Source organism: Scyliorhinus torazame, chromosome 12 (genome assembly GCF_047496885.1).
Source record: "Scyliorhinus torazame isolate Kashiwa2021f chromosome 12, sScyTor2.1, whole genome shotgun sequence".
Classification (NCBI taxonomy): Eukaryota; Metazoa; Chordata; class Chondrichthyes; order Carcharhiniformes; family Scyliorhinidae; genus Scyliorhinus; species Scyliorhinus torazame.
This window is the reverse complement of record NC_092718.1, coordinates 219,003,803-219,064,225: the sequence shown is the minus strand read 5'-3', so window position 1 is coordinate 219,064,225 and position 60,423 is coordinate 219,003,803. Positions and strand designations below refer to the sequence as shown.

Sequence of the window (60,423 nt, the reverse complement as noted above, 5' to 3'; positions counted from 1 at the left end):
TTTTGATTTACAAGCAGCCATTGATGTATTTAAGAATGGGAACCGTGTGTGCTTTTTACAGCCGAACGTGGATTTATCACACTAAACAATCATTGTTTCCACTCCAAACTCTGCGGGAGCTGGTGGTGTATTGCGATTTGCTCAGTAAATCCAAGGTTCTGTGGCAACATCATCACCAGCCCAGTGAAAGTCCAACTGTTATCAGGACACTCTGTCTGTGTGTGGGACCTGTACCCCAGTGAGAGTCAGTGTGTGTGGAACTGTTGCTCTTTTTAGCCTTATTTTATTAGCTCTGATTATGTCACCTTTGCTCACGAGTCGCCAGGTATCTTTCTGATACCGCCACGTGGTTCAAGTTCAAGTTATGATTAATAAGTCAGCACACCGCTTAGTAAGATTGGAATCAACGGTCATTTATTATATACAACAAGTAATGTTTACACACTAATCCTACTATCTATATAATAAACCTATCACTACTGGCCAATACTTAACTTTAGGAAGAGCCCACCAGGTCAGGGAAACGAATGGCTTATCCAATCGGATCTGGCCCACGGGATTCAAAAGGCTGCTACAGGTCGATGGCTAGGAGTCTCTATCGGATAGCGATCGCTGGATTCAAACTTACGGTTGCTGGTTGCTGTTCTTGCGAAGGTCTCGAGCAGGCGAAGAGGAGAGAGAGAGAGATCTGAACTGGGCCCCTCACTTTATAGGGCCCAGCGGCTTCCCGCCTCCCGGGGCGGCCCTTGACCCTGAGTCCCAAGTGATTGGACTTGTTCCCAATCCCTGGGGTCGATACGTCCAATTGCGAGGCGATTCCCCGATCGGGGGGTGGTCGTTCACCTGTCTTTGTTTCGGCCACTGCAGGCTCCGACAGGTCTGGCCCGGTGTTCAATTGCTAATATGTTGCAATTGTTCCCGGGGATAGCCGATTAAACTGCAGATGTCTGGGTGGATGGGCTGTTGATAGCCCCGAGTATCGATCTGGGCCAACTTCCCCACAGCCGAATATGCTATTCTGTCAGCAGCTGTCCGTTTGTGTCTTGTTACCTGCTTTTCCCAGCAGCCTTTCTGGTTAGCCATTCCAAATTGGGTTTTGGCCAGATTAATCGGGACGCAGCCATTTTACGTGGCTACAGAACAAGTACCCCAGTGAGAGTCAGTGCGTGTGGGACCCGTACCCGAGTGAGAGTCAGTGTGTGTGGAACCCATACCCCAGTTAGAGTCAGTGTGTGTGGAACCCGTACCCCAGTGAGAGTCAGTGTGTGTGGAACCCGTACCCCAGTGAGAGTCAGTGTGTGTCGGACCCGTACCCCAGGTCGAGTCAGTGTGTGTGGGACCCGTACCCCAGGTCGAGTCAGTGTGTGTGGGACCCGTACCCCAGTGAGAGTCAGTGTCTGTGGGACCCATACCCCAGTGAGAGTCAGTGTGTGTGGGACGCGTACCCCAGTGAGAGTCAGTGTGTGTGGGACCCGTACCCCAGTGAGAGTCAGTGTGTGTGGGACCCGTACCCCAGTGAGAGTCAGTGTGTGTGGAACCCGTACCCCAGTGAGAGTCAGTGTCTGTGGGACCCGTACCCCAGTGAGAGTCAGTGTGTGTGTGACCCGTACTCCAGTGAGAGTCAGTGTGTATGGAACCTGTATCCCAGTGAGAGTCAGTGTGTGTGGAACCCTAACCCCAGTGAGAGTCAGTGTGTGTGGGACACGTACCCCAGTGAGAGTCAGTGTGTGTGGGACTCGTACCCCAGTGAGAGTCAGTGTCTGTGGGACCCATACCCCAGTGAGAGTCAGTGTGTGTGTGACCCGTACTCCAGTGAGAGTCAGTGTGTATGGAACCTGTATCCCAGTGAGAGTCAGTGTGTGTGGGACCCGTACCCCAGTGAGAGTCAGTGTGTGTGGGACCCGTACCCCAGTGAGAGTCAGTGTGTGTGGGACACGTACCCCAGTGAGAGTCAGTGTGTGTGGGACCCGTACCCCAGTGAGAGTCAGTGTGAGTGGGACCCATACCCCAGTGAGAGTCAGTGTGTGTGGGACCCGTACCCCAGTGAGAGTCAGTGTGTGTGGGACCCGTACCCCAGTGAGAGTCAGTGTGTGTGTGACCCGTACTCCAGTGAGAGTCAGTGTGTATGGAACCTGTATCCCAGTGAGAGTCAGTGTGTGTGGAACCCGTACCCCAGTGAGAGTCAGTGTGTGTGGGACCCATACCCCAGTGAGAGTCAGTGTGTGTGTGACCCGTACCCCAGTGAGAGTCAGTGTGTGTGTGACCCGTACTCCAGTGAGAGTCAGTGTGTATGGAACCTGTATCCCAGTGAGAGTCAGTGTGTGTGGGACACGTACCCTAGTGAGAGTCAATGTGTGGGACCCGTACCCCAGTGAGAGTCAGTGTGTGTGCGACCCGTACCCCAGTGAGAGTCAGTGTGTGTGGGACCCATACCCCAGTGAGAGTCAGTGTGTGTGGGACCCGTACCCCAGTGAGAGTCAGTGTGTGTGTGACCCGTACTCCAGTGAGAGTCAGTGTGTATGGAACCTGTATCCCAGTGAGAGTCAGTGTGTGTGGGACCCGTACCCCAGTGAGAGTCAGTGTGTGTGGGACACGTACCCCAGTGAGAGTCAGTGTGTGTGGGACCCTTACCCCAGTGAGAGTCAGTGTGTGTGGGACCCGTACCCCAGTGAGAGTCAGTGTGTGTGGGACCCGTACCCCAGTGAGAGTCAGTGTGTGTGGGACTTGTACCCCAGTGAGAGTCAGTGTGTGTGGGACCCGTACCCCAGTGAGAGTCAGTGTGTGTGGGACCCGTACCCCAGCGAGAGTCAATGTGTGTGGGACCCGTACTCCAGTGAGAGTCAGTGTGTATGGAACCCGTACCCCAGTGAGAGTCAGTGTGTGTGGGACTTGTACCCCAGTGAGAGTCAGTGTGTGTGTGACCCGTACTCCAGTGAGAGTCAGTGTGTATGGAACCTGTATCCCAGTGAGAGTCAGTGTGCCTGGGACCCGTACCCCAGTGAGAGTCAGTGTGTGTGGGACCCGTACCCCAGTGAGAGTCAGTGTGTGTGGGACCCGTACCCCAGTGAGAGTCAGTGTGAGTGGGACCCATACCCCAGTGAGAGTCAGTGTGTGTGGGACCCGTACCCCAGTGAGAGTCAGTGTGTGTGGGACCCGTACCCCAGTGAGAGTCAGTGTGTGTGTGACCCGTACTCCAGTGAGAGTCAGTGTGTATGGAACCTGTATCCCAGTGAGAGTCAGTGTGTGTGGAACCCGTACCCCAGTGAGAGTCAGTGTGTGTGGGACCCATACCCCAGTGAGAGTCAGTGTGTGTGTGACCCGTACCCCAGTGAGAGTCAGTGTGTGTGTGACCCGTACTCCAGTGAGAGTCAGTGTGTATGGAACCTGTATCCCAGTGAGAGTCAGTGTGTGTGGGACACGTACCCTAGTGAGAGTCAATGTGTGGGACCCGTACCCCAGTGAGAGTCAGTGTGTGTGCGACCCGTACCCCAGTGAGAGTCAGTGTGTGTGGGACCCATACCCCAGTGAGAGTCAGTGTGTGTGGGACCCGTACCCCAGTGAGAGTCAGTGTGTGTGTGACCCGTACTCCAGTGAGAGTCAGTGTGTATGGAACCTGTATCCCAGTGAGAGTCAGTGTGTGTGGGACCCATACCCCAGTGAGAGTCAGTGTGTGTGGGACCCGTACCCCAGTGAGAGTCAGTGTGTGTGGGACCCATACCCCAGTGAGAGTCAGTGTGTGTGGGACCCGTACCCCAGTGAGAGTCAGTGTGTGTGGGACCCATACCCCAGTGAGAGTCAGTGTGTGTGGGACCCGTACCCCAGTGAGAGTCAGTGTGTGTGGGACCCATACCCCAGTGAGAGTCAGTGTGTGTGGGACCCGTACCCCAGTGAGAGTCAGTGTGTGTGGGACCCGTACCCCAGTGAGAGTCAGTGTGTGTGGAACCCGTACCCCAGTGAGAGTCAGTGTGTGCGGGACCCGTACCCCAGTGAGAGTCAGTGTGTGTGGAACCCGTACCCCAGTGAGAGGCAGTGTGTGTGGAACCCTAACCCCAGTGAGAGTCAGTGTGTGTGGGACCCGTACCCCAGTGAGAGTCAGTGTGTGTGGGACCCGTACCCCAGTGAGAGTCAGTGTGTGTGGGACCTGTATAAGGTTATGAAAGTTGAGATGTCTTGCTATAACTGTTATGAGACCAGTACCAGGTCAGCTGCGATCCTATGGAATAGCAGAGTTGAGTTGAGGGGCTGAGTGGCCACCTCCCTGCTCACATTAGTGAGCAGAAACATACTCCACATTATTCTGAGGGGCAGGTGCGATCTGCTCATCGCCAAAAAGGATTACCTGCTGAAATATTGCAATTCTGATTATGAAATGGTGCTATGCATGAATTGGCTTTCAGATTTACTGCACTGTAACTGTGATCCCACTGTACTAGCAGGAAGGCACCCTGGAACTTCTTCAGGTGGGGAGAGGCACTGCAGAATTTTTAAAAAATCTTTAAGAGGTTGCGGCTTTGCTGGCCGGGTCAGCATTTGCTGCCCATCCCGGATTGCCCTTGAGAAGGTGGTGGTGAGCTGCCTTCTTGGACCGCTGCAGTCCGTGTGGTGTAGGTACACCCACAGTGCTGTTAGGGAGTGAGTTCCAGGATTTTGCCCCAGCGACAGTGAAGGAACGGCCGATATATTTCCAAACCAGGGTGGTGAGGGACTTGGAGGGGAACCTCCAAGTGGTGGGGTTCCCAGGTATCTGCTGCTCTTGTCCTTCTAGATGGCAGTGGTCGTGCGTTTGGAAGGTGCTGCCGAAGGGGCCTTGGTGAGTCCCTGCAGTGCATCTTGTAGATGGGACACACGGCTGCCACTGTTCGACGGTGATGGAGGGAGTGAATGTTGATGGAAGGGGTGCCGATCAAGTGGCTGCTTTGTCCTGGATGGTGTTGAGCTGCTTGAGTGTTGTTGGAGCTTCACTCATCCAGGCAAGTGGAGAGGATTCCATTACACTCCTGACTTGCGCCTGGTAGATGGTGGACAGGATTTGGGAGTGAGCAGGTGAGTTGCTCACTGCAGGATTCCCAGTCTCTGACCTGCTCTTGTAGCCACAGTATTTATATGGTTGGGTCCACTTCAGTTTCTGATCAATGAAAACCCCCATGATTTAAAAAAAAATACTAAATTTAGAATACTCAAATCTTTTTCCCAATTAAGGGGCAATTTGGCGTGGCCAATCCACCTACCCTGCACATCTTTGGGTTGTGGGGGTGAGACCCACGCAGACGCTGGAGAATGTACAAATTCCACACGGACAGTGACCCAGAGCTGGGATCGAACCCGGGTCCTCGGCGCCGTGAGTCAGCAGTGCTTACCACTGCGCCACCGTGCTGCCTAATAACCCCCAGGATGATGATATTGGGGGATTCAGCGATGGTAATGCCAATGAATGTCAAGGGGAGATGAATACATTCTCTCTTATTGGAGATGGTCATTGCCGGGCACTTGTGTGGCATGAATGTAACTTGCCACTTGTCAGCCCCAAGCCTGGATATTGTCCAGGTCATCCTGCATTTGGACAGCGACCGCTTCAGCGTTTGAGGAGTCGCAAACAGTACTGAACATTGTGCAGTCATCTGAAAGGTTATTGATGAAGCAGCTGAAGATGGTTGGGCCGAGGACACTACCCTGAGGAACTCCTGCAGTGATGTCCTGGAGCTGAGATGACTGACCTCCAACCACCGCAACAATCTTCCTTTCTGCCGGGTATGACTCCAACCAGCAGAGTTTTCCCCGGTTCTCATTAACTCCAGTTTTGCTGGGGCTCCTTGATGCCATATTCGGTCAAATGCTGCCTTGAAGTCAATGGCAGTCACTCTCACCTCTGGAGTTCAGCTCTTTGTCCATGTTTGAACCATGGCTGTCACAAGGTCAGGTGAGTGACCCTGCTGACTCACGACGCCGAGGACCCGGGTTCGATCCCGGCTCTGGGTCACTGTCCGCGTGGTTTGCACATTCTCCCCGTGTCTGCGTGGGTCTCACCCCCACAACCCAAAGATGTGCAGGGGAGGTGAATTGGCCACGCTAAATTGCCCCTTAACGGGAAAAAAATAAAATTGGGTACTCTAAAATACGTGACTCTGGCGGAACACAAATGGGGCGTACATGAGCAGGTTCTTACTAAGTGTCGCTTGTTAGCGCTGTTGATAACTCCTGCCATAACTTTACTCATGATTATGAGTAGACCCAGCACTGGACCGCTCCAGATCAAGGACGGGAAAGAGGCCGGCGGCGGCCAAGGTGCTCAGGGGTTTTATGGATCAGATGGGGGGAGTGGACCCATGGAGGTTTGCAAGACTGCAGGCCAGGGAATTTTCTTTTCTCTCCCACGTACATAAGGCCTACTCCCGGATAGACTTCTTTGTTCTGGGCAGGGCGCTCATCCCGAGAGTGGAGGGGACAGAGTATTCGGCCATAGCCGTTTCAGACCATGCCCCGCACTGGGTGGAAATGGGGCTGGGAGAGGAGAGGGACCAACGCCTGCTGTGGCGGCTGGACGTGGGACTGCTGGCTGATGAGGTGGTGTGTGGGAAGGTGAGGGGGTGCATTGAAAGGTACTTGGAGGCCAACGACAAAGGGGAGGTGCGAGTGGGGGTGGTATGGGAGGCGCTGAAGGCGGTGATCAGGGGAGAGCTGATCTCCATCAGGGCTCATAGGGAGAAGACTGAGGGCATGGAAAGGGAGAGGTTAGTGGGGGAGATCTTGCGAGTGGACAGGAGATATGCAGAGGCCCCGGAGGAAAGATTACTTGGGGAAAGGCGACGGCTCCAGACGGAGTTTGACCTGTTGACCACGGGCAAGGCGGAGGCACAGTGGAGGAAGGCGCGGGGGCGACCTACGAGTACGGGGAAAAGGCTAGTCGGATGCTGGCGCACCAGCTCCGTAAGAGGGCAGCAGCGAGGGAAATAGGGGGAATCAAAGATGGAAGGGGAGCCACGGTTCGAAGTGCAACGAAAATAAATAAGGTATTCAAGGCCTTCTATGAAGAGCTGTACAGATCCCAGCCCCCAGGGGGGGAAGGGGGGTGAGACGATTCCTGGACCAACTGAGGTTCCCGAGGGTGGAGGAGCAGGAGGCGGCTGGTTTGGGGGCACCAATTGGGTTGGAGGAGTTGAGTAAGGGTTTGGGGAGCATGCAGGCGGGGAAGGCCCCGGGGCCAGACGGGTTCCCGGTGGAGTTCTATCGAAAATATGTGGACCTGCTGGCTTCGCTACTAGTGAGGACCTTTAACGAGGCAAGAGAGGAGGGAACCCTGTCCCAGACAATGTCGGAGGCGACAATCTCCTTGATTCTAAAGCGAGACAAGGATCCACTGCAATGTGGATCGTATAGTCCGATTTCGCTCCTCAATGTGGATGCTAAGCTATTGGCAAAAGTGCTGGCCACGAGGATTGAGGACTGTGTCCCGGGGGTGATTCATGAGGACCAAACGGGATTCGTAAAGGGCAGGCAATTAAACACTAACGTGCGGCGGCTCTTAAACGTGATAATGATGACATCGGAGGAGGGAGAGGCGGAGATAGTGGCAGCTATGGACGGGGAAAAAGCCTTTGACCGAGTAGAGTGGGAGTACCTCTGGGAGGTATTGCGCAGGTTTGGGTTCGGGGGAGGGTTTATCAGATGGGTTAAGCTCCTTTACAGAGCCCCGGTGGCGAGTGTAGTGATGAACCGGCGGAGGTCGAAGTACTTTCGGCTGTACCGAGGGACGAGGCAGGGGTGCCCCCTGTCCCCCCTGTTGTTTGCATTGGCGATCAAACCCTTGGCCATATCACTTAGGGAGTCTAATAAATGGAGGGGGATAGTCCGCGGGGGAGAAGAGCACCGGGTGCCGCTATACGCAGATGACCTGCTGCTATATGTGGCGGACCCAATGGAGGGGATGGTGGAGGTCATGCAGACTCTGAGGGAGTTTGGGGAGTTCTCGGGCTATAAGCTCAATGTAGGGAAGAGTGAGCTCTTTGTATTACAGGCAGGGGACCAAGAAAGAGGGATAGGGGACCTACCGCTGAGGAGGGCGGAGAGGAGTTTTCGGTATCTGGGGATCCAGATAGCCAGGAGTTGGGGGGCCCTACATAAACTGAATTTGACGAGGTTGGTGGAGCAAATGGAGGAGGATTTTAAAAGATGGGACATGCTCCCGCTCTCGTTGGCAGGTAGGCTGCAGTCGGTCAAAATGGTGGTCCTTCCGAGGTTTCTGTTTGTGTTTCAGTGCCTCCCCATCGTGATCAACAAGGGCTTTTTCAAGAGAGCAGGTAGGAGTATTATGGGGTTTGTGTGGGCAAAGAAGACCCCGAGGGTTAGGAGAGGGTTCCTGGAACGCAGTAGGGACCGAGGAGGGTTGGCTTTGCCAAACCTAGGGAGCTACTACTGGGCAGCAAACGTGGCGATGATCCGCAAGTGGGTTATGGAGGGAGAGGGGGCGGCATGGAAGAGGATGGAGATGGCGTCCTATAAAGGAACGAGCCTGGGGGCGTTGGTAATGGCACCGCTGCCGCTCTTGCCGACAAAATACACCACAAGCCCGGTGGTGGCGGCAACACTAAAGATCTGGGGCCAGTGGAGAAGGCACAGGGGTGCAATGGGAGCATCGGTGTGGTCCCCGATCAGGGGTAACCACCGGTTTGTCCCGGGGAAGATGGACGGGGGTTCCAGGGCTGGCATCGGGCGGGGATTAGAAGAATGGGGGACCTGTTCATTGACGGGACATTTGCGAGCCTCGGGGCACTGGAGGTGAAATTTGAGTTACCCCCCGGAAATGCAATTAGATATATGCAGGTGAGGGCTTTTGTGAGGCGACAGGTGAGGGAATTTTCATTGCTCCCGGCACAAGAAGTTCAAGATAGGGTGATCTCGGGGGTATGGGTCGGGGAGGGCAAGGTGTCGGAAATACACCAAGAGATGAAAGAGGGGGAAGCGCTAGTAGAAGCGTTGAAAGGTAAATGGGAGGAGGAGCTGGGGGAGGAGATCGAGGAAGGGTTATGGGCTGACGCCCTGGGTAGGGTTAATTCCTCCTCCTCATGATCCAGGCTGTTTGATACAATTTAAGGTGGTTCACAGAGCGCACTTGACGGGGCGAGGCTGAGTAGGTTCTTTGGGGTAGAGGATAGATGTGAAAGATGTTCAGGGAGCCCGGCGAACCATGTCCATTTGTTTTGGTCATGCCCGGCATTGGAGGGGTTCTGGAGAGGAGTGGCGGGAGCAATATCCCAGGTGGTGAAAGTCCGGGTCAAGCCAAGCTGGGGGCTAGCAATATTTGGAGTAGTGGATGAGCCGCGAGTGCAGGAGGCGAAAGAGGCCGGAATTCTGGCCTTTGCGTCCCTAGTAGCCCGGCAAAGGATCTTGCTAATGTGGAAGGAGGCGAAGCCCCCTAGCCTGGAGGCCTGGATAAACGACATGGCGGGGTTCATAAAATTGGAGAGGATTAAGTTTGCTTTAAGAGGGTCTGCGCAGGGGTTCTACAGGCGGTGGCAACCGTTCCTAGAATATCTCGCGGAGTGTTAGATGAAGGTTGGTCAGCAGCAGCAGCAACCCTGGGGGGGGGGCGGGGGGACAAGAGATTGTTTGAGGGGATGGATGAGCGGGAGATAGCATGGAGGGTGGGGAGAAATGGCACGTGCGGCCAAGAGCCAGTGTATAAAGCTATGTAAATATACCATCTTGCCATGTATATAGCTTGCTCAGTGTGATTTTGCATTATTTTGTTACGGGGGAGGGTTATTGTTTGTAAGGGGAAAAATTGTGTTGTTAAAAAAACTAATAAAAATATTTATTTAAAAAAATGATTGTGAGTAGACTGATTGGCCAGTAATTGGCTGGGTTGGATTTTGTTTTTGTACAGGATACACCTGGGCAATTATCCACATTGCCGGGTAGATGCCAGTGTTGTAGCTATACTGGAACAGCTTGGCTCGGGGTGCGGCAAGTTCTGGAGCACAAATCTTCAGTACTATTGGCAGAATATTGTCAGGATCCCTAGCCTTTGCAGTATACAGTGCCTTTAGCCGTTTCTCAATATCACGTGGAGTGAATCGAATTAGCTGAAGACAGACATCTGTGATGCTGGGGACCTCTGGAGGAGACCGAGATGGATCATCCAGTCGGCACTTCTGGCTGAAGATTGTTGCAAATGCCTCTGCCATGATTTTAGCACAGTTGTGCTGGGTTCCTCCTTCATTGAGGATGGGAATATTTGTGGAGCCTCCTCCTCCAGTGAGCTGTTTAATTGTCCACCACCATTCACGGCTGGATGTGGCAGGACTGCAGAACTTCGATCAGATGTGTTCACTGTGGAATCGCTTAGCTCTGTCTATTACTTGCTGTTTATGCTGTTTGGCACACAAGTAGTCCTGTGTTGTAGCTTCACCAGGTTGACATCTCATTTTTTGGTATGCCTGTTTCTCCTGGCACGCTCTCCTGCACTCTTTATTGAACCAGAGTTGATCCCCTGGCTTGGTGGTAATGGGGGAGTGGGGGATATGCCGGTCCATGAGATTACAGATGGTGGTTGAATACAATTCTGCTGCTGCTGATGGGCCCACAGCGCCTTGTGGATGCCCAGTCATGAGCGACTGAATCTGATCGAACTCAATCCCACTTCGCATGGAGGTAGTGCCACCCAACACGATGGTGGGGGGGGGGGGGGGGGGGGGGGGGGGGGTGGTAATCGCCAATGTGAAGATGGGACTTTGTCTCCACTTGGACTGTGCGGTGGTCACTCCTTCCGATACGGTCATGGACAGACGCATCTGTGACAGGCTGATTGGGGAGAACGAGTTCATGTATGTTTGTCCCTCTAGATTTGTTCCCTCACCAGCTGCTGCACCTTGGTGATGAGACAATGAAGATTCCCCACCCTCAATATTTCTTCCAAACGGTGTTCAACGTGGAGGAGCACTGATTCATCAGCTGAGGGAGGGCCGTTCTCAGGTATCAGTGCCCATATGGCATTAAAAAGTCAAGGGTCAATGTTTGAGGACTCCCGGAGCAACTCCCTCCCGACTGTATACCCACTGTGCCGCCCGCCCCCTCTGCTGGGTCCGTCCTGCCGGTGAGACAGGACATTCCCAGGGATGATGGTGTCCGGGACATTGTCTGTAAGGTGTGATTCTGTGGCGATGACCAGTCAGTGAGAGTTTGGCACAAGCCCCCTGGTTAGTGTTAGTAAGGAGGATGTTGCAACGTCGGCAGGGCTGGGTTTGCCACTGGTTTGCGATGCCGGGGACGATGCCGGGGTCGATGTCTACGACGATGCCGGCTGCTCCATCCCGATCCATTCCCCGCGCCGGCGGTTTGTCACCAGGCGAGGGGCCGTGGCTGCGGTCCAGTGTGGGCCCGAGCTGACCAGCTCACAATGACTCCCTTCCCTAAAGGACACCAGTGAACTATATGGGCTTTCACCCAATTGACCCAGAAGGGCTTTTAGTTCCAGATTTATTCATGTAAAGTCCAGAGGCCCTCCCTGCGTCACAGCCCTGTACTGGAGGACCGCGGCCTCCTCCTCCGCTATCCCAGGGTGCCGCGGGCCGCTGCTCCTCCGCTATCCCAGGGTGCCGCGGGCCGCTGCTCCTCCGCCATCCCAGGGTGCCGCGGGAGGCTTAGTTGGGCTGGGTGATTCCTGCGATGTGAAAGCTGAGGCGCCCCGGCCATGGGCAGTGAGCAAAGTGCGGCCCGGGTAAGCGGCGAGGCTCCGGGAGCAGAGCGGGCCCTTGATGGAGGAGCGGAATATCCCGTCCCTCAGCCCCGCCCCCTCCTTCCTCCCGGACCCGCCCCCTCCTCCCTCCCGGACCCGCCCCCTCCTCCCTCCCGGACCCGCCCCCTCCTCCCTCCCGGACCCGCCCCCTCCTCCCTCCCGGACCCGCCCCCTCCTCCCTCCCGGACCCGCCCCCTCCTCCCTCCCGGACCCGCCCCCTCCTCCCTCCCGGACCCGCCCCCTCCTCCCTCCCGGACCCGCCCCTTCTGGCCACGCCCCTACCATTGTGGCCCCTCCACATCCTAGACACGCCCCTACCACCCTGGCCCTTCTGGCCCCGCCCCGTTCCCCCAGCCACGCCCCTACCGGCTTCCTGGCCACGCCCCTCCCCTGGCCCCGCCCCCTGTGTCCAGTTGGCCACACTTCCTGGTCCTTGTCCAGTGTCCCAGTGTAGGGCAGCTTTCCAGTTGCCTTGCCCCTGCTGAACCTGTTTGGATGGGGTTGTGAAAGTCTCCCGGACCTGTCCCCGGCTGCCCTGAGCTCACTTTCTCTCCTCTTCATGTTTCAGGCTGGAGTCCCCATGGGGAGGCGTGCTCCCCTCTGGGAGTGGAAGAGTGTGCTGTCCAGAGCGGGAAGCTCCCTCTCCAGCTGGCACACCTTGGACATGTTCCAAAGAGCCCAGAAGAAGGTTCCAGAACCACTGGGTCTCTCCAAGAAGCGAGTGCCCTCCAACAATTCCAGGAACACAGGATGGCCATTCCCCCAGTTCATTGCTCTCTTCTTTCCTGTGTTCCCCTATCGTTCAAGGCAGGTGCTGCAGGAATTCCAGGTACCTGCTCAGAAAGATTTCAACCCTTCCCTCAGCTTCTGCTATCGTTCAATAACCATGTTTACATGAGGATGCATTGAAAAGACTTTATCTTTTTGTACAGGAAAAACTCTGCTCTCAGCACCTGTCTGTATATTATTTGAACAAAACTGCTTGGGTAAAATTCCTTTTGACATGATTTTTAGTAACATTTTCAGGTTTCCCCTTGTTCTCCGAGGTTCCTGGGGTCTGTGTTCAGTGTTGTTAACTCTTTCCTTCTCGAACATCAGTATGTCAGTCACTGTCCCAGAGAGACCGTTACATTTTTCTGGTGTGATTGAAACAACAGACATTGGGAGTGGGCACAATGATTATTTACAGTGATGAACCCATTTTCAACTAATAATAACCATACAAGTTTACAATTCTTAAATACATAAACAGCTACTTGTTAATGGAAAAAAATTAGAGAATTACACGGAGAGTTATACGTTTGCATTTGCCTCATTTAGTCTGTGGGACAGCTATCCCAGTTCTGGCACAAGTTCCCAGATGTATTTCAGTGGCCTCTAGTACTAGATTCTCCCACAAGACAAAGCATTCTCCCCACATCGACCCTGTAATCTTAAGTTTCTATTCTAAACAGCAGATACAAGCTTAGTCTGTCCAATCTTTCCTCTTAAGAGAACCAGCCCATTCGAGTGAACCTCTGAACCGCTTCCAACGCATTTACATCCTTCCTTAAATAAGGAGCCTGCGCTGTGCACAATACTCCAGATGTGATCTCACCGATGCCCTGTATAACTGAGGCACAATCTCCCGAGTTTTATATTCAATTCCCCTTGCCATAAGTGATAACACCCTATTAGCATTCCCAATTACTTGCTGTACCTGCCTTCTGTGATTGCAGCACTCGGACCCCTAGATCCCTCTGCATCTCGGAGCTCAGCAATCTCTCACCTTTTAGGAAATGATTTGTTTTTACCCTGCCAAAACTTCCCACATATTCTGTTTGCCAGGGCTTTTGCCCACTCACTTAGCCTATCGATGTCCCTTTTGTGGTAGTCTGTGTAGAGGTATTATGGTACCTGGTAATGCTGGAACACCATTGGTAGATAGTGTATGTTTCCTATTGGTCAAGCTGTATGGTAGCTCCGCCCTGCAAGGCGGGGTATAAGAGCCCGTGCCGCCCCAGCAGCCTTCATTCTGTACCTGAGCTGCTGGGGGAAACATCTAGCTTATTCAAGCCTTCAGTTGGACTACAACCTCGCTTTAGTGGTCATTGATCGTGCATCAATTTAATAAGCTAGATTTAAAAGGATGGAGCTCCGAATCAAGCCGGAGTGTCTGCAACTCTGCCCCCACGCGGCGAACCCAGCGGCAATCTTCAAGCACTGGCTGGCGTGATGTTAAGGATATCTCAGAATGGCCGAAAACACACCCACGGGAGAACAGAAACTGCAAGTCCTGCACTCGAGGGTGAGCCCGGAAATTTACACCCTCATCGAGGATGCGGAAGACTTCGATGCAGAAATAGAGCTGCTAAAAGGACATGATATTCGCCAGGTAAACCAGGTCTACGCCCGACATCTGCTAGCAACGAGGCGACAAATCCCTGGGGAATCGCTGGAAGAATTCTACCGTGCGCTCCTGGTGTTGGGGAGAAACTGCAGCTGCCCGCAAGTTTCGGCGAGCGACCACACCGAACTCTTGATCCGGGACGCTTTCGTTGCAGGTATGCTGTCCTCCCAAATCCGCCAGTGATTGCTGGAAAAAGACACCCTAGGCCTCAAGACGGCATGGGCCCTTGCAGGCTCCCTGGATGTGGCCTCCAGAAACGCCCGCGCTTACGTTCCCGACCGCACGGCAGCCCCCTGGGCAGCGTGGAACCCCCCACCGCCCGCGGCCGACCCCGAGACATCCCCCATTCCCCCACAAGCTTGTGCTGCAAGGCTGCCTGTCAACCCCGGGGGGCCCCCGCTGCTACTTTTGTGGGCAGGCCAAAGACCCCCGGCAGCGCTACCCGGCCTGCGCATCCACCTGCAAGAGATGCGGTAAAAAGGGCCACTTTGTGGGGGTATGCCAGGCCTGTGCGGTCGCCGCGGTCTCCAGCGGCGAATGCGGACCGCCACCACAAACCTCTCCACAGTCCCCGTGCGGCCAGCGGGCGCCGCCATCTTCCTACTCCAGGGCCCCGGGCGCCGCCATCTTGTCCCGCTCGATGGATGTGTCCTTGCCACGTTCGATGGATGGGCGCCGCCATTTTGTGCACCCCCAGCCATATGCGACCAATGGGAGCCGCCATCTTGGATGGACTCCCAGGACCCCAGCTCGGCTGACTGCACACCGCCCGAAGAGAATACTCAACTGCCGCGATTAGCCTCGGTGACCCTGGCTCAGTCCCGGCCTCGAACACTCAAAGAACAAAGAAATGTACAGCACAGGAACAGGCCCTTCGGCCCTCCAAGCCCGTGCCGACCATGCTGCCCGACTAAACTACAATCTTCTACACTTCCTGGGTCCGTATCCCTCTATTCCCATCCTATTCATGTATTTGTCAAGATGCCCCTTAAATGTCACTATCGTCCCTGCTTCCACCACCTCCTCCGGTAGCGAGTTCCAGGGACCCACTGCCCTCTGCGTAAAAAACTTGCCACGTACATCTACTCTAAACCTTGCCCCTCTCACCTTAAACCTATGCCCCCTAGTAATTGGCCCCTCTACCCTGGGAAAAAGCCTCTGACTATCCACTCTGTCTATGCCCCTCATAATTTTGTATACCTCTATCAGGTCTCCCCTCAACCTCCTTCGTTCCAGTGAGAACAAACCGAGTTTATTCAACCGCTCCTCATAGCTAATGCCCTCCATACCAGGCAACATTCTGGTAAATCTCTTCTGCACCCTCTCTAAAGCCTCCACATCCTTCTGGTAGTGTGGCGACCAGAATTGAACACTATACTCCAAGTGTGGCCTAACTAAGGTTCTATACAGCTGCAACATGACTTGCCAATTCTTATACTCAATGCCCCGGCCAATGAAGGCAAGCATGCCGTATGCCTTCTTGACTACCTTCTCCACCTGTGTTGCCCCTTTCAATGACCTGTGGACCTGTACTCCTAGATCTCTTTGACTTTCAATACTCTTGAGGGTTCTACCATTCACTGTATATTCCCTACCTGCATTAGACCTTCCAAAATGCATTACCTCACATTTGTCCGGATTAAACTCCATCTGCCATCTCTCCGTCCAAGTCTCCAGACAATCTAAATCCTGCTGTATCCTCCGACAGTCCTCATCGCTATCCGCAATTCCACCAACCTTTGTGTCGTCTGCAAACTTACTCATCAGACCAGTTACATTTTCCTCCAAATCATTTATATATACTACAAAGAGCAAAGGTCCCAGCACTGATCCCTGTGGAACACCACTGGTCACAGCCCTCCAATTAGAAAAGCATCCTTCCATTGCTACTCTCTGCCTTCTATGACCTAGCCAGTTCTGTATCCACCTTGCCAGCTCACCCCTGATCCCGTGTGACTTCACCTTTTGTACTAGTCTACCATGAGGGACCTTGTCAAAGGCCTTACTGAAGTCCATATAGACAACATCCACTGCCCTACCTGCATCAATCATCTTCGTGACCTCCTCGAAAAACTCTTATCAAGTTAGTGAGACACTTCCCTTCACAAAACCGTGCTGCCTCTCACTAATACGTCCATTTGCTTCCAAATGGGAGTAGATCCTGTCTCGAAGAATTCTCTCCAGTAATTTCCCTACCACTGAAGTAAGGCTCACCGGCCTGTAGTTCCCGGGATTATCCTTGCTACCCTTCTTAAACAGAGGAACAACATTGGCTATTCTCCAGTCCTCCGGGACATCCCCTGAAGACAGCGAGGATCCAAAGATTTCTGTCAAGGCCTCAGCAATTTCCTCTCCAGCCTCCTTCAGTATTCTGGGGTAGATCCCATCAGGCCCTGGGGACTTATCTACCGTAATATTTTTTAAGACACCCAACACCTCGTCTTTTTGGATCTCCATGTGACCCAGGCTATCTACACACCCTTCTCCAGACTCAACATCTACCAATTTCTTCTCTTTGGTGAATACTGATGCAAAGTACTCATTTAGTACCTCGCCCATTTCCTCTGGCTCCACACATAGATTCCCTTGCCTATCCTTCAGTGGGCCAATCCTTTCCCTGGCTACCCTCTTGCTTTTTATGTACGTGTAAAAAGCCTTGGGATTTTCCTTAACCCTATTTGCCAATGACTTTTCGTGACCCCTTCTCGCCCTCCTGACTCCTTGCTTAAGTTCCTTCCTACATTCCTTATATTCCACGCAGGCTTCGTCTGTTCCCAGCCTTTTAGCCCTGACAAATGCCTCCTTTTTCTTTTTGACGAGGCCTACAATATCACTCGTCATCCAAGGTTCCCGAAAATTGGCGTATTTATCCTTCTTCCTCACAGGAACATGCCGGTCCTGAATTCCTTTCCACTGCCCCTTGAAAGCCTCCCACATGTCAGATGTTGATTTGCCCTCAAACATCCGCCCCCAGTCTATGTTCTTCAGTTCCCGCCTAATATTGTTATAATTAGCCTTCCCCCAATTTAGCACATTCATCCTAGGACCACTCTTATCCTTGTCCACCAGTACTTTAAAACTTACTGAATTGTGGTCACTGTTACCGAAATGCGCCCCTACTGAAACATCTACCACCTGGCCGGGCTCATTCCCCAATACCAGGTCCAGTACCGCCCCTTCCCTAGTTGGACTGTCTACATATTGTTTTAAGAAGCCCTCCTGGATGCTCCTTACAAACTCCGCCCCGTCTAAGCCCCTGGCACTAAGTGAGTCCCAGTCAATATTGGGGAAGTTGAAGTCTCCCATCACCACAACCCTGTTGTTTTTACTCTTTTCCAAAATCTGTCTACCTATCTGCTCCTCTATCTCCCGCTGGCTGTTGGGAGGCCTGTAGTAAACCCCCAACATTGTGACTGCACCCTTCTTATTCCTGATCTCTACCCATATAGCCTCACTGCCCTCTGAGGTGTCCTCCCGCAGTACAGCTGTGATATTCTCCCGAACCAGTAGCGCACCTCCGCCTCCCCTTTTACATCCCCCTCTATCCCGCCTGAAACATCTAAATCCTGGAACGTTTAGCTGCCAATCCTGGCCTTCCCTCAACCAGGTCTCTGTAATGGCAACAACACTCAACTGCTACAACAACAGTACTAATCAACGGGCACGTGACGTCCTGCTTAATTGACTCTGGGAGCACGGAGAACTTCATACACCCTGACATGGTACGGCGCTGTTCTCGCCTCGTCCACCCCGTTAATCAAAAAATCTCCCTGGCCTCCGGCTCCCAGTCAATAGAGATAAAGGGGTTTTGTGTAGCAAACCTCACAATCCACGGAAGGGAGTTTAAAAATTACCGGCTCTATGTCCTTCCCCACCTTTGTGCGGCCACACTCCTAGGTTTAGACTTCCAGTGTAATCTCCAAAGTCTAATTTTCAAATTCTGTGGCCCTATATCCCCCCTCACTGTCTGCGGCCTCGCGACCCTCCAAGTCGATATCGCCTTCCTTGTTTGTGAACCTCATCCCGGATTGCAAACCCGTCGCCACCAGGAGCAGACGGTACAGTGCACAGGACCGGATCTTTATTAGGTCAGAGGTCCAAAGGCTACTGAGGGAAGGAGTCATTGAAGCTAGCAACAGTCCCTGGAGAGTAGTGGTGGTGAAGACCGGGGAGAAGTATAGGATGGTCATCGACTGCAGTCAGACCATCAACAGGTTTACGCAGCTGAACGCTTACCCTCGCCCCCGCATATCCGATCTGGTAAACAGGACCGAGCATTACAAGGTCTTCTCCACGGTGGATCTTAAGTCTGCCTACCACCAGCTCCCCATCCGCACTAGTGACCGCATGTACACTGTCTTCGAGGCAGATGGGCGGCTCTATCACTTCTTAAGGGTTCCCTTCGGTGTCACCAACGACGTCTCGGTCTTCCAGCGCGAGATGGACCGAATGGTTGACAGGTACGGTTTACGGGCAACATTCCCGTATGTCGATAACGTCACCATCTGCGGCCACGACCAGCAGGAGCACGACACCAACCTCCGATAATTCCTCTAGACCGCAAAGATCCTTAACCTTACATATAACAAGGATAAATGCGTGTTTAGCACCGACCGCCTAGCCATCCTCGGCTACATAGTGCAAAATGGAGTTATAGGCCCCGACCCTGAACGCATGCGCCCCCTTATGGGGTTCCCCCTCCCTCACTGCTTCAAGGCCCTGAAGTGCTGCCTCGGGTTTTTCAGTTACTACGCCCAGTGGATCCCCAACTATGCGGACAAGGCCCGTCCCCTGATCCAATCCACAGCTTTTTCCCTATCGATAGAGGCCCGCCAGGCCTTCAGCCGCATCAAAGCAGACATTGCAAAGGCCACGATGCACGCCATCGACTAGTCCCTCCCCTTCCAGGTCGAGAGCGACGCGTCTGACGTAGCTCTGGCGGCCACCCTCAACCAAGCGGGCAGGCCCGTGGCCTTCTTCTCACGTACCCTCCATGCTTCCGAAATCCGCCACTCCTCAGTCGAAAAGGAGGCCCAGGCCATAGTAGAAGCTGTGCGACATTGGAGGCATTACCTGGCCGGCAGGAGATTCACTCTCCTCACTGACCAATGGTCGGTTGCTTTCATGTTCGATAATGCACAGCGGGGCAAGATAAAAAACGACAAGATCTTGCGGTGGAGGATCAAACTCCACCTACAACTACGAGATCGTGTATCGTCCCGGGAAGCTAGATGAGCCTCCTGGTGCGCTGTCCCGGCACATGTGCCAACGCACAAGTGGACCGCCTCCGAGCCCTCCACGAGGACCTCTGCCACCCAGGGGTCACTCGCTTTTTCCACTTTATCAAGACCCGCAACCTGCCCTACTCCATCGAGGAGGTCAGGACAGATACCAGGAATTGCCAAATCTGTGCGGAGGGCAAGTCGCACTTCTACCGGCCAGAGAAAGCGCACCTGATAAAGGCTTTATCCGTTTGAACGCCTCAGCATGGACTTCAAAGGCCTCCTCCCCTCCACCGACCGCAACACGTACTTCCTGAACGTGATTGACGAGTACTCCCGGTTCCCATTCGCCATCCCCTGCCCCGACATGACCGCAACCACCGTCATCAAGGCCCTCCATAGCATCTTTGCACTGTTCTGGTTCCCCGCTTACATACATAGTGATAGGGGGTCCTCCTTTATGAGCGACAAACTGCGTCAATTCCTGCTCAGCAAGGGCATCGCCTCGAGCAGGACGATCAGTTACAACCCACCGGTAACGGACAGGTAGAGAGGGAGAACGGAACGGTCTGGAAGGCCATCCTACTGGCCCTGCGGTCCAGAATCTCCCAGTCTCCCGCTGGCAGGAAGTCCTCCCGGACGCCCTCCACTCCATCCGGTCACTGCTTTGTACCACAACCAACCAAAGACCTCACGAATGTCTCCTTGTCTTCCCCAGGAAGTCCCCCTCTGGGATCTCGCTCCCGACCTGGCTGGCAGCTCCAGGACCCATCCTGCTCTGAAAACACGTGCGGGCGCACAAGTCGGACCCGTTGGTCGAGAGGGTCCATCTTCTCCACGCTAACCCCCAGTACGCCGATGTGGCGTACCCCGACGGCCGACAAGATACCGTCTCCCTACGAGACCTGGCGCCCGTCGGAGCCCCACGCACACCCCAGCCACCAGTTCCACCCTCCCTCCCACCAGTGCACCTTACAGGAGGATCGGTCCTTCCGCCGGCCCCGTCTCGGCCCCCCCCACCCACCGACGCACCCCGCAGGCGCTCCCTTCCCAGGTCAACCGTTTTCCTCACCAGCGCCGTCTAGGGGTGACAAAGCTGCCATGGAGATCGAGGCCACGCCCCCGGAGTCACAGACGCCCGAGCCTCCACCGGAGTCACCACCGAAGCTCCGACGATCACGGAGGACGACCAGGGCCCCCGATCGACTGATTGCTTCATTTTAAGGTGTATACTTAATTATGAATCATAAATAGTAAATAGAATTGTAAATAGTTACAAAACGCTATACGTAGGTATTACGGTACCTCCATAACTATAATTTCTACCACTTTACCATGTTGTAATATCAGGCCACCACCCCAGCCGGACTCTTTTTTTAACAGAGGGTGAATGTGGTAGTCTGTGTAGAGGTATTACGGTACCTGGCAATGCTGGAACACCATTGGTAGATATTGTATGTTTCCTATTGGTCAAGCTGTATGGTAGCTCCGCACTGCAAAGCGGGGTATAAGAGCCTATGTCGCCCCAGCAGCCTTCATTCTGTACCTGAGCTGCTACATTCTGTACCTGAGCTGCTAGGGGAAACATCTAGCTTATTAAAGCCTTAAGTTGGACTACAACCTCGCCTTATTGGTCATTGATCGTGCATCACCTTTGTCGTCGCCTTACATCTTCACAATTTACTTCCCTATCTATCTTTGTATAATCGGCAAATTTAACAACTGCACCTTCAGTCCCTTCATCTAAATCATTGATATAATTGTAAAAAGCTGAGTCCCCAGCACTGATCTCTGTGGCACACCGCACTGCCAACCAGAAAAAAAACCATTTAAGTTTAGCCTCTGTTTCCTGTTAGCTACTGTCACGATCCTAGTTGATGCTATAGAATGTAATCAACTCCACCTCCTCATGCGCAAGGCCTGATGCACCTTGGGCACAGAGCACACCTGACATGAACCAGAATGAGCGGGTCTTCGTGGAGGTGGAGAACGGTGCCAGGTAGGCCCGGCCAACCACACTCACGTGTTCTGGGCCTACCCCAGCCTTCTTTCAGGCAATGTCCAAGGTTGGGGGATGAGGATGGAGCCGAGCCCAAAAGTGGCAGCCTTTGAGGTATCGGCCCAGCCAGAACTATTTATGGGGAAGGGGGCTAACGCCCTTGCCTTTGATTCCCTAATCGCCCGCTGGAAAATCCTGCTCCACTGGCGATCAGCAGCACTGCCCGCAGCTGCAGACTGGCTGGCAGACCTGTCGGGATTTCTCCATCTGGAGAAATCAAATTCGGCGTCACAAAACGTGGAGGCAAATCACCAACTTGTTCCAGGGCCTGTCCGAGGCTAACAGTCAGTAGAGCGAGGGGGGGGGGGGGGGGGGGCACACGGGAGGCAACGTGACTGCAGGGAACAGATAGGGAGGGGGGAAGGCCGGAAAGCAGTCAAAAGAGATATCAGGGGCCCCAAAGCAAGGCCACAAGAAAAAGTACCCTCAACGAAACACCAAACGTGGGGGGTGGGGGCCCAAAGTGGGGAAGGGGAAAGCAACGCAGACATGTAAATAGAAGATAACCGCCCACTGTACAACAAGCAACCCAAGAAATGATCCTGAAACAACAAAAGGAGGGAGAGGGGGGGTCGATACCAAGGGAAATGTCTTGTATATTGTAACCAACGCTGAATGTACAGTGCATAAAACGTAAAACTTCAATAAAAACACTGAGAACAGAATGGAATCCAGGCTCGGAAGATCACAACTTTTACTTTCGTTTCAGAAAACGTGGAGGAACGGAGCCACATGACCAAACGAAACATGTATTAAACATGAGAAGTTTGACCATGATACAATACTCCCCCTTATCTTCACAAATGCGCACAGTTGTCAAAGATACCACCCCACTCTGAAACCAAATGGCTGCTGCCACACAACCCAACTTCCATGGATTTCCCTCACAGATGGTTGTCATGTGAGGGTTTCCAAATTCCACTCCAGAAAGACGTACTTTGAAATCATCTGCCAAACAGTGCTTTCCATAAGCCTTCCACCCTGATGGTGCCCCTGATTGCTAAGCAATAGCTTTATACTCCGGCCAGCTGGTTTACTTAGTAGCCCTCACTAAGCACAATAGAAGCACCATTTTATCTGAAACTAAAAAAATCTCCAGATGTAAACACCTTTGTCCAGCATGAATCTAACTATAGATTTACCCTTCCTTATACAGAAACATTGAATTAAACCCACTTAAATCCATACCTTATTTCTAATAGGTAACAATACAAATATAGATCACTTGAAACTATCTGTTTCCCTGACACTCGCCAACCTTCTATCCACGCCAATATGCTACCCCTTCACAATGAGCTTTTATTTTTCATCGTAACCTTTGAAGGGTCACCTTCTGAAACTCTTGAGCGGGATTTACGGGCTGTTCAGGCCGGTGCCCGGGTTTCCTGGCAACGAGGGGTGCCGTCACCGGGAAATCCCGTTGACAGCGGCGGGATCGGTAGACCCCCCTGGCGGGCTGCCTCCGATGCTGAAAAACACGTGGTGGGACTGGGTGAGTAAACCCCGCCCTCTAACTACAGTTCATCTACCAGTTCTTCTTTATCCACCACATGTGTTATTTCTTCAAAGACGTCTGATGAATTTGTTGAACATATTTCCCTTTCACCAAACCATGTTGACTCCGCCTGATTGCCTGGAATTATTCCAAGGGCCTGTGAGAACATCTTTATTAATGGCTTCTGACATTTTCCCTATCAGAGATGTTCGGCTAACTGGCCTGTAGTTTCCCACTTTTTGCTCCCCCACCCCCCCAACGTTTCTTATTTTACGACCTAATAGAAACTTCCCTCAATCTAGGGAATTTTGGAAAATGAAAACTTGTGCATTAACTATCTCATTAGTTACTTCTTTCAAGACCTTGGGGTGTAGTCCATCAGGACCTGGGGATGTGTCAGCGCGCAGACCCATCCATTTGCTCAATACCACTTCCCTGATGATTGGAATTTTCCTCAATTCCTCTGTCCCTTCCATTTCTTTTTTAAACCTTTTTCCAATTAAGGGACAATTTTAGCGTGGCCAATCCACCTACCCTGCACATCTTTCGGTTTGGGGGGCGGGGAGACCCACGCAGACACGGGGCGAATGTGCAAACTCCAGACGGACAGTGACCCCGGGCCGGGATCGAACCCGGGTCCTCGGCGCCGTGAGGCAGCAGGGCTAACCCACCGTGCCACCTGTTAGAATTTTATGTTCCTATGAAATCCCCTCTCGCTATTCTAAATTCCAATGAATATAATCCTAACCGACGTGGTCTCTCCCCATATGACTGTCCTGCCAGCCCAGGAATCAGCCTGGTAAACCTTCGCTGCACTCCCTCCATAGCGAGAACATCCTTCCTCAGATAAAGGCAGCACGGTAGCATTGTGGATAGCACAATTGCTTCACAGCTCCAGGGTCCCAGGTTCGATTCCGGCTTGGGTCACTGTCTGTGCGGAGTCTGCACATCCTCCCCGTGTGTGCGTGGGTTTCCTCCGGGTGCTCCGGTTTCCTCCCACAGTCCAAAGATGTGCAGGTTAGGTGGATTGGCCATGTTAAATTGCCCTTGTGTCCAAAATTGCCCTTAGTGTTGGGTGGGGTTACTGGGTTATGGGGATAGGATGGAGGTGTTGACCTTGGGTAGGGTGCTCTCTCCAAGAGCCGGTGCAGACTCGATAGGCCGAATGGCCTCCTTCTGTACTGTAAATTCTATGATAATAAGGACACCAAACTGCGCACAATACTCCAGGTGTAGCCTCACCAATGACCTATAAAACTCAAGTAAAACATCTCTATTCCTGTTCTCAAATCCTCTCACTATGAGGGCCAACATACCATTTGCCTTCTTTACTGCCTGCTGTACCTGCGCGCTTACTTTCAGCGACTGATGCACAAGGACACCAAGGTCTCGCTGAGTAACCACCTCTCTCATTTGCATTCACTGAAATAATAATCTGCCTTCCTATTTTTGCTACCGAAGCGGTACCCACACTTACCCACATTATACTGCATCGCCATGCATAAGCCCACTCACTCAGTCGTGGTCTTTGTGTAACTGTGGGTCTTTGTGCTTTTCCTCCTTTAGGACATTGAGTTCATTGCAAAAGGCTCCTTTGGACCGATTCTGAAAGTTTGTCAAAGGAGTGATGAGCAGATCTACGCTGTAAAGGTAATTATCAAAGCAGGTTAACAGCATGGGGTTAGATACAGAGTAAAGCTCCCTCTACACTGTCCCCATCAAACACTCCCAGGACAGGTACAGCACGGGGTTAGATACAGAGTAAAGCTCCCTCTACACTGTCCCCATCAAACATTCCCAGGACAGGTACAGCACGGGGTTAGATACAGAGTAAAGCTCCCTCTACACTGTCCCCATCAAACACTCCCAGGGCAGGTACAGCACGGGGTTAGATACAGAGTAAAGCTCCCTCTACACTGTCCCCATCAAACACTCCCAGGACAGGTACAGCACAGGGTTAGATACAGAGTAAAGCTCCCTCTACACTGTCCCAATAATGTAATTTAGCGTCAGCTGAAACAGGTCACCCATGTGTGCCGTGTTTCTGACATTTCCATTTTCCACATCAGCCTCCTGTTTGCGAGTTGAATATGTTGATGTTGACAGTCTGTCTTGCTGTAATGAAATGATGTCCCACATTCCCGGTCACCCTGTCACCAATGCTGACCCCCCCACAGGTGCTGCTGAAAGCGGAGGTTGTTCGACAGGGAATCCTGCAGCAGTGTAAAGATGGAGTCATCATTCAGGTACTTAACCCTTGTGCAGTTTGTGTGTGTCTCTGCTGCCATCACCATGTTCTGCCGACCCCCACCTCAGCCACACTCATTGGCCCCTCACTTTCTCTTCTTTCTCCCCCACCCCCTGCTCTCCTGCACCCCCTCCCTAGCCCAGCCAGCGCACCGATTATCCACCTTTCTATTTTAGCTGCCCTGGCCTGAGGATGGGGCCAGTCTTCAGCTCGGTGAGAGTAGAGCTGCTCCTGATGTAACTGACCCCCCCCCCCACACACACCCTGTACAGTCAAGAGATCAACACAATATTCTCGTGGATTCATCGAAATAAATCTCCGTCCTGGTTCCTTATGAAAATTCTAGCACGGAGTGTTGGCGGGATGTTTGACTGCGTGCGGCATCGTGGGCTATCCTGATTGGGACCCCATTCCCAGACTCATTCATGCAGGATTTCCAGACACCCAGCGGGAAACGATCCTCCACCTAACCCCCGGGACCATGGCCGGAATTCTCCAATGTTGGGATTCTCTGTTCCCGCTGGCACTTCTCCGCCGCCGCGGGTTTCCCAGCAGTACGGGCTGGCTTCAGTGGGAAATCCCATGGACAAGTGGCTGGCGGGAGGATCCCATCACCAGGGAACTGCGAACCGCCGGGAACCAGGTGGCTGGGGGAACGGGGCAATCCGGCCGCAAGATTCCTTCCCACTGAACTAGGCGATCCCAAGCTGGGACACGCATGTGCGTGCCTTAGGACAAAACTGGCTGTATGTTCCCACTGACCCGTCTGGGTGGGCCAGAGCTGGAAGGTGTGGGGAGCTGCTGTGTGTCTGTCTGGAGATAAACTTCGAAATTGCTCTTTTTAACCTCTTCCCCCTCCTACAATTAGGCTCCAACGTGAGTAAATGTCCCCCCCCCATCCCACCTCATCGCCCAGCTAGTTGTTCCCCCTCCCCAGCTTCTTGTTCTTCCCCACCCACCCCCCAAGCAGATGACTTCCCACCCCAGCTCGTGTGTCCCCCCCCCCCACCCCACCTTGTGGTTCCCCTCTCTTCCTGGAGCTGGGGGAGGTCTGGCTGGCTGACCTTGCTCCTGATCCAGAAACCAGGCTTGTGTTCTGGCCAGTTTACAAAATTGAGGAATAAACTTTTTAAAAATACATTTAGTGTACCCAATTCTATTTTTCCAATTAAGGGGCAATTTAGCGTGGCCAATCCACCTACCCTGCACATGTTTGGGTGGTGGGGGTGAGACCGACCCAGACACTGGGAGAATGTGCAAACTCCACACGGACAGTGACCCAGGGCCGGGATCGAACCCGGGTCCTTGGCGCCGTGAGGCAGCAGTGCTAACCACCGCACCACCGTGCTGCCCAGATTGAGGAATAATCTGATCAGGATGTTTAAACTGCTCAAAGATTTGCTGGGACGGATAACGAAAAATTAAGTTCCTCTGGTGGGGGAGCAACAGCAACAAAATGTGCATTTAGGTAACGCCTTTACTGGAGTGTCGAGCCGGGCCATTCGGGGGCGAAATCAGAGAGGACATCCCCACACGAGGCAGAGGGGAAATCTGCAGCTCATTTCCCTCAAAGGATGGGGATCAATTGGAACGTCCCAAGACTGAGTTATGAGGTGGGGGGGATTTCGCTGGCCTCCTCCTGCCTCCTATCGTCTTTGTTACCACCCGACACGTCCTTGCCAGAGCTCCTGCTGACGTTTTCCTGTGACTCCCCACCTGACGCCCCCACCCTGCCTCGCCGCCCCTGACTCGGGAGCTGTCTGTGGAAATGTTTTCTTCTCCTTTTCCTTCCCAGAAGCAGGTTGACCATCCGTTCGTGCAGGGTTTACGGGAGTGCTGGCAGACCTCACGCCTGCTCTTCATTAGTGAGTTCACCGGCGCACCAGAGATTACCCCAGCTCTGGTGCCTGTGTGGTTTTTGGTTAGTTGTGTGTGTGTGTAGCTACTGGCCCATAGAGTAGCCCCCCCCCCCCGGCCCCCCTGCCAGTTTACACAATTCACCTCCAGCTCTCACCATTGTGGAGACGGGGACTGCTGAGGGAGCAGAGACCCGAACAATATCAACCATGATTGGCTAAACACTGAAAATTAATAAACCCAGGAGAGGCTGCAAAGGTACAACGTCCTAGCGATGGCCGGGATGAGAGATGGGAGAGCGGGGGGGGCGGGGATGAGAAGAATTTATTTTACCGCAGCGATCTGGAATGCAAAGCCCGAGAATGTGGTGGAGGCAGGGTCTTTGAAAAGGCAACAGGATCACCCCCTGAAAAGGAATGATTTGCAGGGCTAGAGCGACTGGTACGGGGTGAGTTTCTCTTTTGGTGGGCCAGCACAGGCCAGGCGGGCTGAATGGCCTCCTTCTGTGCTCTAACTATTTTAAGATTCTATGTCTAGGGGGCTCCAATACAACTGGGGTAGGAGGTCACCTTTCAGGCATACCTCTGGTTAGATCATATCCGGCGCACTGAGCAGCTGGGGGCATCACTTCTCCGGGAGGAGATATTGGCCTTGGAGGGAGTGCAGTGCAGATTTACCAGAATGACATTTGGGGCAGAAAGGGTTAAAATTTCAGTCGAGGTCACTCAAACTGAGATCGTAATCTCATAGAATTTACAGTACAGAAGAAGGCCACTCGGCCCATCAAGTCTGCACCGGCCCTTGGAAAGACCACCATTCCCAAGCCCACAGCTCCATCCTCTGCCCGTAACCCCATCTAACATTTTTTGGACACCAAGGGAAAATTTAGCGTGGCCAAGCTTCCTAACCTGCTCATCTTTGGACTGTGGGAGGAAACCGGAGCACCCGGAGGAAACCCACGCAGACACGGGGAGAACGTGCAGACTCCGCACAGACAGTGACCCAAGCCGGGAATCGAACCTGGGACCCTGGAGCTGTGAAGCAATTGTGCTAACCACAATGTTACCGTGCTCTGTGATCAGAGTCGTCAGGAAATCAGAGAGCACATCCCTAGATGCACACAGGATCACTATTGGATATTTCCGCAAATAAGTTGGTAAATCTAGCCCCAGGGTGTTAAAGTTAGTGGCGGACTTTTCAGGAGCGAAATGAGGAATCACTTCCACGTACAAAAGGGTGATTGAAGTTTGGAACTCTCTTCCACAAGCGGCCATTGACGATCAATCATTAACTTTAAATCTGAAATTGATAGATTTTTGTGAAGCAAAGGTATTTGGGGATCTGGGCACCTAGAGTTAGAACAGGGGACTGCCATGGTCGAAGTTTTGGTGGGACAGGCTCGGGTAGAATGGCCTCCTCCAGTTATTATGAGGAATTCAGCAGCTTATCCACAATGGTGAGCAGAGTAGAATTGTCGTGAGTGAGTGTGCGTGTGTGTGCGCACGTCCTCACTTTGCACTGCTTATTGCCATCTATCCTTCAAAACACCAGCCTGACTTCTCCAAGAGTATGTGCAGAAATTGGGAGTTAAATAAATGGGAACCATGTGGAGAGGACAGGGTGTCATGGCACCGGGCGAGGTGCATTAACCTGACCGGTTTCTGGGGCCCTGGGACAAAAGGGAGTGTAAATTTGCCCAATCCGAGGACAGGACAGCTTTTCGGAGAGGGGCCGAGGGTTTGAGAATGGTTCCAGCGATGAGGGATTGAGTCCCACGGAGAGGCAGGGGTTGCTCTCCATAGAGCAGGGACAGCTGAGAGAAGACTTGATGGAGGTGTTTAAAATTGCGAAGGATGTTGTGGCCAAAGAGTCGATATCAGGGGCGGCGCAGGTTTAAGGCGGAAGCGAGATGAGCAAAAAAGGATTTTGTGAATTGGGTGGTTGGGATTTGGAGCCTGCTGCCTGGGGAGTTGGAAGCGGATTCACTGGCAGCAGCAGAAGGGAATTGTGAAGTGAAAGAGTGGGGAAGTGGCATTGCCCTTCAAAAAGAGCCAGTACAGATTCAATGGGCCACATATCCTCCCTCTTTGCTGTGCTTGCCTGTAATTCACTGATGCTCCTTTGGGACATCAGGGATAACACTAAGTGAATCATCCCAGTATTGACAGGGCGGAGGACAGTGAGGCTTCAATCCCATTCTGCAGCAGTCTGTTTGATGCGAGTTCTCAGGCCTGAGCTATTCCTGGGATATTTGAGTATGATGCTGCTTATTGCTGTGAGACTGGGTGAACCCTGTGGCTGCCCTGTCCACAATGTTTTCACTGGAACTGACTGTCTCCTCACTCATTATCTTCCTGCAGTGTGTGATTACCAAGGTGCTGGAGATCTCCACATGCTCTGGAGAGACTGTGCGCCCTTTGCCGAGGGCAGGGCACGAGTGTTTGCAGCCGAGTTGGGTTCTGCCATTGGTGAGTAGACAAGAATCATCTGGAACGTTTGTTCAGATTTCTCTCCAGAAAGCTCATGCCCACAGCCCAGTCAGAGCTGAGGGAGTGCTGCACTGTCAGAGGGTCAGTACTGAGGGAGTCCCGCACTGTCAGAGGGTCAGTATTGAGGGAGTGCTGCACTGCCAGGGGGTCAGTACTGAGGGAGTGCTGCACTGTCAGAGGGTCAGGACTGAGGGAGTGCCGCACTGTCAGAGGGTCAGTACTGAGGGAGTGCGGCACTGTCAGAGGGTCAGTACTGAGGGAGTGCTGCACTGTCAGAGGGTCAGTACTGAGGGAGTGCCACACTGTCAGAGGGTCAGTACTGAGGGAATTCTGCACTGTCAGAGGGTCAGTACGGAGGGAGTGCTGCACTGTCAGAGGGTCAGTACGGAGGGAGAGCTGCACTGTCAGAGGCTCAGTACTGAGGGTGTGCCGCACTGTCAGAGGGTCAGTACGGAGGGAGGGCTGCACTGTCAGAGGATCAGTACTGAGGGAGTGCTGCACTGTCAGAGGGTCAGTACTGAGGGAATGCTGCACTGTCAGAGGGTCAGTACTGACGGAGGGCTGCACTGTCAGAGGGTCAGTACTGAGGGAATGCTGCACTGTCAGAGGGGCAGTACTGAGGGAGTGCTGCACTGTCAAAGGGTCAGTACTGAGGGAGTGCCGCACTGTCAGAGGGTCAGTACTGAGGGAGTGCCGCACTGTCAGAGGGTCAGTACTGAGGGAGTGCTGCACTGTCAGAGGGTCAGTACAGAGGGAGTGCCGCACTGTCAGAGGGTCAGTACTGAGGGAATGCTGCACTGTCAGAGGGTCAGTACTGAGGAAGTGCCGCACTGTCAGAGGGTCAGTACTGAGGGCGTGCCGCACTGTCAGAGGGTCAGTACTGAGGGAGTGCTGCACTGTCAGAGGGTCAGTACTGAGGGAGTGCTGCACTGTCAGAGGGTCAGTACTGAAGGAGTGCCGCACTGTCAGAGGGTCAGTACGGAGGGAGTGCTGCACTGTCAGAGGGTCAGTACTGAGTAAGTGCCGCACTGTCAGAGGGTCAGTACTGAGGGCGTGCTGCACAGTCAGAGGGTCAGTACTGAGGGAGTGCTGCACTGTCAGAGGGTCAGTAGTGAGGGAGTGCCGCACTGTCAGAGGGTCAGTACGGAGGGAGGGCTGCACTGTCAGAGGGTCAGTACTGAGGGAGTGCTGCACTGTCAGAGGGTCAGTACTGAGAAAGTGCCGCACTGTCAGAGGGTCAGTACGGAGGGAGGGCTGCACTGTCAGAGGGTTAGTACTGAGGGAGTGCTGCACTGTCAGAGGGTCAGTACTGAGGGAGAGCCGCACTGTCAGAGGGTTAGTACGGAGGGAGGGCTGCACTGTCAGAGGGTTAGTACGGAGGGAGGGCTGCACTGTCCGAAGTGTTGTCTTTTGGATGTAACATTTAAAGTGAATCCCGGCCTGGATGTAATGGGTCGCACGGCCACCATTTTGAAGAAAAGTAGGGAGCTTCTTCCTGGAGTTCTGGCCAATATTTATCCCTCAATCAATGTGACAAAAACATTTTGTAATGGAATCCTCCGGTGCACCCGTTGGCTGCCAGACGTCCTACATTATAACAAGTGCCGACACTTTGAAAGTCCTTCATTGATTGTAAAACACATTTCGACATCCTGAGGTTGTGAAAGGGGCTCGAGAATTGCTCCTTTGTCTCTCGGTTACTGGAGTTGTTACTGGGTGTTTATTTTGTGATTCTCCACCTCCAGGGTTCCTCCATGATATTGGTGTCGTTCATCGCGACGTGAAGGTAAGAAACTCTCACTTTCCACGGCGCTCGTCGCTTCATTCTGGTCTGTAGCATGTGGGGAAGTCCCCATATGCTGGAGATAGATGAAGCTCCAGACTTCCGGCTGGGTTGTCTGGGTTGTAGGCTGGAGGGACGGACCCAATGGAGTGTCTCGTTCCCGCGGTCTTCTGAGTGAGTTGGAGCTTGGTCAGGTGGCATCAGAGTGTTTGTGCTTCCTGTCCCTCCAACCTGCTTATGAATCAGCTGTTAAACTTTAAACTTTGTCTTTTTCAGATGGAGAATGTACTTCTGAACGATCGAGGTAAGCAGCGGGGCGGGTGGAAGCTGGGATTCATTACCATATGTAATGTGTCACTGATTGTAATGGACAGGGATTGTCTGTGAGGGTATTGGACTGTAATATGTAACCGTAACAGGTACTGCCGTTGAACGGTGGGTACTGTAATATGTCACTGACTGTAACTCTTGCCCTAGTTTTCAAATCCCTCCGTGACCTTGTCCCTCCTAATCTCTCTAATCTCTGCAAGCTTTCCAGTCCTCCAAGATCTCTGCTTTGCTCTAATTCTGGCCCCTCGAGCCTCCCCAGTATTCATCGCTGCACCATCGTAGGCCACGTCTCCAGCAATCGAGACCCGAAGCTCTGGAATTCCCTCTCTAAACCTCTCCGACTCTCTCTCTACCTCCCTTTCCTTCTTGTCGGTCACTCCTTAAACGTACCTCTTTGGCCAGTATGCTAATGTGTGGGTATGTGTCAACATTTGCTATATAACCCTCCCGTGGAGCTCCTTGGGGTTTTATTACGTTACAGGTTCTGTAAATACAAATCGGTGACAGTTCATTCCGGATCCTAACCACTCGCTGCGTGAATCTGTCTCCACCACACTCACAGACAGTACATTCCAGATCCTAACCACTCGCTGTGTGAACCTGCCTCCACCACACTCACAGACAGTACATTCCAGATCCTAACCACTCGCTGTGTGAACTTGCCTCCACCACACTCTCAGACAGTACATTCCAGATCCTAACCACTCGCTGTGTGAACTTGCCTCCACCACACTCTCAGACAGTACATTCCAGATCCTAACCACTCGCTGCGTGAATCTGTCTCCACCACACTCACAGACAGTACATTCCAGATCCTAACCACTCGCTGTGTGAACTTGCCTCCACCACACTCTCAGACAGTACATTCCAGATCCTAACCACTCGCTGTGTGAACCTGCCTCCACCACACTCTCCGACAGTACATTTCAGATCCTAACCACTCGCTGTGTGAACCTGCCTCCACCACACTCTCAGACAGTACATTCCAGATCCTAACCACTCGCTGTGTGAACCTGCCTCCACCACACTCTCAGACAGTACATTCCAGATCCTAACCACTCGCTGTGTGAATCTGTCTCCACCACACTCTCAGACAGTACATTCCAGATCCTAACCACTTACTGTGTGAACCTGCCTCCACCACACTCTCAGACAGTACATTCCAGATCCTAACCACTCGCTGTGTGAACCTGCCTCCACCACACTCTCAGACAGTTAATTCCAGATCCTAACCACTCGCTGTGTGAACCTGCCTCCACCACACTCTCAGACAGTACATTCCAGATCCTAACCACTCGCTGTGTGAACCTGCCTCCACCACTCTCTCAGACAGTGCATTCCAGATCATAACCACTCGCTGTGTGAATCTGCCTCCACCACACTCACAGACAGTACATTCCAGATCCTAACCACTCGCTGTGTGAATCTGCCTCCACCACACTCTCAGACAGTACATTCCAGATCCTAACCACTCGCTGTGTGAATCTGCCTCCACCACACTCACAGACAGTACATTCCAGATCCTAACTACTCGCTGTGTGAATCTGCCTCCACCACACTCTCAGACAGTACATTCCAGATCCTAACCACTCGCTGTGTGAATCTGCCTCCACCACACTCACAGACAGTACATTCCAGATCCTAACCACTCGCTGTGTGAATCTGCCTCCACCACACTCAGACAGTACATTCCAGATCCTAACCACTCGCTGTGTGAATCTGCCTCCACCACACTCTCAGACAGTACATTCCAGATCCTAACCACTCGCTGTGTGAATCTGCCTCCACCACACTCAGACAGTACATTCCGGATCCTAACCACTCGCTGTGTGAATCTGCCTCCACCACACTCTCAGACAGTACATTCCGGATCCTAACCACTCGCTGCGTGAATCTGCCTCCACCACACTCACAGACAGTACATTCCAGATCCTAACCATTCGCTGTGTGAACCTGCCTCCACCACACTCTCAGACAGTACATTCCAGATCCTAACCACTCGCTGTGTGAACATGCCTCCACCACACTCTCAGACAGTGCATTCCAGATCCTAACCACTCGCTGTGTGAATCTGCCTCCACCACACTCTCAGACAGTGCATTCCAGATCATAACCACTCGCTGTGTTAATCTGTCTCCACCACACTCAGACAGTACATTCCAGATCCTAACCACTCGCTGTGTGAATCTGCCTCCACCACACTCACAGACAGTACATTCCAGATCCTAACCACTCGCTGTGTGAATCTGCCTCCACCACACTCTCAGACAGTACATTCCAGATCCTAACCACTCGCTGTGTGAATCTGTCTCCACCACACTCTCGGACAGTACATTCCAGATCCTAACCACTCGCTGTGTGAATCTGCCTCCACCACACTCTCAGACAGTACATTCCAGATCCTAACCACTCGCTGTGTGAATCTGCCTCCACCACACTCTCAGACAGTACATTCCAGATCCTAACGTCTCGCTGTGTGAATCTGCCTTCACCACACTCTCAGACAGAACATTCCAGATCTTAACCACTCGCTGTGTGACCCTGCCTCCACCACACTCTCAGACAGTGCATTCTAGATCCTAACCACTCGCTGTGTGAATCTGTCTCTCTCACTCTCAGACAGTACATTCCAGATCCTAACCACTCGCTGTGTGAATCTGCCTCCACCACACTCACAGACCGTACATTCCAGATCCTAACCACTCGCTGTGTGAACCTGTCTCTCTCACTCTCAGACAGTACATTCCAGATCCTAATCACTCGCTGTGTGAATCTGCCCCCACCACGCTCTCACAGTACATTCCAGATCCTAACCACTCGCTGTGTGACCCTGCCTCCACCACGCTCTCAGACAGTACATTCCAGATCCTAACCACTCGCTGTGTGAATCTGCCTCCACCACGCTCTCAGACAGTACATTCCGGATCCTAACCACTCGCTGTGTGACCCTGCCTCCACCACACTCTCAGACAGTGCATTCTAGATCCTAACCACTCGCTGTGTGAATCTGTCTCTCTCACTCTCAGACAGTACATTCCAGATCCTAACCACTCGCTGTATGAATCTGCCTCCACCACGCTCTCAGACAGTACATTCCAGATCCTAACCACTCGCTGTGTGACCCTGCCTCCACCACACTCTCAGACAGTACATTCCAGATCCTAACCACTCGCTGTGTGACCCTGCCTCCACCACACTCTCAGACAGTATATTCCAGATCCTAACCACTCGCTGCATTGAAACATTTTTCTTCATGTCACCATTGGCTCATTTGCATCACCTGATCACCTGATATCATCGTCCCCGGGTTCTCAACCCATCCGCCCAATGGGAACAGTTTCTCCCTATCGACTCTGTAGAGACCCCTCATGATTTCACCTCTATCAAACCTGTCCATCTTCTCTTCGCCAAGGAAATTCAGGCCAAGCTTCTGCACATTACTCGAGTCTCTGGGACCATTTTTCTCCGCCTGCTCCACATCCCTCCTCCTTTTGTGCCCAGAATTCGACACGCTGCTCCACTTTATGCCGAACTAGCGTTTATACAGCTTCATCAAAGATTCCTTGCTTTTGCAATTGCTTCACCTCTCTCAAAGCCCAGGCTCCTGTCTACTGTAACAGCCACCTATCTGCCTATTCTTCCAACCAGTCACCCTCCTCACAGGATTCCTCCCTCTTCTCTCTGTCGACCCTATCAAATCCTTTAATCATCAGCTTTGTAATGGGTAAGTATTGTTCTGGAACCAGATACAACATTTCTCTCTCTCTCTCTCTCAGGCCACGTCAGGTTGACAGATTTTGGTTTGTGCCGTAGACTGTGCCGTGGAGAGAGGGCTCACACCATCTGTGGAACCATTCAGTACATGGGTAAGGTCACTGGGGGTGGGGGTCGGGAGGGGAGGGCGGTACGGTCACTGTAGGGGAGGGGAAAGGGGTACGGTCACTGTGTGGGTCATTGGGGAGAGGATAAGGTCATGGGTTAAGGGGGCAAGATCACTGGGGAGGGGGCAAGGTTCATGAGGGAGAGGTCACCGGAGAGAGAGAGGAGGGAAGGTCGCTGAGGGGAAAGGTCACAGCGGGGGTGGGCAATGGCCACTAAGGGGTGGGGTCTGTCTCGGTCTGTTCGAAATGCCTTGAAATAGCGTCGAGCCTCCCAAATGTTCGGGCGGCTTTACAACTGGAGAACTCCATCCTGAATATTAAATCTCTCTATTGAGAAAGAATAGAGAATCTCGACCCACGGCCACCACGTTAGTGCGAACATTCCATCTTTCAAATTCTTATCTATTCGTTGTTAAGTGTAAAGTTTAAAAGGAATCTGCTTTATGTCATGGGCTGGCCTTCAATATTCTGCAGTATTGCCCCTTGGAACGGCAGCTGTGAGACCTGCTCACATTCCCCCACACTGAATCCGGTTTTAATCTGCTACTTTGGGCAGGTACCAAGAAAAGGCGGGATACGTTCCGACACTTTCTGAGGTATTATTCCCAATAGGTGCCCAGTTTAACAGCATTATGAAAAGCCTAGCATTCTTCACACACTTTGTGTTGACCGGGGATTTACTGTATTAAACATCGGGGACAAGTTGGCGTCACAGCAGAGTTTGGAGATTGTTAACAATGGGGTACAGCAGGTATCATTGTGCGGAATTGTATTGCAAGCCTGACCAAACCTTCCTCTGCACCGCTCTGGGTGACGGTTCATTAGCCTCCCCTGTTGTTGACATTTGACCTGTTGCTATTTACAGCTCCTGAAGTGTTGAGGGGCAGTCCCTACAATCACACAGCTGACTGGTGGTCCCTCGGAGTCCTCCTCTTCGCTCTGGTCACTGGCAAGGTAGCTACGCCTCCCCAGGAGCTAGTGTTGGGGGCTGTCTATGGGGAGGGGGTTGTTAATGTGATATACCACCTTCTTACCCTGTGTGCCTGAAACCACAACCGTGCCTTTAGCTACCTGGACCCTAAGCTCCGGATCTCCCTCCCTGCACACTCTGACCCTCTCTCTCCACCTTAAAGATGCTCCTTAAATCCTGTCCCTTTGGTCAAGCTTTCTTTGACCTTGTGTAGCTCAGTATTAAATGTGTTCGATAGGACTCTGGTGAAGCATTTTTGTTTTATTGTATTAAATGTCAATTGTACTGTTCTGCAGGGGCAGCATGATGGCTAGCACTGCTGCTCCTCGGCGCGAGGTCCCAGGTTCGATCCCGGCTCTGGGTCACTGTCCGTGTGGAGTTTGCACATTCTCCCCGTGTCTGCGTGGGTCTCGCCCCCACAATCCAAAAGATGTGCAGGTTTAGGTGGATTGGCCACGCTAAATTACCCCTTAATTGGAAAAAATTACTTCAATGCTTTAAATTTATGTTTATAAAAATTGTACTGTTCAGCTTTGTGTTTAATTTAAATGTCTTTCTGGTGGATTTGAGAGTTTGTGTGTTTCCTGTCACTCAACTATAGGAGCATCCCGGGGTGGGGGGAGGAGTGAATGAATGCTGAAAGGGTCCAGAAAAGACAACTCTCGCCCCCCACCCCACCAGGTTTAGCCAGGACCCACAACCTGGAGTGCGATTGGAAGGCAGGTGATGCAGCGCGCCTGGGGGAAAGTAAAGTGCATAATTGTTCTGAGGTTTCATACAGGGGTGTTGTGCGCGCGCGCGCGCGCGCGCGCGCGTGTGTGTGTGTGTGTGTGTGTGTGGGGGGGGTATAGTGGGATAGAGAAAGATGCGAGTTCACAGCTAGTGCAGAGGTTGAAGGTTGGTCTGGGAGGGAGGGCAGGAATGACAGCCGATTGGATGGTCTGATCAATAAAGATATGAACTTTTCCAGCTGCCCCCACCCTCTGCACTCCCCCTGCACATCAATCCTTGCGCGGCCTTTGTCCCTGCTCCTGAATTCCCTGTCGTAGCATTGTAGAATGTACAGTGCAGAAGGAGGCCATTCAGCCCGTCGAGTCTGCAACAGCCCTCGGAAAGAGCACCCTACCCAAGCCCCCCCCCCCCCCCCCCCCCCCCCCCCCATAACCCAGCAACCCCACCCAACAACACTAAGGGCAATTTTGGACACTAAGGGCAATTTATCTTGGCCAATCCACCTAACCTGCACATCTTTTGACTGTGAGAGGAAACCGGAGCACCCGGAGGAAACCAACGCAGACACGGGGAGAACGTGCAGACTCCGCACAGACAGTGACCCAAGCCGGGAATCGAACCTGGGACCCAGGAGCTGTGAAGCAATTGTGCTATCCACTGTGCTACCGTGCTGCCCACCAGTCCCTTTCCTCAGAGCTGCAGTTGTGTTCAGAGTGTGCGTGTTGTATATGACTCAATGTTTCTGCTGTCAGACAACAGCGTGAGCTGGGAAAGGAGCTCGTACTCCTGCTAACGGGATTTCTCTGTCTGACCCTCAGTTTCCAGTGGAGCCACAGTGTGATCATGCCTCAATGCTGCTTCGTGTGGAGGAGGCTGACATTGTCCCTCCAGCCACCATCAGCCACAACCTCACTATCCTACTCTCTGAGGTACAATCGCCTTTATCAACCTTTTATTTCTTCTTTTTCATAAATTTAGAGTACCCAATTCATTTTTCCCAATTAAGGGGCAATTTAGCGTGGCCAATCCACCTAGCCTGCACATCTTTGGGTTGTGGGGGTGAGACCCACGCAGACACGGGAAGAATGTGCAAACTCCACACGGACAGTGACCCAGAGCCAGGATCGAACCTGGGACCACAGCGTCGTGAGGCAGCAGTGCTAACCACTGCGCCACCGTGCTGCCCTCCACCTTTTTATTTTTCCTCCTCCACTCTGTTTCTGCAGGCACTACCTCACGCCCTGATGCAGTTCTGGGGTCACAGCCGGTCACCTCCCCTTTCCTCCCCAGGTCTCTCTTCGTCTGATGCACACATGTTTCTGTGACCTGCCCATTCCCCCTCCCCACCCTCGCCTTCTGCAGGACATCGTAACTGTACACAATGGTTAAAAAGCCCACCTCACGTTCGATCCCGGCTCTGGGTCACTGTCGGTGTGGAGTTTGCACATTCACCCCCACAACCCAAAGGTGTGCAGGGTAGGTGGATTGGCCACGCTAAATTGTCCCTTAATTGGAAAAAAAATAATTGGATACTCTGCATGGACCTGGAGTGGAACATGGGAGATTTGAGCCAAATCGAAATCCTCCTGAAGAAGCGTCACAGAGACTCGAAACATGAACTGATCCTGACTCCGCTGATGCACTGCCAGGCCACAGAATTTCGATTTAATCTGGTTCCCCCAGTTTGTGTCGAGTCACCAATTGAGAGAGGGGGTGGTGGAGCGGTTGGAGGTGCCTCAATTACTCAATTATCCTCAGCCCCCCCCCCCGATTGGTGAGAGGAGAGGGGACAGGGGAAATCAGCCACTGTCGCTGCCTCTTGATGTTTTCCGGTGACCATGTCGACGATAACCAGCAACAGGAATTTCGGCTGCGATGAATTGCTCAAAAGCCTCCCACATGGCAGCTCATGAGGAGCCACGGCGAGCCGGGGACTCGAGGAGGAGAGAAGGTACACGCGTGGCCTGTTCTCAGTTTCACTCTCTCCGCTTCTCTTTCAGCTCCTGTGCAGTGACCCTGGGCTCCGCTTGCACCGTCTCGGTGTGTTCAGGGCACGCCGCTTCTTCCAGGGCTTGTCCTTCGATCCAGACTCGCTGCAGAAGCTGCCCCTGGAGATTAATCATTCCACTGGGAAACTGTCGTCTCAAATCAGACCAAACCCCAGTCTCTTCCGAGGCTTCGACTGGGAGCTGCCCTGTGGATCAAAGCTTCCATTAGCAGGATAGTGTGCGTGTCCCTCTGGATTGCACAGTGCAGCTCTCATACCCACGCACGTTTTCTCTCACTCCCTCTAATGTGCATATCCTCGATTGCTCACTCTCCGGTTTACTGTTTGTCTCCTCCTCCAATCATGCTGTCCCTGTCTCTCCAGGCTTGTGCCCTCTCAATGTCTCTCTCAGCTCCCTCTCCTCTTCCCTCTCGCTCTACCTGCTGTCCTCTCTGCTCTTTCTCTCTTTCCCGATTCATTCTCCTGGCAACCAGTCGAAAACCTCAGGGTTCTTTTTTTTTTAAAAGAGAATTCTGTCTGTCACTGTGCAAAACTGGGGTACAGTACTGGTGGAGATGGATCTGTCACTGTATAACACTGGGGTACAGTACTGGTGGGGACGGGTCTGTCACTGTATAACACTGGGGCACAGTACTGGTGGGGATGGGTCTGTCACTGTATAACACTGGGGTACAGTACTGGTGGAGATGGATCTGTCACTGTATAACACTGGGGTACAGCACTGGTGGGGACGGGTCTGTCACTGTATAACACTGGGACACAGTACTAGTGGGGACGGGTCTGTCACTGAATAACACTGGGGTACAGTACTGGTGGAGATGGATCTGTCACTGTATAACACTGGGGTACAGTACTGGTGGGGACGGGTCAGTCACTGTATGACACTGGGGTACAGCACTGGTGGGGACCGGTCTGTCACTGTATAACACTGGGGTACAGTACTGGTGGGGACGGGTCTGTCACTGTATAACACTGGGGTACAGTACTGGTGGGGACGGGTCTGTCACTGTATGACACTGGGGTACAGCACTGGTGGGGACGGGTCTGTCACTGTATAACACTGGGGTACAGTACTGGTGGGGACGGGTCTGTCACTGTATAACACTGGGGTACAGTCCTGGTGGAGATGGATCTGTCACTGTATAACACTGGGGTACAGCACTGGTGGGGACGGGTCTGGCATTGTATGACACTGGGGTACAGCACTGGTGGGGACCGGTCTGTCACTGTATAACACTGGGACACAGTACTAGTGGGGAAGGGTCTGTCACTGTATAACACTGGGGTACAGTACTGGTGGGGACGGGTCTGTCACTATATAACACTGGGGTACAGTACTGGTGGGGACGGGTCTGTCACTGTATAACACTGGGGTACAGTACTGGTCTCACTGTATGACACTGGGGTACAGTACTGGTGGGGACGGGTCTGTCACTATATAACACTGGGGTACAGTACTGGTGGGGACGGGCCTGTCACTATATAACACTGGGGTACAGTATTGGTGGGGACGGGTCTATCACTGTATAACACTGGGGTACAGTACTGGTGGGGACAGGTCTCACTGTATAACACTGGGGTACAGTACTGGTAGGGGCTTGTCTGTCACTATAACACTGGGGTACAGTACTGGTGGGGAAGGGTCTGTCACTGTATAACACTGGGATACAGTACTGGTGGGGGCGGGTCTGTCATTGTATAACACTGGGGTACAGTACTGGTGGGGAAGGGTCTGTCACTTAACACTGGGGTACAGTACTGGTGGGGACGGGTCTGTCACTGTATAACACTGGGATACAATACTGCTGGGGGTGGGTCTGTCACTGAATAACACTGGGGTGCACTATTGGTGGAGACGGGTCTGTCACTGTACGACACTGGGGTGCAGTACTGGTGGGGAGAGTATCACTGTATAACACTGGGGTACAATACTGGTGGCGACGGATCTGTCACTATAACACTGGAGTACAGTACTGGTGGGGACGGGTCTGTCACTGTATGACACTGGGGTACAGTACTGGTAGGGGCGGGTCTGTCACTATAACACTGGGATACAGTACTGGTGGGGGCGGGTCTGTCACTGTATAACACTGGGGTACAGTACTGGTGGGGACGGGTCCGTCACTGTATAACACAGGGGTACAGTACTGGTGGGGACGGGTCTGTCACTAACACTGGGGTACAGCACTGGTGGGGATGGGTCTGTCACTGTATAACACTGGGGTACAGTACTGGAGAGGACGGGTCTGTCACTGTATAACACTGGGGTACAGTACTGGTGGAGACGGGTCTGTCACTGTACGACACTGGGGTATAGTACTGGTGGGGAGAGTCTCACTGTATAACACTGGGGTACAATACTGGTGGGGACGGATCTGTCACTATTACACTGGAGTACAGTACTGGTGGGGACGGGTCTGTCACTGTATGACACTGGGGTACAGTACTGGTAGGGGCGGGTCTGTCACTATAAAACTGGGGCACAGCACTGGTGGGGATGGGTCTGTCACTGTATAACACTGGGGTACAGTACTGGTGGGGACGGGTCTGCCACTGTATAACATTGGGGTACAGTACTGGTGGGGACGGGTCTGTCACTGTATAACACTGGAGTACAGTACTGGTGGGGAGGGGGTCTGTCACTGTATAACACTGGGGCACAGTACTGGTGGGGACGGGTCTGTCACTGTATAACACTGGGGTACTGGGCTGGTGGGGATGGGTCCGTCGCTGTATAACACTGAGGTACAGTACTGGTGGGGACGGGTCTGTCACTGTATAACACTGGGGTACAGTACTGGTGGGGACGGGTGTGTCACTGTATAACACTGGGGTACAGTACTGGTGGGTACGGGTCTGTCACTGTATAACACTGGGGTACAGTACTGGTGGGGACGGATCTGCCACTGTATAACACTGGGGTACAGTACTGGTAGGGTCGGGTCTGTCACTGTATAACACTGGGGTACAGTACTGGTGGGGACGGGTCTGTCACTGTATAACACTGGGGTACAGTACTGGTGGGGACGGGTCTGTCACTGTATAACACTGGGGTACAGTACTGGTGGGGACGGGTCTGTCACTGTATAACACTGGGGTACAGTACTGGTAGGGTCGGGTCTGTCACTGTATAACACTGGGGTACAGTACTGGTAGGGTCGGGTCTGTCGCTGTATAACACTGGGGTACAGTACTGGTAGGGTCGGGTCTGTCACTGTATAACACTGGGGTACAGTACTGGTGGGGACGGGTCTGTCACTGTATAACACTGGGGTACAGTACTGGTGGGGACGGGTCTGTCACTGTATAACACTGGGGTACAGTACTGGTGGGGACGGTTCTGTCACTGTGTAACACTGGGGTACAGTACTGGTGGGGACGGGTCTGTCACTGTATAACACTGGGGTACAGTACTGGTGGAGACGGGTCTGTCACTGTATAAAACTGGGGTACAGTACTGGTGGGGACGGTTCTGTCACTGTGTAACACTGGGGTATGGTAATGGTGGAGACGGGTCTGTCGCTGTATAACACTGGGGTACAGTACTGGTGGAGACGGGTCTGTCACTGTATAACACTGGGGTACAGTACTGGTGGAGACGGGTCTGTCACTGTATAACACTGGGGTACAGTACTGGTGGGGACGGTTCTGTCACTGTGTAACACTGGGGTACAGTACTGGTGGGTATGGTTCTGTCACTGTGTAACACTGGGGTACAGTACTGGTGGGGACGGTTCTGTCACTGTGTAACACTGGGGTATGGTACTGGTGGGGACGGTTCTGTCACTGTGTAACACTGGGGTACAGTACTGGTGGAGACGGGTCTGTCACTGTATAACGCTGGGGGACAGTACTGGTGGGGACGGGTCTGTCACTGTATAACACTGGGGTACAGTACTGGTGGGGACGGGTCTGTCACTGTATAACACTGGGGTACAGTACTGGTGGAGACGGGTCTGTCACTGTATAACACTGGGATACAGTACTGGTGGAGACGGGTCTGTCACTGTATAACACTGGGGTACAGTACTGGTGGGGACGGGTCAGTCACTGTATAACACTGCGGTACAGTACTGGTGGAGACGGGTCTGTCACTGTATAACACTGGGGTACAGTACTGGTGGGGACGGTTCTGTCACTGTGTAACACTGGGGTACAGTACTGGTGGAGACGGGTTTGTCACTGTATAACACTGGGGTACAGTACTGGTGGAGACGGGTCTGTCACTGTATAAAACTGGGGTACAGTACTGGTGGGGACGGTTCTGTCACTGTGTAACACTGGGGTATGGTAATGGTGGAGACGGGTCTGTCGCTGTATAACACTGGGGTACAGTACTGGTGGAGACGGGTCTGTCACTGTATAACACTGGGGTACAGTACTGGTGGAGACGGGTCTGTCACTGTATAACACTGGGGTACAGTACTGGTGGGGACGGTTCTGTCACTGTGTAACACTGGGGTACAGTACTGGTGGGTATGGTTCTGTCACTGTGTAACACTGGGGTACAGTACTGGTGGGGACGGTTCTGTCACTGTATAACACTGGGGTATGGTACTGGTGGGGACGGTTCTGTCACTGTGTAACACTGGGGTACAGTACTGGTGGGGACGGGTCTGTCACTGTATAACACTGGGGTACAGTACTGGTGGGGACGGGTCTGTCACTGTATAACACTGGGGTACAGTACTGGTGGGGACGGGTCTGTCACTGTATAACACTGGGGTACAGTACTGGTGGGGACGGGTCTGTCGCTGCATAACACTGTGGTACAGTACTGGTGGGGACGGGTCTGTCGCTGTATAACACTGGGGTACAGTACTGGTGGGGACGGGTCTGTCACTGTATAACACTGGGGTACAGTACTGGTGGGGACGGGTCTGTCACTGTATAACACTGGGGTACAGTACTGGTGGGGACGGGTCTGTCACTGTATAACACTGGGGTACAGTACTGGTGGGGACGGGTCTGCCACTGTATAACACTGGGGTACAGTACTGGTGGGGACGGGTCTGTCCCTGTATAACACTGGGGTACAGTACTGGTGGGGACAGGCCTGTCACTGTATAACACTGGGGTACAGTACTGGTGGGGACGGGTCTGTCACTGTATAACACTGGGGTACAGTACTGGTGGGGACGGGTCTGTCACTGTATAACACTGGGGTACAGTACTGGTGGGGACGGGTCTGTCGCTGCATAACACTGTGGTACAGTACTGGTGGGGACGGGTCTGTCGCTGTATAACACTGGGGTACAGTACTGGTGGGGACGGGTCTGTCACTGTATAACACTGGGGTACAGTACTGGTGGGGACGGGTCTGTCACTGTATAACACTGGGGTACAGTACTGGTGGGGACGGGTCTGTCGCTGTATAAGACTGGGGTACAGTACTGGTGGGGATGGGTCTGTCACTGTATAACACTGGGGTACAGTACTGGTGGGGATGGGTCTGTCGCTGTATAACACTGGGGTACAGTACTGGTGGGGATGGGTCTGTCGCTGTATAACACTGGGGTACAGTACTGGTGGGGACGGGTCTGCCACTGAATAACACTGGGGTACAGTACTGGTGGGGATGGGTCTGTCACTGTATAACACTGGGGTACAGTACTGGTGGGGACGGGTCTGTCACTGTATAACACTGGGGTACAGTACTGGTGGGGACGGGTCTGTCACTGTATAACACTGGGGTACAGTTCTGGTGGGGACGGGTCTGTCACTGTATAACACTGGGGTACAGTACTGGTAGGGTCGGGTCTGTCACTGTATAACACTGGGGTACAGTACTGGTAGGGTCGGGTCTGTCGCTGTATAACACTGGGGTACAGTACTGGTAGGGTCGGGTCTGTCACTGTATAACACTGGGGTACAGTACTGGTGGGGACGGGTCTGTCACTGTATAACACTGGGGTATAGTACTGGTGGGGACGGGTCTGTCACTGCATAACACTGGGGTACAGTACTGGTGGGGACGGGTCTGTCACTGTGTAACACTGGGGTACAGTACTGGTGGGGACGGGTCTGTCACTGTGTAACACTGGGGTACAGTACTGGTGGGGACGGGTCTGTCACTGTATTACACTGGGGTACAGTACTGGTGGGGACGGGTCTGTCACTGTATTACACTGGGGTACAGTACTGGTGGGGACGGGTCTGTCACTGTGTAACACTGGGGTATGGTACTGATGTACAACAATGATTCTAATTTTAAGGAGCTGACAATTCAGTGCAGCCTCATTGAGTTGCTCCCTAGCCGACTAATTTTATGTTATGAAATGTTCTCTTTTGACTATATATTGTGTTTTACATCAGTTTAGAACTTGAAATTTGTGTTCGAGTGGGATTGGAAGTCCCACTAAATAAAGTAGCTTCTGGAAGTATTTGTGGTCTGATTGTGTCTGGGACCAGCTCCTGGTATTGACGATGAAATGTCGGATTTGTCCCAAATGGTTTCCTGATGTCCTTCAGGGTAGGAAATTCTCCGTCCTTACCTGGGTGTGGGCCCACGTGACTCCAGACCCACTGCAACATGATTGGTTCATAATTACCCTCTGTAGAGACCATGAAGACCCTGTGTTTCAAGCCCAGCGTTGGTGGTTCACCCTCTCGAGGAGGGGGGATAGCGTGGGGAATAAATGCTGGCCTTGCATCCCGAGAATAAATTCAAATAAAATCCCTCCAAGATCCTATTGGTCTTGTTAGTACCGGTAAGATCTCCACTGCGTCGACACTGTCTGTGATGGGCTGTTACAGCGACTATAGCTCAGCATAATTCATTGCGTGTGATTGGAATTTCTTCACTTTCCCTGACCTGTCAACACACCCTCACACACACCCTCACACATACCCACACACACCCTCACACATACCCACACACACCCTCACACACACCCTCACACACACCCACACACACCCTCACACACACCCTCACACACACCCTCACACACACACACACCCTCACACACACACCCTCACACACACACCCTCACACACACACTCAGACACACACACCCTCACACACACACCCTCACACACACACTCAGACACGCACACCCTCACACACACACACCCAGACACACACACACACCCTCACACACACCCTCACACACACACACACCCTCACACACACACACCCTCACACACCCTCAGACACGCACACCCTCACACACAGACACACACACACACCCTCACACACACACACCCTCACACACACACCCTCAGACACGCACACCCTCACACACACACCCTCACCCTCAGGCACACACACACCCTCAGACACGCACACACACACACACCCTCTCACACACACACACACACACCCTCACACAGGCACACACATACCCTCACACACACACCCTCAGACACTCACACAGACACACACACACACACATACTCCCACCCTCACACACATACACCCTCACACACACCCTCACACACACGCACACCCTCACACACATACACCCTCACACACATACACCCGCACACCCTCACACACACACACACACACACACACATACTCCCACCCTCACACACACACACATACTCACACACACCCTCAGACACACACACACATACCCTCGCACAGACACACATACACCCACACACACATACACACACCCACACACATACTCCCACCCTCACACACACACACATACTCCCACCCTCACACACATACACCCACACACACATACTCCCACACACACACACACACCCTCACATACTCCCACCCTCACACACATACACCCTCACACACATACACCCACACACATACTCACCCACATACACACACACACCCTCAGACACACACACACCCTCACGCACACACACACACCCTCACACACATACACCCTCACACACATACACACGCACACCCTCACACACCCACTCCCACCCACACACAAACTCCCGCCCTCACAGCAATACACCCACACACACATACTCCCACCCTCACACACACCTTCACACACACACACCCTTACACACACACACACATCCTCAGACACACACACCCACCCTCACAGACACACACACCTAAAATCATCATAATAGTCTACAGTTAGAAGTCACTTGTGCAGGGTACAGCACGCCAATCCGCACTCCACTTTTATATAATGTACCCTTGGCCTTAATGCCGCCATCCTTTAGCCAGCTCCGCGCCCACACCTGCTAGAACACGATGGCGTGGCCCTCCCATTTGTAGTCCCGATGATCCTTTGCCCATCCCGGGACTCGTTCCTCCTCCAGGTAGCTGTGGAACCTGGCGATGTCTGCCCGCGGTGGCTCGCTCGTACGGGGCTACTGCCAGTGACCGGTGGGCCCGATCCAGCTCGGGGGGGGGGGGGGGGGGGTGACAATCCCCCATCACCCTCCCAAACATTTTCGACATGTACTCAGTCGGATTTGGGCCTTCCATTCCCTCCGGCAGCCCCACGATGCTAATGTTCTGCCCCCCCCCCCCGGCCCGGATTGATTCTCCAAATCATCCACCTCGGCCAGCATTGCCATTTCAGCCTTCAAAGAGACGATCCGATCGCTCTGCTTCGAGAGAGCCGCCTCTACACCCTGTAACACCGCGCCATGCGCCTTTGCCCTTTCACCTGTCATCGCCAGCGTCGATCGAATTGGAGCTCGGGCCGCCTCTGTTGAATTGTCAACGTCCTCGGAGACAGCCTGCCGCTGTTTCTTAAATTCCGCCACCAAGATGCCTGTCAGCAACTCGATCGTCAATGAGTGACCTGAATCACGGCAGTGCCCTCCGCCATTTTCTAGTTTTGAAAATTTGCCAATTCCTTTTTGTTCCCCGATTAAGGGGCCATTTAGCGTGGCCAATCCACCTAGCCTGCACATCTTTGGGCTGTGGGGGTGAAACCCACGCAGATACAGGGAGAATGTGCAAACTCCACACAGACAGTCACCCAGAACCGGGATCGAACCTGGGACCTCAGCGCCGTGAGGCCGCAGTGCTAACCACTGCGCCGCCGTGCCGACCCGCCATTTTCTGGACCGACGAGCCTGGAGAGGTTTCCGAAGAATCGGTCGACGATTCTTTACTCGCTGGCTTCTTCAGCCTAGACTTTCTGGGCATTTCCAAAGTACGGGAACTGTAACTCATCACGGGCAGAAGCTGAGTGCGACCACTCCCTACATGCCACCAGCACACTCTTGCACACCCACCCTCTCACACCACCCCCCCTGCGCACGCACCCCCCTCGTGCGCACACCCCCCCTCACGCATACCCCCCTCATGCACGCCCCCCTCGCACACAAACCCCCCCTCACGCACACACACACCCTCGAACACACGCACACCCTCACGCATACCCCCCTCACGCACACCCACCCTCTCACACCACCCCCTCTGCGCACGCACCCCCCTCGTGCGCATACCCCCCTCACGCATACCCCCTCACGCACCCCCCCTCGCGCGCGCACACACCCCCTCGCACACACACACACCCTCGCGCACACACACACACCCTCGCGTGCACACACATCCACCCTCGCACACACACACACCCTCGCGCACACACACACACCCTCGCGTGCGCACACACCCCCTCGCGCACACACACACCCTCGCACACACACACCCACTCGCGCACACACACCCTCGCGCACACACACACACCCTCGCGTGCGCACACACCCCCTCGCGCGCACACACCCCCTCGCGCGCACACACACCCTCGCACACACATCCACCCTCGCACACACACCCCCTCGCGCGCTCACACACCCCCTCGCGCGCTCACACACCCCCTCGCGCGCTCACACACCCCCTCGCGCTCACACACCCCCTCGCGCTCACACACCCCCTCGCGCACACACACCCCCTCGCGCGCACACCCCCTCGCGCGCACACACCCCCTCGCGCGCACACACCCCCTCGCGCGCACACCCCCTCGCGCGCACACACCCCCTCGCGCGCACACACCCCCTCACACACCCTCACACATACACACCCTCACACACACTGCCCCACTGTTATGGCACCCTGGGCCAGTGAGCAGGCAACTGGACTTGGAGTCACGACACAGTTGAAATGAGCTTTTGTTTTAAAATACCCGAGGTCTTCGGCTGCCCAATAATGGCAGTCATCAGGTTTGTAAATTTAAACAATTAAATTTTTATTATTAACAGTTATTATAATTAGACAATAATACAACTGGTTAACTTCTATTTAATCTCTAACCCCACCCTACTTTTCAACTTGCCCCACTTTCTATATACACACACACTCAGACAAACAAACACAGAGGGGAAAGGGGGGGTGTAAAATAACGATGAAAAGGATAAAAGTCTTTGGGTGGGCGATCGAATGCCATGCTGCGCCTGAAAAGCAGCTGACTGCGGCAGAGCTTGGCTGATGAAGCCAGGAGACCCCGTTCCCGGGATCCACCCGGGATGCAACGCCTCGCGAGATCTAAAGCGCTCACGAAACATTATGATGTAAATCCCGACCATTGTGGGCGGGATCACTTTTTAGCAAAGCAACATATTAGAGCGAGACAGCTAGTCTCACTTTAATGTGCAGATTCCTCAGGCAGCCGAGGTGTGGGATCTACCTCCTTCGCCTCGCAGAACGTGGCTGAGCGGCGTTCAGACTGGACTCCACAAACCTGGTCGAGACAGAATGGCACTCGTGGAGATCTCCCAGAGGATCGGCGGCCCTCATGGCAGCGCGGTAGCACAGTGGTTAGCATTGTTGCGTCACGGTTCCAGGTTCGATTCCCGGCTTGGGTCACTGTCTGTGCGGAGTCTGCACGTTCTCCCCGTGTCTGCGTGGGTTTCCTCCGGGTGCTCTGGATTCCTCCCACAGGTCCTGAAAGACGTGCTGTTGGGTGAATTGGACATTCTGAATTCTCCCTCCATGAACCCGAACAGGTGCCCGAGCGTGGCGACTAGGGGCTTTTCACAGTAACTTCATTGCAGTGTTAATGTAAGCCTACTTGTGACACGAATAAAGATTATGATCAGATTCATGGCCATTGGGCCGGGTGGCACCTTGGCATTGCTAAGGTGCCCAGGGCTCTGCCAGCTGGCAGGAACACTGCCAAGGTACCAAGCTGGCATTATTTTTCCAATTAAGGGGCAATTTAGCGCGGCCAATCCACCTACCCTGCACATCTTTGGGCTGTGGGGGTGAAACCCACGCAGACATGGGGAGAATGTGCAAACTCCACACGGACAGTGACCCAGGGCCGGGATTGAACCTGGGACCTCAGCGCCGCAGTCCCAGTGCTACCCCGATCTTAACCGGAGTGATGTTTAATAGCGTTGTGTTTCTGGGCTCTGCGAGGGCCGGGAAACATGCAGCTAAAGCACTCACTTTGGAACCTTGTTCCCTTTTGGTTAAATCGCGGCCCTGGGTTCAGGTGAACATGTTCCAGTTAGTTTCTCCCTCAGTCTCAGCTTTCAGCTGGATGTCTTGTCTTTCAGTTTGTAATGGTTTTCACTGTCGGCTCACAGGAATAGCAGGCAGCCAGAGAGAGAGAGAGAGAGAAGGAGAGAGGGCTGCTTCCACCTCGAGGGTCCAGTGGATTCTCCCGGGTACTCTTCAAAAATCCCCACCCGACAGGAACCAATCGCTGTCGGTTTCTGGGCAGAATACGGCCCCTGGCCAATCCATTAGCCACCAGCCAACCAACCGAAACAAACCCTGTAGTGATCTCTATATGTGCATGTACACAAGGGGTTAATGTGTAATCAGTAGCACCACATGATCACTAGAGGGCCGGACCAACAGGGGTATAAAAGGCAACAACATTGAGTCTCTCTCTCTCGCTTGGGTGCACTGTGACCAGGGCAATAGCAGACTAGTTCAGATGGCTCGTGGAGTTACGTTTAGTCACCGTAGTTAGATCTTGTTAACCTCATCACTAGTATCAAAGTTAAAGTAAAGAACTCATGCAATTATTGTTATAGTTATTCAATAAACCCTTTTGTTACTACTGGATGAGTTCGAGTCTTCAGCAAGATTCCGAAGACCTCATCATTAACCAAGGATTGAGTCGCGCATGTTTCCGACCACAGGTAACAAAACAAACCCCTCCAATCTCATGGGTGCCGTAAAGTCTGGGTTCTTCTGCGCAAAATACAAAACTTTATCACACAGTGCATTAGTTTTACACTTTTGAGTTCCTTACTTCCTCTGCTCGACTGAAAGGTTTGTCTCGATTAACGATCCAATGGACCAAAAACAAGAAAAACAAAACTAAAGAAACAGAATCTAAGTTAATCAACAGGAAGGGCCCTTACAGCAACCCCCCCCCCTCGCCCCCCAAACACACACACCCACATATCTGCACTGTTGTTGGGTCAAAATCTGGGAACACCATCTCCAACAGCACGGTGAGTGTATCTACACCACATGGATTGCAACGATTTAAGAAGGCAGCTCACCACCACCTTCTCAAGGGCAATTAGGGATGGGCAATGAATGCTGGTCTCACCAGTGACTGAGATCCCGTAAATGAATGAAAATAAACACACACCACTCCACACACCTGCACTGTCAGAGGGTCAGTACTGAGGGAGAGCTGCACTGTCAGAGGGTCAGTACTGAGGGAGCGCTGCACAGTCAGGGGGTCAGTACTGAGGGAGTGCCGCACTGTCAGAGGGTCAGTACTGAGGGAGTGCTGCACTGTCAAGAGTGTCAGCATTGAGGGAGTGCTGCACTGTCAGAGGGTCAGTACTGAGGGAGTTCTGCACTGTCAGAGGGTCAGTACTGACGGAGAGCTGCACTGTCAGAGGGTTAGTACTGAGGGAGTACTGCACAGTCAGAGGGTCAGTACTGAGGGAGTGCTGCACTGTCAGTGGGTCAGTACTGAGGGAGCGCTGCACTGTCAGAGGGTCAGTACTGAGGGAGTGCCGCACTGTCAGAAGGTCAGTACTGAGGGAGTGCTGCACTGTCAGAGGGTCAGTACTGAGGGAGTGCCGCACTGTCAGAGGGTCAGTACTGAGGGAGTGCCGCATTGTCAGAGGGTCAGTACTGAGGGAGTGTCGCACTGTCAGAGGGTCAGTCCTGAGGGAGTGCCGCACTGTCAGAGGGTCAGTACTGAGGGAGTGCTGCACTGTCAAGAGTGTCAGCATTGAGGGAGTGCTGCACTGTCAGAGGGTCAGTACTGAGGGAGTTCTGCACTGTCAGAGGGTCAGTACTGACGGAGAGCTGCACTGTCAGAGGGTCAGTACTGAGGGAGTACTGCACAGTCAGAGGGTCAGTACTGAGGGAGTGCTGCACTGTCAGTGGGTCAGTACTGAGGGAGAGCTGCACTGTCAGAGGGTTAGTACTGAGGGAGTACTGCACAGTCAGAGGGTCAGTACTGAGGGAGTGCTGCACTGTCAGTGGGTCAGTACTGAGGGAGCGCTGCACTGTCAGAGGGTCAGTACTGAGGGAGTGCCGCACTGTCAGAAGGTCAGTACTGAGGGAGTGCTGCACTGTCAGAGGGTCAGTACTGAGGGAGTGCCGCACTGTCAGAGGGTCAGTATTGAGGGAGTGCCGCATTGTCAGAGGGTCAGTACTGAGGGAGTGTCGCACTGTCAGAGGGTCAGTCCTGAGGGAGTGCCGCACTGTCAGAGGGTCAGTACTGAGGGAGTGTCGCACTGTCAGAGGGTCAGTCCTGAGGGAGTGCTGCACTGTCAGAGGGTCAGTACTGAGGGAGTGCCGCACTGTCAAAGGGTGAGTACTGAGGGAGTGCTGCACTGTCAGTGGGTCAGTACTGAGGGAGCGCTGCACTGTCAGAGTGTCAGTACTGAGGGAGTGCTGCACTGTCAGTGGGTCAGTACTGAGGGAGCGCTGCACTGTCAGAGGGTCAGTACTGAGGGAGTGTCGCAGTCAGAGGGTCAGTCCTGAGGGAGTGCCGCACTGTCAGAGGGTCAGTACTGAGGGAGTGTCGCACAGTCAGAGGGTCAGTCCTGAGGGAGTGCTGCACTGTCAGAGGGTCAGTACTGAGGGAGTGCCGCACTGTCAAAGGGTGAGTACTGAGGGAGTGCTGCACTGTCAGTGGGTCAGTACTGAGGGAGCGCTGCACTGTCAGAGTGTCAGTACTGAGGGAGTGCTGCACTGTCAGTGGGTCAGTACTGAGGGAGCGCTGCACTGTCAGAGGGTCAGTACTGAGGGAGTGCCGTACTGTCAGAGGGTCAGTACTGAGGGAGTGCTGCACTGTCAGAGGGTCAGTACTGAGGGAGTGCCGCACTGTCAGAGGGTCAGTACTGAGGGAGCGCTGCATTGTCAGAGGTTCAGTACTGAGGGAGAGCTGCACTGTCAGAGGGTTAGTACTGAGGGAGTGCTGCACAGTCAGAGGGTCAGTACTGAGGGAGTGCCGCACTGTCAGAGCGTCAGTACTGAGGGAGTGCCGCACTGTCAGAGGGTCAGTACTGAGGGAGTGCCGCACTGTCAGAGGGTCAGTACTGAGGGAGTGCCGCACTGTCAGAGGGTCAGTACTGAGGGTGTGCTGCACAGTCAGAGGGTCAGTACTGTGGGAGTGCTGCACTGTCAGAGGGTCAGTACTGAGGGAGTGCCGCACTGTCAGAGGGTCAGTACTGAGGGAGTGCTGCACTGTCAGTGGGTCAGTACTGAGGGAGCGCTGCACTGTCAGAGGGTCAGTACTGAGGGAGTGCTGCACTGTCAGTGGGTCAGTACTGAGCGAGCGCTGCACTGTCAGAGTGTCAGCACTGAGGGAGTGCTGCACTGTCAGAGGGTCAGTACTGAGGGAGTGCTGCACTGTCAGAGGGTCAGTGCTGAGGGAGTGCCGCACTGTCAGAGGGTCAGTACTGAGGAAGTGCTGCACTGCCAGAGGGTCAGTGCTGAGGGAGTGCTGCACTGTCAGAGGGTCAGTACTGAGTTAGTGCTGCACTGTCAGAGGGTCAGTACTGAGGGAGTGCCGCACTGTCAGAGGGTCAGTACTGAGGGAGTGCTGCATTGTCAGAGGGTCAGTACTGAGGGAGAGCTGCACTGTCAGAGGGTCAGTACTAAGGGAGTGCCGCATTGTCAGAGGGTCAGTACTGAGGGAGTGTCGCACTGTCAGAGGGTCAGTCCTGAGGGAGTGCTGCACTGTCAGAGGGTCAGTACTGAGGGAGTGCTGCATTGTCAGAGGGTCAGTACTGAGGGAGTGCCGCACTGTCAGAGGGTCAGTACTGAGGGAGTGCCGCACTGTCAGAGGGTCAGTACTGAGGGTGTGCTGCACAGTCAGAGGGTCAGTACTGTGGGAGTGCTGCACTGTCAGAGGGTCAGTACTGAGGGAGTGCCGCACTGTCAGAGGGTCAGTACTGAGGGAGTGCTGCACTGTCAGTGGGTCAGTACTGAGGGAGCGCTGCACTGTCAGAGGGTCAGTACTGAGGGAGTGCTGCACTGTCAGTGGGTCAGTACTGAGCGAGCGCTGCACTGTCAGAGGGTCAGTACTGAGGGAGTGCTGTACTGTCAGAGGGTGAGTACTGAGGGAGTGCCGCAATGTCAGAGGGTCAGTACTGAGGGAGTGCTGCACTGTCAGAGGGTCAGTACTGAGGGAGCGCCGCACTATCAGAGGGTCATTACTGAGGGAGTGCTGCACTGTCAGAGTGTCAGCACTGAGGGAGTGCTGCACTGTCAGAGGGTCAGTACTGAGGGAGTGCTGCACTGTCAGAGGGTCAGTGCTGAGGGAGTGCCGCACTGTCAGAGGGTCAGTACTGAGGAAGTGCTGCACTGCCAGAGGGTCAGTGCTGAGGGAGTGCTGCACTGTCAGAGGGTCAGTACTGAGTTAGTGCTGCACTGTCAGAGGGTCAGTACTGAGGGAGTGCCGCACTGTCAGAGGGTCAGTACTGAGGGAGTGCTGCATTGTCAGAGGGTCAGTACTGAGGGAGAGCTGCACTGTCAGAGGGTCAGTACTAAGGGAGTGCCGCATTGTCAGAGGGTCAGTACTGAGGGAGTGTCGCACTGTCAGAGGGTCAGTCCTGAGGGAGTGCTGCACTGTCAGAGGGTCAGTACTGAGGGAGTGCTGCATTGTCAGAGGGTCAGTACTGAGGGAGTGCCGCACTGTCAGAGGGTCAGTACTGAGGAAGTGCTGCACTGCCAGAGGGTCAGTGCTGAGGGAGTGCCGCACTGTCGGAGGGTCAGTACTGAGGGAGTGCTGCACTGTCAGAGGGTCAGTACTGAGGGAGTGCTGCACTGTCAGAGGGTCAGTACTGAGGAAGTGCCGCACTGTCAGAGGGTCAGTACTGAGGGAGCGCTGCATTGTCAGAGGTTCAGTACTGAGGGAGAGCTGCACTGTCAGAGGGTTAGTACTGAGGGAGTGCTGCACAGTCAGAGGGTCAGTACTGAGGGAGTGCCGCACTGTCAGAGCGTCAGTACTGAGGGAGTGCCGCACTGTCAGAGGGTCTGTACTGAGGGAGTGCCGCACTGTCAGAGGGTCAGTACTGAGGGAGTGCCGCACTGTCAGAGGGTCAGTGCTGAGGGAGTGCCGCACTGTCAGAGGGTCAGTACTGAGGGATTGCTGCACTGTCAGAGGGTCAGTACTGCGGGAGTGCCGCACTGTCAGTGGGTCAGTACTGAGGGAGTGCCGCACTGTCAGAGGGTCAGTACTGAGGGAGTGCCGCACTGTCAGAGGGTCAGTACTGAGGGAGTGTTGCAGTCAGAGGGTCAGTACTGAGGGAGCACTGCACTGTCAGAGGGTCAGTACTGAGGGAGTGCCGCACTGTCAGAGGGTCAGTACTGTGGGAATGCTGCACTGTCAGAGGGTCAGTACTGAGGGAGTGCCGCACTGTCAGAGGGTCAGTACTGAGGGGTGCCGCACTGTCAGAGGGTCAGTGCTGAGGGAGTGCTGCACTGTCAGAGGGTCAGTGCTGAAGGAGTACCGCACTGTCAGAGGGTCAGTACTGAGGGAGTGCTGCACTGTCAGAGGGTCAGTGCTGAGGGAGTGCCGCACTGTCAGAAGGTCAGTACTGAGGGAGTGCCACACTGTCAGAGGGTCAGTACTGAGGGAGTGTTGCAGTCAGAGGGTCAGTACTGAGGGAGCACTGCACTGTCAGAGGGTCAGTACTGAGGGAGTGCCGCACTGTCAGAGGGTCAGTACTGTGGGAATGCTGCACTGTCAGAGGGTCAGTACTGAGGGAGTGCCGCACTGTCAGAGGGTCAGTACTGAGGGAGTGCCGCACTGTCAGAGGGTCAGTGCTGAGGGAGTGCTGCACAGTCAGAGGGTCAGTACTGAGGGAGTGCCGCACTGTCAGAGCGTCAGTACTGAGGGAGTGCCGCACTGTCAGAGGGTCAGTACTGAGGGAGTGCCGCACTGTCAGAGGGTCAGTACTGAGGGAGTGCCGCACTGTCAGAGGGTCAGTGCTGAGGGAGTGCCGCACTGTCAGAGGGTCAGTACTGAGGGAGTGCCGCACTGTCAGAGGGTCAGTGCTGAGGGAGTGCTGCACTGTCAGAGGGTCAGTGCTGAAGGAGTGCTGCACTGTCAGAGGGTCAGTGCTGAAGGAGTACCGCACTGTCTCATGAACCGTGTTTGGATGACATTTAAGCAGTGGCGCTGGGCTGGAGTCTCCGATTCTGGGGCTATGTTCCCACGCCGGCATGGGAACGTTAGTGAAAAACTGGCGCAAAACGGCACCGATTCCCCATTTTGCTGGGGTTAGCAGGACAGCCGCGTCGAGCACCCGGCTCGTGCTGCCGATATGCCCCGGAGAATTGCCGGGACTGTGGCCGCGCATGACCACGGCGGCAGCCTGCAGCGGCCGCGCCGTGCTTCACGGTGGAGGCCGGTCACGGACCTGTCCCGCAGAATATTGCCCCCCCCCCCGGCCGGGTCGTGCAGCCCGGACCAATCCCCACAGTGCCCCCAGCCCTGAATAATGTCCCCTCCTGCCCGCGGATCGGCACTCCCCAGATTGTGACGCCGCGAGACTGAGTCTGCAGCCTGCAGGCCGAGTTCCAGACGGGAGAGACCACACGCGACCCATGCCGTCGGGAACGCAGCCGGTCGGGAGCGGAACACTGGAGGGGGCGGGCCTCAGGCAATGTTCTGAGGCCGTTGATACGGCGCACGGCGTACTCTGTGAGTATGCCGCTTTGGAGGGGGCGGCGCATCGGGATTTGGATGGCAACCTGGATTCTCCGGCCATTCGCCGAACACAATTTCGGCGTTGGAGACCGGAGAATCCAGTCCCTTGTCTGAACTCTGTGGTGGGTGCAATACATTGGATGGGGCTGGTTTAGCACAGTGGGCTAAACAGCTGGCTTTTATCGCAGAACAAGCCAGCAGCGCGGGTTCAATTCCCTTTCCAGCCTCCCCGAACAGGCGCCGGAATGTGGCGACTAGGGGCTTTTCACAGTAACTTCATTTGAAGCCTACTTGTGACAATAAGCGATTATTATTATTATCATTGCAAAGTTGGATTCTTGCTCCTGAAAACTGCCCAATGCTGTACTGCTGTAACATGAATGTTGTTCAGGGTGAAAATGGAACAAATTCTGGGCACAGTCTGCACACAGTAACGACCTTTCACCAGCGGGAACAGTTTCTGCCTATCCGCTCTTTCCAGATCCCTCAGGATTTTGAACATCTCCTCTTAGCCTTCTTATCTTCAAGGAAAACATTCCCAACCTCACCAACCTATCCTCATAATTGAGTTTCTTATCCCGGGAACCGTTTTTGTAAACCTCTTCTGCACTCTGCAGTATGTCTACATCCTTCCCATAGTGTGGCGTGTAGAACTGTGCACAATATTGCAGCTGAGGTCTACCTAGTGTCTTGTATAAATTCAGCATAACCTCCATACGATGTGCCAGTGTTTATCAAATCTTTTTTACGAAGACCCATTTTTACCAACTGGCCAACCTTTGGGACCCATGCAGGCCGACTGTCGCAACCCATGCGTGTCCCACTAAAAGCTTTTCCTCAAATCCCCTCTAAATCTCCTGCCCAATACCTTAAATCTATGCGTCAGAGCCCCTACAATCTCCTCCGTTGCCTCCCACAGCAGCCTGGGACTGATTGAGCGGCCCTTCCCTCTCTCCCGGAGGTGTGACCACTTCTATAAACGTCCGACTCGTGTAACTCTCGACCTTACGGGTGCTCAGCGCAGTGACACCTGCTACCGTTCAAATCCATGGTCATTATTGAAACTGGGTTTTTAACAGATGGGCTGAATGGAATATTATAACAGAAATAAAAATATTGCAACGGCCAACAGGAAACTCTGGAAGGTCCAGCAGGTCTGAGAGAGGGAACATTTCAGAATCAGACATGACTGACCCTGTTCCTCTGCCTTTGCTCCTGAGAGTTTGCAGCATCTTCTCTTCATACTTGAGATTCTCAGCAATTTGGTTTTCTTGCAATTAGAGGAAAATATATTGCAGCCCCACCCCCCAATCTTCCAACCCCCACCCCAAACCCAACACCACCCCAACCCCCACCCCAAACTCAACACCACCCCAATCCCAAACCCAACTCCACCCCAACCCCAATCCCCACCCTGACCCAAACCCCAACCCACCCCCACCACCCCAAACCCAACACCACCCCAACCCCGACCCCCACCAACCCCCCACCCCAATCTTCCAATCCCCCACCCCAAATCCAACACCACCCCAACCCCCACCTGATCCAACCCCCCGACCCAAACCCAACACCACCCCAACCCCCACCTCAAACCCAACCCCCCACCCACTCCAACCCCCCCCCCCACCCCAATCTTCCAATCCCACACCCCAAATCCAACACCACAAATCCAACACCACCCCAACCCCTCCACCACCCCAAATCCAACACCACCCCACCCCCTCCACCACCCCATCCCAATCTTCCGGCCCCCTGATGCACGATCAATAACGACTAAAACGAGTTTGTAGGACAACTGATGGCTTTAATAAGCTAGAGTCGATCAGGCAGGACGTCTCGTGGCCGTTGATGAAGACGGTCGTCGTTGCTGTTGAGAGTGTTCGAGGTCGAGTTTGGTCCAGGGTCACCGAGGCCAGACTCAGTAGTTGTGGATTTCGTTCAGGCAGTGCGTGGTCGGCCGAGCTGGGGTCCTGGGGCATCCAAGATGGCGTCTCCCATTGGTCGCACATGGTGGTCGGGGATGGACAAAATGGCGGCGCCCATCCGTCCAGCGTGGTGTCCGAGGAACAAGATGGTGGCACCCGGGGTCCGCACGTGGGCCTGGGATACGGGGGTGCGGCGACCGCTGGCCACCCGGGGCCCCTGGAGAAGTTCGCTGTGGCGGTCCGGAGTCACCACCGGAGACCGCGGCCACCGCTTGTGCCTGGCAGACCCCCATACAATGGCCCTTTTTGCCGCACCCCCTGCAGATGGATGTGCGGGCCGGGCAGCCCTGGCGGGGGTGTTTTCCCTGCCCACAAAAGAAGCAGCGGGGTCCATCGGGGTTGGCGGGCCGCCTTACAGCGCAGGCCTGCGGGGAAGGTCTCTGGGGCGGCCACTGCGGGATTCCACGCTGCCCAGGGGGTCGCCGCGCGGTCGGGCACGTAGGATCGGGCGTTCTTGGAGACACCGTCCATGGACCCTGCAAGGGCCCGTGCCTCCCTCAGTCCCAGGGTGTCTTTACTAAAAGACGCTGGCGGATTTCTGAAGAAGCTCATACCTGCTACAAAGACCTCCCTCCCGGACTAGGAGTTCCGTGTGCTTGCTCGCCGAAACTTGCGGGCAGCCACAGCTTCTGCCCAGCACCAATAGCGCGCGGTAGAATTCCTCCAACAATTCCCCGGGGTTTTGTCGTTTTGTTGCAAGCAGGTGACGAGCGTAGACCTGATTTACTGGGCGGATATAGTGTCCTTTTAAAAGTTCGATTGCTGCATCAAAATCTTCCGCCTCCTCGATGAGGGTGTAGATCTCTGGGCTTACTCTGGAGTGCAGGACGTGCAGTTTCTGCTCCCCCGAGGGGGTGCCTCCAGCCATCTCAAGGTAGCCTTTAAAACACGCCAGCCAGTGCTTAAAAATCGCCGCTGAGTTTGTCGCGTGGGGACTGAGTTGCAGACACTCAGCTTGATTCGGAGATTCATTCTTTCTACTTAGGTCTAGTTATTAAATTGATGCACGATCAATAACTACTGAAACGAGGTTGTAGTACAACTGAAGGCTTTAATTTTTTTTTCAATCAATATACTTCATTCATAAAATCTATCATAAACATTACAGAACATTTCGAATTGTCTTGACTGTACATTTCCATCAGAGTTACACATTCCCTTGACTTTCTTTCATTCAATTTTGATAACATTACACACATGTCCCTCTTTACG

General features: G+C 53.6%; 1 protein-coding gene across 1 annotated transcript; it reads left to right on the top strand.

Moving 5' to 3' along the window:
• The first annotated feature begins 11,539 nt into the window (after positions 1 to 11,539).
• Positions 11,540 to 45,574, top strand: rskrb (ribosomal protein S6 kinase related b). The gene is made up of 12 exons (XM_072469964.1): positions 11,540 to 11,713; positions 12,300 to 12,560; positions 24,463 to 24,546; positions 25,074 to 25,142; positions 26,940 to 27,009; positions 29,362 to 29,469; positions 31,236 to 31,276; positions 31,550 to 31,577; positions 35,380 to 35,469; positions 36,350 to 36,438; positions 38,005 to 38,115; positions 39,187 to 45,574. The coding sequence occupies exons 1-12, from the start codon at positions 11,687 to 11,689 to the stop codon at positions 39,409 to 39,411; spliced, it is 1,203 nt and encodes a 400-aa protein (XP_072326065.1). The 5' UTR covers positions 11,540 to 11,686; the 3' UTR covers positions 39,412 to 45,574.
• Positions 45,575 to 60,423: the final 14,849 nt, after the last annotated feature.

Bases quoted from the DNA above. Each gene is read 5' to 3' on its own strand.
- rskrb (XM_072469964.1), top strand. From the start codon at position 11,687: ATGGGCAGTGAGCAAAGTGCGGCCCGG. The intron at 29,470-31,235 runs GTGAGTAGACAA...CTCCACCTCCAG, and splicing joins CGAGTTGGGTTCTGCCATTG to GGTTCCTCCATGATATTGGT. The intron at 36,439-38,004 runs GTAGCTACGCCT...TCTGACCCTCAG, and splicing joins TCGCTCTGGTCACTGGCAAG to TTTCCAGTGGAGCCACAGTG.